This window comes from Microtus pennsylvanicus, chromosome 21 (genome assembly GCF_037038515.1).
Source record: "Microtus pennsylvanicus isolate mMicPen1 chromosome 21, mMicPen1.hap1, whole genome shotgun sequence".
Taxonomy (NCBI): domain Eukaryota; kingdom Metazoa; phylum Chordata; class Mammalia; order Rodentia; family Cricetidae; genus Microtus; species Microtus pennsylvanicus.
Genome location: NC_134599.1, coordinates 5692569 through 5764266, shown reverse-complemented (window position 1 = coordinate 5764266; position 71698 = coordinate 5692569). Strand labels below are relative to the sequence as shown.

At 44.6% G+C, this 71698-nt stretch overlaps 3 protein-coding genes across 3 annotated transcripts in view; 1 reads left to right on the top strand and 2 right to left on the bottom strand.

Moving 5' to 3' along the window:
• Positions 1-7820, bottom strand: part of Crygn (crystallin gamma N) — an 8456-nt gene extending 636 nt beyond the window's left edge. Inside the window, exons 1-3 of the mRNA XM_075955584.1 lie at positions 7675-7820; positions 5107-5355; positions 2998-3143 (exon numbers count right to left, since the gene is read on the bottom strand). Coding sequence (XP_075811699.1) covers positions 2998-3143; positions 5107-5355; positions 7675-7695 — 416 coding nt within the window. The 5' untranslated portion in view covers positions 7696-7820. The remainder of the gene's footprint in view (positions 1-2997; positions 3144-5106; positions 5356-7674) is intronic.
• A 12573-nt stretch (positions 7821-20393) lies between these two features.
• On the bottom strand, positions 20394-61930 carry Rheb (Ras homolog, mTORC1 binding). The gene is made up of 8 exons (XM_075955148.1): positions 61708-61930; positions 39273-39344; positions 35338-35405; positions 29920-30002; positions 24384-24440; positions 24236-24283; positions 23569-23650; positions 20394-20901 (listed from the first exon to the last, which is right to left on the bottom strand). The coding sequence occupies exons 1-8, from the start codon at positions 61757-61759 to the stop codon at positions 20809-20811; spliced, it is 555 nt and encodes a 184-aa protein (XP_075811263.1). The 5' UTR covers positions 61760-61930; the 3' UTR covers positions 20394-20808.
• Positions 61931-67469: 5539 nt separating this feature from the next.
• LOC142839341 (small ribosomal subunit protein eS26-like) lies at positions 67470-68134 on the top strand. Its single transcript, XM_075955405.1, has 2 exons — positions 67470-67551; positions 67831-68134. The coding sequence occupies exons 1-2, from the start codon at positions 67470-67472 to the stop codon at positions 68034-68036; spliced, it is 288 nt and encodes a 95-aa protein (XP_075811520.1). The 3' UTR covers positions 68037-68134.
• The last annotated feature ends 3564 nt before the right edge of the window (positions 68135-71698 follow it).

Genomic DNA, 71698 nt, shown 5'->3' with positions numbered 1-71698 from the left:
CTGTAGTGAGAAAGTGAAGGTGCACCATAGGTCAGGGAATCGGGAAGATTGGTGGAGAAGATCAGGAGGGTGGTCCCTACCTGAGAACATGTGTAAGGAGAAGCTTCTCATCAGAGCCTGGACCAGCCCTGCCCATCCTGCCACCCACTGTCCCTGGGATAAGTGCGTGTGGGACCCAGGACAAGATGCCACGCGTACCCTCCCACTCCGGGGTCAGGTTGAGAGGCGGGGCTAGGGGAGCTTTAGAAAGTCGGGGAGGGGCCTCCAGGCCTGACTGCACCGAGAACTGGGAGAACTGGAATCACCGCGTCAACGGCAGTTCACTTTAGTCTTAGCTCCGGTTCTCCCGCCCCCTCTTCCACCGCTGTAGAAAACAGCTTTTCTCTGGGCCACGGTGGTTTTCTGAAGCAGGGCTCCCCCGGGGCTGCTCAGTCTCTGAGATTCATGAGACTCAGGGCACAGGACTACTCTTGACCTCTCTTTGCAGGAACCTCCCCCAGTTTGTCTTGGCAGTTCTTGCTCCCTGCTCCCAAAGCACTCCGCCATTCATGGAGTTTGCTTGCCAGGGAACAGACTGGGAATCTGTAAACCCTTTAGTCCAAGGTTCTGCTCGCAGATGAACTCAGAGGAGATCACTAGCAGTCACACAGCCTACTTCCCCAGCTCGCCACTCCCAAGTCACCCTAGCCTCTTCCCTTCCTCATCCTGACCCCTCAGCTGATAAGGGACGCAATCTGATAGGAGGGGGAGGGGGGGAAGAGAGAGAGAGAGAGAGAGAGAGAGAGAGAGAGAGAGAGAGAGAGAGAGAGAGAGAGAGAGAGAGAGAGAGAGAGAGAGAGAGAGAGAGAGAGACGAGAGAGAGAGAGAGAGAGAGAGAGAGAGAGAGAGAGAGAGAGAGAGTAGCAGCTAGTCCTGCCTTGTTCTGTAGTATCACGAACCACCTTGGAGTTCTTGTGGACACTCCAAAAAGAAGAGGGACCTGGCTGGACATGACAGCTTATCCTCTGGTTCTTCACCTGCGACGCCTGGGGGAAAGCCCCCAGTGAAAGGGTTCTCTGGAGAGGAGGCTGTGGTTAAGAGCAGTGGCTTTTCTTCCAGAGGACCCAGGTCCAAGTGTCAACTCCCATAGTTCACAACTATAACTCCAGGTCCAGGGAATTCAATGTCCCCTTCAGAGAGCTCAGTGGTCACCGGGTGTGCATGTGGTTAAAAATACTCTTTAAAATTTAAAAAGGGGGAGCTCATGCCTACTCAGTCTGTTAGAATGTTGGGGAAATGCCCTCACTCTCCCCTCACACGCCTTCTAGGACACAGATATGAGGGATGGGTCACTCCTAAACTGGCATGTAACCCAGAAGGAGTGCTCTTGGTACACGGGAAGTGGTAAAGGGGCCCTGCCTCATTGCCTGCCAGATCCCAGAGAGGGCTCCAGGGACCCAAGGTTTGTCATAGAAGAGTTAAGGTCAATGAAGACAAAAGACCTTGGATCCCAACACAGAGGCCCACTGTCTTGGCCTCCATCTCCTGACCATTGATCCCAGTTCCTTCCAGGAAGCTGAAGATTAAAGATTATATTCCCCAGACCTGGCTGTGGTGGCACTTGCCTTTAATCCCAGGACTTGGGAGGCAAAGTCAGGAAGACCTCTTGAGTTTGAGGACAAAAGAGCGAGTTCCAGGACAGCCAGGGCTACACAGAGAAACCCTGTCTTAGAAAAAAAAATTCCACTTCAATCACAACCAGAGTTCACGCCTGCCTCCCCTCTCCCAGGATCCCCAGGGTTGGTGGCGGATAATGTCTTGGGTCCTAGGACATTCTGCACATAGAAGTATGCCTCTGGCTGCACGAGTCACAATTTAGCCTGCAGATTTCCCAAGGCAAGTTGTTTTGGACTGCTAGCCCTGGACTCCCAAGGTCAGGCATGTGGAAGAAATGACAGCTCTTTGTCTCCCTAGCTCTCTTTCTTGATCCCTCGGCCCTGATCTTGAGCCTTCCACAGGGATCAAGTTCCTCTACCACCAGCCCTGCACAGGGACACTCTCAGATGGGGCTCATCTGCTGGGGGAGGAGGCTGGGGGAACTAGCTCTGGAGTGGAAGGGGCTCCACCAGGCTGCAGTCCCAGCAGGACCTCTGCTGTGGGAAGGATCTAGAGTTAACCGCAATCTCAGTTTATCCTTCCAAAACACGGCAATGATGACTCCAGAATGGGTGGGGACAACGGAAGAGGGTGTTCAGTGTCCATCCCCATCTCTGTGTGATACAGGCAGATTGCTCAGGAGAGGGCAGAAGGAAAACCAGTGCGGTGTGCCTGCATGTGTCCAGTGAGCAGGTGCACAGCGAGCTGCCCCGCATGGCAAACCCTACATTCTGACAGCTGGTTTGGACCGGAGAAGACAGGCAGAATTCCCAGCTGTTCTTAGCCATCCTATGGATTTCCTGAAGCCCACATCTCCAGCCAGTTGGTGTGGGTTGTTTGCCACCAGGCAGAGATGCCTAGGTCTAGGGTCATCTGAGCTGGGCAGATGTACTCTCTCAGAAGGTGGCTTTGTATCCCCTAAGTGGGGTTCTCTTGAGTCTAGGGACTCAAGGAAGTCAGGCGGCCAAGACGTTCGGTCTTGTAGCAGAGATGGCCATAGTTTCCTATGTACTCTTTCCCCCTGCTCAGGTCTGGCACACCAGAAGGACGGTCTCAGGGAGCCTCTAAAGCCCTGTGACTGTCCTGAAAGCCAGAGGTGACAGCAGTTATTCATTGCTTGCCTGGAGCAGGTGAGGCAGATGAAGGCCTGTGGATCAGGGGTACCATGCCCACCCACGAAGTCTAGGAGCCTCTAAGGCCCTGTGACTGTCCTGAAAGCCAGAGGTGACAGCAGCTATTCATTGCTTGCCTGGAGCAGGTGAGGCAGATGAAGGCCTGTGGATCAGGGGTACCATGCCCACCCACGAAGTCTAATGCCTACCCACCCTACCACACCTGTCTGGCAGCCCTGGCTGTACTCACGCTCCATCCCCATACACCTTGATGGCGTTGACACAGCTCTTGGCCCAGCCCCGGCTCTGCAGGAAGGGGCAGTCTTCCACGAACTCCAGGCACTGGCCTGTGAAGTTGCAGCCCTCGAAGATGTCTATGCGGAAATGTTCTCCGTGCTCCAGGACCCAGGCAGGTGGGGAAGGAAGAAGGAATACTCCAAGTCTCTCCTCCCCGTGTACGGGCGGGAAGAAATATGGAATGGCTCCCAGCCCTGGCTGGACTGGGGATCCAGTGAGTACTCCCCATCACACTCACACACACACACACACACACACACACACACACACACACACACACACACACACTGGTGTTCTTCCATGAGATGGGAGGAAGGGTTCTTTTACTCTGAAAACCTAAGCACTGAACTGGTCCAATCCCCACCTTTTACAACTGAGGACCCAAGGTCTAGTGAGGGAAAGGCTGTCTAGATGCCAGCACATTGAGAGCAGGGCTGTGGGTCACTGGCTCCCTGCGGGCATTCCACTTGGGGGATTCATGTCCCAGCTTTGGCTTAGCCACCCTCGGTTTCAGGCCACAGGCAGGCCTCCAAACAATAATATTTTAGAAGTGTAATAGAACCCTTTGTGAAAACACTTAGGCAAGACATCTAAAACAATGACTCCCATTAGCGGAGGTCCCTGCTGGCTCCCTGTGTGATCCCCCACCCCACTGGGACGGCTCTAACAAGAACAGCCTTCGGACGACGTCTTGTGTATTTTTCATATAAACAGCATTATGCAGGATCCAGAGCCAACCATTCTAATGCTTCTTTCCAAATGCCCACATCCTGGCAGAGACACTAGGAAAGCATTCTTTCAATGGAACGTGCCAGAGCCCAGCTGATTCTGGAACTGATGTAGAAAAGAAAAGGGGCCCCATGCTGAGTGGCACCTATCCAGATTCCTCAGATGCTGGCAAGAGCCCTGGGGAGGCATCCAGGATGCCCTGGCAGACAGACACTCTGGTGAGCGCTGCCCACACTGGTCCCCAGAATCACCCGTTTCCCACCCAAAGGACAAGAGTGGAAGCAAGTCTCATACCTGTGACCCGAGGACCCTCCCTCCTCAGAGAAACTAGACAGAAAGGGCTTTTCTCCTCTAGGGGGAGCAATGCCCCTCATTTGCTCTGCCCACACACTTCAGGCCACAACTGCAAAGCAGCAGGCATCTGTGTGGCTCAAGAGCCCTGTCTTACTGCTCCCTCCGGCACTTCGGCCGCCGTTATTCATTCCAAGTTCGAAGGGTTGAAGGCTGACATAACGCTACAAGGAAACCAGAGTGGGGAGGCGAGCACGCTCAGAGCAGCCTTGTGTATGTGTTCACGCACCCCGGAGTACACCCAGGCACATGCGCGAGCATGTGTGTATGGAAGTCAGAGGGCAATATCGGGTATCTTCCCCAATCAGTCGCCACCTCACTAAGAGCTTTTGCTACTGTGTTGTGTGTGTATGTACAAGCGTGTGTGGATGCCAGGCGATACTGTCGAGTTTGTGCTCTCCTCTACCCTTACATGGGGTTTGGGGACCACGTTAAGTCTTGTACACCTTATCCATTATGTCCTCTAATCGATTAATTAATTAATTTAGAAAGAGTCTTCACTGAGCCGAAAGCTTCTAAATTTGGCTAGATTAATCGATCAGCAAACCTCAGCGATTCGGCTGGTTCCACCTCCCCAGTGCTGGGGTTACAAGAGAACCATCACATCTGTTTTTTTTTTTTACGGGTTCTGTGCAGCAGACATTTTACAAGCTGAGCCATCTCCCCAATCTTTCATATCACTTTTGATGAGTGCAGCCCTGTTCAGTGACAATCCAAACATACTCCCAGTCTTTGAATTTTAGCTGCATGCTTGACTCAAAAATTTAAAAGGATTCCTTGACAGCTCCAAGGGGCTCTTGTATGCTGTTTCCTACCCTCTTGGTCCTCACAGCATCTCATGCGCACATCAGTTTGGACAGGGTTCTCTCAATTTTTAAGGTTTTCTTGTTGGGAGGTGCCCATGCTTCTGATCAAATGCCAGGCTGACCTTCCACTGCTTGAGCTGGAAGTTCCCAGCCCCTAGGTGGAGTAGCTCACTCACCATGCCCACAGGCCGACAGGAGCCCATGTGGTCATTGTGCCCATTCCAGCGGAAGAACTCAGGGTAGTCACCATGCTCTAAGATGAACTGTTGGCCTCGGAAGTCAGGATGATCGAAGCAGACCCAGGCTCCACTCTCCACACGGATGGAGTTCACTCGGTTCATAAAGCCTCGGTCCTGGAAGTTGTCACAGTCCCCAAAGACCTCCAGCTTCCGCCCTGTGAAGTGCTTGCCCTCATAGAAAGTGATCTGGAACAGCCAGTTGAGACCTAGGGGTCAGGGTCCCATCTGGCTGTTGGGGAATGTTATTTTCAGCTGTGTGACTTTGTTTACGCTGCATTTCTTTAACGCTGTGAAGCTGTGTTACTGTGCCTGTCTAAAACACCTGATGCTCTTAAGAAGCGATGAACGGCCAATAGCGAGGCAGGAGCAAGGATAGGTGGAGTGGGGGTGGGGTGGCTAGCAGGCAGAGAGTATAAATAGAAGCGGGGGTGGGGGGATGGGGGGCTAGGGGACAGGACATGGGACATCAGGGGTCAGCCACCCAGCCAGTCACGGAGTAAAAGTAAAAAAGGTATACAGAAATAGAGAAAGACAAAAGCCCAGAGGCAAAGGGTAAACAAAATAATTTAAGATAAGACAAGCTGGACAGAAACAAGCCAAGCTAAGGCTGGTCATTCATAACTAAGAATAAACCTCTGTATGTGTGATTTATTTTGGAGCTGGGTGGCTGGCCCCCCTAAAAAGCCAAAAACGCGTAAAACATCACAACATCTGACCTACACACACACACTCTCTCAGCATGTTTGTTGTTATACGTAACACTCACAAAGAGCATTAAAGGACATGTTTTTAAGGCATAAATGTCATGTAGAAGCAGTCATTATAACTCATCACTGATTTTTTTTTTTTTTAAAGTGCAGTTCCTAATACTGAAATTCCAGCCATTCGCTCTTTGGTCTCAGAAAGTCTCTGGGTCCGGGGCTTCTCTGAATCTGGGCCTCACATCCTCCGTGGAAGCCAGGCGTGCATCCCTGCTCATAGCACTAGATGCCTGGCACTATCTGCTGATGGGGCAGAGAGAGAGAGTGATCAGTCACCAGCGGCTGATGCCAGACACATGGCCCGGCTGCCTGGGGACAGGGGTTTCCCCGTTTGTCTTGGAGCCCCCTTGAAATCAGGCTGTGGCTGTATTGCGATGCTCAGCAGCTCAGCACTTGCTTGCAGAACACTCACGACAGCATTAAAGAAAGTGCTTTCTTAAAGCCTGCATGGCATGCAGAACAAGTCGCCATAACTCACCATTTCTTCTTTAGAGTAAAGTTTCTAATACCGGAACCTTCTTAACTGGAGAGGGGGATTTGTGGAGGCCAGAGCGGGTTTTCAGGAGAGGGCTAAATATCACGTATCTCCCTGCCTTTTCTCCCCCACCCCACCGTCTTTGTTTATGTTTGGTTTTGTTTTTGAGCCAGGGTCTTAATTATCACAGACTAGCCTTGAACTTATTATGTAGCTTGGGACAACCCACACCTTCGGATCCTTCTGCCTCCACTTCCTGAGAGCTGAGAGTACAGCCAAATCACCCACACCTGGTTTGTGCAGGGTTGGGGATGGAACCCAGGGCTTTGTGTGCGTTAGACAAGTGCTCAACCAACTTAGCTGGAGCCTCAGAGCTTTCTCTTTCTGGGGGACCCTCCTCTGAGTAATAGGCAGGTGTCAGACTTGGAATTTTATGAACCTCTTGGCAATTCAGACATAGTGTCTCATAATAACAGACAACCAATTAATAATGCTGCCAGGATGTCATTGTCCCAAACTAAACAGGTGAAGCAACCACAGCCTGCAAATTCACTTCCCACCATAGGAAATTCAATCACTCAATAGCTCTTTGGGACTCAAGAACTATGGTCTCAGAGGGACTCTGTAGGAATATAGTCACGTCACCCAGAAACTCGGGGCACTCCAGTTTCACTGTTTCTGCCTTCTCCAAATGATTACAGTGGCAAGTCCCTGCCCGCTGGAGTTAAGGTGTTTGTGGGATGTTGGTGAGCCAGGGGCAACACTGTTTTGGGGGTTCTTCCTTTCCTGCTCTGCCAAGCTGGTGCTGTTTGTTACAGATGCACACCCCAGCCTGTGCAGACAGATCAATGGCGTCCACCACTGACATGCGTGCTGGGCACCTCTGGAGGTCAAAGGGTTCTTGGGTCAGCCAGGACTTGGACATTAGAGGGCAAGGGATAACCACAGTGGTGGGTAGGTCTGGTTAGGGTAGGTCACGTGGGGGAGGGAAAATCCCGAGGGGCGAAGGTCACATTTTGGCCTCCCTGTGGTGAGGAAAACACTCCAGGAGATTTCGAACACAAGGGCCGCTGGCGACTTTGGGGCGTGCCATAAAAGAGGGGTGGGGAGAGGGCTCGGGACACGCCCTCAGTCAACAGGGGAGGTCACTCCATCTCATTAAGAAATAAAGCTAGCTTTGCTTGACTTTGTCAGACCCAAAGAGATCTGGGATCAGTCTGCACCCTCCCCCACACTCGGGGACTCCCCGAGGCCGCTGGCCTCACTCACCTTCCCGGAGCGCTGCGCCATGGTGTGTGACTGGCCGCGGCGGGACCCGGTATATACTCTGTGGCGCCTGCTGGCTCAGCGCCGCCCGGGACAAAAGATTTGCTTGGCCCGGCACGCTCGCGTTAGTGCTGTCGGGCGTGCTAAGCCGGCGCCATGACCTACCCGCGAGCCAGTGTCACATACAAGAGACCTAGTCCTCAACGCCTCTGGATCCGACTCCTCCTGCCCAGCCCACCACGCTCCGCTGAGTCAGGGTCTCAGCACCCGGGCTTGGGAGGCTCCTCTCAACCCCTTGTTCTGCCTCCCAGAGCTGCGTCTCAGTGCCCCTGACCTGCAGCGCTTTCCTTTCTCACCTGGTTGCAGGCTAACACGATATCGCCGTTTTATTTCTATTTACCTATCTATCTAATCTATCTAATCTATCTAATCTATCTATCTATCTATCTATCTATCTATCTATCTATCTATCTATCTATCTATCTATCTATCTATTTTTCTGGGTAATGGATGGAGTCCTAGCTTCCCAAGCTCAGCTGGGGGAGTGGGGGCGGGAAACAATAGTCACCTCTTTGCCTGGTGCAGGTCTGCGGGCTTCCAGACTGCTCCCTTCGGCACCTACTCCTTTTGTTTTCTCCCCCTGAAGATCCCAGGTGACACCTGCCTTGAGCCCCCCCACCCCCCCACCCCCGCCTGCAATAGGGGACCTACAGTACTTTGAGTACTCTGAGCCCTAGCTATACACCACCCTGGATGCTGAGGATCTATTTACAGAGCGATACACACACCTGCTGAAGGCCCACAGGTATTTGGAGTATATTGAAGCCTCAAGAATAAACACACAAACTGCTGGGGAACTGAACTGGTGGCCCTGGGGACAGGCTGAGATCAAAGGAGAGAGAAGCTCCAGGGGTCTGAAGAGGTCCTAATGAGCCCAAGGGGACTCTGGGAACATTAGTGGGCCCGCTCTGCTCCCAGGAGGGTAATGGGCACTTTCTCTAATACTGTAAAGACAGGGGACAGGGGTGGGCCCAGGGAATCCTAGGGCAGAAAAGGTCTCTTGCTTTGCTCTGGGAAGTTACTCAAGGCAAACAGGGAGCCACACATCACCCCTGACACCAGCTCACACTTCCCCAGGAACCCCATCAGGAACAGCCTATTGCCTTCACCAGCACCCACACTCCGAAGCACACCTCAGTGTGTTTGTTTCTCACTTCTGGTCTTGAAGGCATAAAATTAGAACAGTATTCTTCCAATCTAGAAAAAGTAGTGTGTGAGTTTCTGTATGGCGGTGGGGGGGCGGGGAGTAAGTGTTTGGGAGTGTATGCTTGTGTGTGTGTGTGTGTGTATGTATGTGTGTGTGTGTCTGTGAGGGGTAGTCTCTTGCCTTCCACCTTGTTTGGTTAAATAGAGTCCCTTTCTGCTGGCTCTTGGGAACTCTCCTGACTCTGCCTCCTCTCTGCCTGTGGTGGTGCTGGGGTTACAGATTCTCCACTGGCTCAGTGTGGATTTGAACATTGAGGAAGATATCACCCCATCCCTGGTGGCACAGGAAAATGATCTAACCTGTCAGGTCCTTGTGTCTTCACAGTATATTAGTCAGGGTTCTCTAGAAGACAATGTGTGTGTGTGTGTATGATAGATAGATAGATAGATAGATAGATAGATAGATAGATAGATAGATAGATAGATAGACAGATAAATAGAGAGATAGACAGACAGAGAAGTTCTCAGACTGTTTGGGTAGTTCAACAATGGCTGTCTTCCCAACGGAGAGCCACAAGGCTAATGACTCAGAAGTTCCAACCTAGGACTGAAGGCCCGGAGGATTCCCAGGAAGACACCAATCTTCAGTACACACTGGAAAGCCAAGGAAGCCCAGTTCCGATGTTGGCAGCCATGGTAGCAACAGGGTAGATGAATCCCAAAACAGGAAAGATGAACTCGTTTTAGAGTCCCAGCCAAGGGGCTGGAGAGATGGCTCAGAGGGTAAGAGCAAAGACAGGCAAGCAAAGCCTGTCCCTTGGGCTTCCTTACAGCCAGGCTACCTCTGAAAGATGCTGCCCACAACCACTGGAGGGTACCACCCACATTTGGGTGGGTCTTCCCATTTCACTTAATAAATCAAGAAACTCCCTCACAGGTCTTGTCCAGGTGGCTCCAGATCCTATAAAATGGACAGTCAATATCAACCACTAAAGTACCACACACAGAAAGAGCTTTGTCCTGAACCGTCTCCCTAGCCCAGAAGTTTTATACTAAGCACTAACCCAGATGGTAAAATTATTATATTTCTTCTCCTATACATGAATCTGGCATTTACAGTTGGGAGTCGGGTGACAGCAAAGGTTAGACCATTTTCCTGTGACACCAGAGAGTGGATTGGTACCTTCCTCAATGTTTAAAGATAGGTCTACTCAGCGAGAGAAGGATTCTGGTTGGGGTAGACTAGCAAGAGGCTTATTTAACCGGTTAAAAACATTTGCAGCTGAGGCTATAGCTCTCTCAGTGGCGGAAAACTAGCTTCCCATGTTCAAGGCCCTGGGTTCAGTCTCTCTCTTCCTGCTGTCTGCCGATCCAGATGTACAACTCTCAGCTACCTCTCCAGCACCATGCCTGCCGGCATGCCACCATGCTTCCCACCATGATAATGAACCAAACTTCTGAACTGTCAGCCAGCCCTTATTAAACGTTTTCCTTTTTAAGAGTGGCTGAGGTCATGATGTCTCTTTGCAGCAGAAGAGGAGACCTAACTAAGGCAGGATGTGTGTTCACCGCATGCATGTAGGAGCCTGAGGAGGTCAGAAGAGAACGTTGAGTAACTCTCCTGGAACTGGGAGTCACGGGCAGTTGTGAGCCACCATGTGGGTGCTGGGAATTGAACCCAGGTCCTTTGTTAGAGCAGTCAACACTCTTAACCACGGAGCCATCTCTCCAGTCCTAGGTATATAGGTTCTTGAAGGCTTTTGGGTTTACACCATTGTAGGATTTCTTTTAAAAGATTTTAATTATGTGTGTGTGTGCATCTGTGTGTGTGTAGGCTTGTGCAGCGGTGAGTGCTGTGTTCAAGTGAGCTAGAAGAGGGCGTCAGAGCCTCTGGAGCTAGAAATACAGGTGGTTGTGAGATGCCTGATGTGGATGCTAGGAACCCACCTCCTCTGAGAGCAGCACACGGTCTTAGTGGGGAAGAGATCTGTTCAGAGCTGGGCGGTGGAGGGGCACGCCTTTAATCTCAACACTCAGGAGGCAGGCGGATCTCTGTGAGTTCGAGGTCAGCTTGGTGTACAAAGTGAGTTTCAGAACCGCCAATGAAACCTTGTCTCAGAAACAAACAAACAAACAAACAAGAGGGCTGTTCAGTCGCAGTTGAAAGGTTTCTAAGGGATGCTTCCCACCACCTCCCTTCTCCCTTTTACAATAGGTGAGATTCTAGGGCAGCTCCTCCCCTAGATGCTTGGCCTACAGTTGCAATCTGATAGGACAACCAGGGATCAGAAAAGTTGGACAAGGTGTTAAGATGTGTCTTTTCTTGTAAAAGGCTGTTCTTGAGAAGTGTAGGATTATAGCTGGGGAAAGGAAAGATACTCATCATGCTTCCTCAGGCCTTGATAGACAGGCAGGCTCACTGCTGTCTTAGCGTTCTCATCTGAAACATCTCTCTGGGAAAGGAATGTTGTCTCTATCGCAGCAACCTTCAGTAAATAAAAACAGTGCTGGAATTCTTGCTTCTCAGCTGGTGAGAGATTTCCACCAGACTCCAGTCCTAACAGTGCATCTCCCCTCCCATGGCCACACAATTCTCCCTTTCTATCCTGCCTAATGCTATCGTAGATTAAAGACACATCAAAACAAGCCCACCAGGGACTTGGGGATCCCTGGATTCTGTTTCTTAAAAGCAGAATGCAGTTTCCACATGGGCAAGGCAGCATTCTTTTTGAGAACACTGGCTCTGGATGTGTGTCCCAGGCCAGCCTCAGGGGCTCATTTTCCTGCCTCATGCCCCTTGAGGCACGAGACCCTTGTGTGGCAAACAGCTGCAGACTTAGCTAAGGGGCAGGAAGATGAGAATTCACAGCCAGACTGGGCTATATACAGTGAATACAGGGCTACAAAGCAAAGCTATCTCAACAAAGGACAGAGCTGGGATGGACCCAGCTGCACAGACCTTGCTAAGGTACCACTTAACTTAGAAGTGTTGACTGTGTTTGTATGAGTCTCCCATGTCAGTAAAACTTGTTTAATATTTGCCTACATATATGTATGACCACCCAATGCCCTCTGAAGTCAGAAAGAGGAAGGCTTTGGAATCCCCTGGGACTAGAGTTACAGATGATTGTGAGCCACCACGTGGGTACTAGGAATAGAACTGAGACCCTCTCAAAGCTCATAAGCATCGAACCATCTCCACAGGCCTCTCCGTATCCTCTTGTGTAATCCCATTCTCCTGCAGGCCCAAGCAGCCTCCGAGAGGAAAGCAGGGTTTTGCTCCTGCTAGTGAATAATGGCACACGCCTAATGCTGTAATCATGTTCCCTCTTTCTCATTTCCCCGGGGTTCCATCCGTTCATTGATGTACATGACAGCCCCCAGAACTATTGGTAATTTTCCTGTCTTCACAGTTTGCTCTTTCTACAGTTCAGACAGTCAGGCTGTTGTAGATAATTTGCAATTCCCCGGCTGGCTATTTTTTTTTCCCTGAGACAGGATCTCATGTAGCCCTGATTGGCTTCACCAAATTTGCTGTGACACAGAGGATGACCTTGAACTTGATCACAGGTCTGCAGCACCACGCCAGACCAGGCTGGCTTCTTTCACTAATATGTATTTAATATGCATGTAAGGAACATGCATTAAGTAACAAGCAATTAAGGTTATCTGTAGTGAGTCTTTCTCTGTCCCGCGAGTCAGTCAACTCCTAAATAACAACACGAAGACTTACTATTAATTATGAAACCTCAGCCAATAGCTTAGGCTTGTTTCTAACTAGCTCTTATAACTTAAATTAGCCCATTTCTATTAATTGCGTGCTGCCACGTGGCTCATGACTTGTTACATCATATTCTACATGTCATGCTTCCTCTGCATCTGGCTGGCAATGCTACCTTCTTCTTCCCAGCATCCTCTCTGCCCTGAAAATCCTGGCTAGCTATTGGCCATTCAGCTTTTTATTAAACCACTGACATATCTTCACAGTATACAAAAAGATTATTTCACAACAATTGCCATGTGTGGGGCTGGAGAATTGTGAAGCTCACAACTGCCTGTAACTTCAGCTCCAGGTGATCTGATAGCCCTCTGACGACACCAACAAGTAATGAGGATTAAAATGAAAAAATAAAATGACTTAAGAAGATTATCGTGTCTTTGGGCTTAGTGGTGTGTTTCTCTTTAGCACGAACAACATTCTATTGTTTGTCTGTGCCTTGCTTCTTAGTGCAGCCTGTGCTGTTGTAATACGATACCCCAGTGTGGGTAATCTATTAAAACAAAGAGCAGAGATTTGTATGTCGGAGTTCTGGAGGCTCCCAGCAGGCTCAGGGCAGAAGGGCAGTCTGGGCCTGGGTGTGCAGCAGCAACTGGGGGTCTTCTTTGAGTTAACGGAGCCCGGGCAGGAATGAATGAAGAGTGCAAAGCACAAGGTTGCTCGGTGTGGGCTCAGGGGCTTCCAGCCCAGGGATCTATCCCATGATCCTGAGGGCCAAGCCCGGGCATTTCCGCCTACAGGCCATCGGGGCATGGATGCATGATTGAACGAAGGAACAAACACAGACAGACACAAGCCCCGCATCCAGGACCGCGCTCTAGAAGGCCAGCCTGTTTGAGCTAGCTGGGAGTGGTGCTGCTGACTCCCCTCCACAGTCAGCCGAGAGTCCCCCAATTCCTGCTCCGCCCTATTCTAAGGCAGGAAGATGAGCTCGAGTCTTTCTCAAGGTTAGGGGTCAGGGATCTGCAGAAATGGACATAGGATCTATCAGGGGAGGAAATTCTGGACTGCGATGTTGGAGGACCAGGGTTATCCTTCATATACGGCAGGGAATGAAATGAAGGTGCTGAAGCCTGCCCCCTCGTGGTGATCTCAGTAACTACATCCTAGGGAAATGGTTGAGCACAATAATTATTGGCCACAGTCTGTGTCCAATGGAGTCTTTCCCTCCTTTCCTTGCCCGTCCCTCCCTCCCTCTCTGTCTTTCCCTCAAAACAAGGTCTCACCATATAGCCCTGGCTGGCTGGGACTCCCTAGGTAGAACAAAGTTAGTCAGCCTAAGACAGTGGTTCTCAACTTTCCTAATGCTGTGACTAATACAATTACTCATGTTGTGGGGACCCCCCAACCATAAACTTATTTTTGTTGCTACTTCATAACTGTATTTTGCTACTGTTATTAATTGTAATGTAAATACCGCTGTTTTCCGATGGTCTTAGGTGACCCCTGTGAAAGGGCTGTTCGTTTCCCCAAGGGTCGCGACCCCCAGGTTAAGAACCGCTGAATGTGTTGGGGGGAGGGGTTCCTTGTCGATTACTTCTCATTTCTGTCTCTCTAATGAACACATGCAGACATCTTGGGCTTTAATTTACACGTGTAAGGCACAGATTTGGAGGTCAGCCTGTGAGTCATTATCAGATGAGGAAGTGTAAGCTTAGATGAAGCAGAAGGAACTGAAGAGGCGTGATCTAAAACAAGAGCATGAATGGAGAAAGCTTGTGTCTGCCTAACACAGTGACATGTGGGGGTGGCGAGAGCTATAATGAGGCAGGGGCAGGGGCAGGGGCAGGGGCAGGAGGCAGGAGGCAGGAGGCAGGAGGCAGAGGCAGAGGCGGGAGTTTTGTATCCAAACCCTCACTCCCCTGCTTGTTTGCCCCTGGGCACGGTGGCAGGTCTGTGCCTCATTCTCCACACCTGTAGCATGGAGATCACAGTCCACAGCTCACAGGACCGGTGAGCAAATCACTAAGTGTGCCTTAAGTCCTGGTTGATGCCCGGCTGCTGCAGGGAACACTGTAGGACCTGAGGCAATGGCCCACGCCTTTAACTCAGCACTTGGGAGGCAGAGGTCTCCACGGGCTCCAGTTTCACCGAAAGAAAGACTTGGTCTCAAAAAATAAAAACCGTGAAGGTAGACACTTGATGTCAACCCTGGTCTCTGCACAGGTACACACAAGTAAACACAGATGTGCAGGCACACACACACACACACACGATGTGCAACTTTCACTAGCACTCACACCAAAACTGAAATGGTGCCATTCAACGAGAACTTCCCATTAACCCCTTCCATTAACACACACACACACACAAGCACACACCCATACACCTCCCTTTTTTTTTTCTTTTTGAGACAGGGTTTCTCTGTGTAGCCCTGGCTGTCCTGGAACTCTCTCTGTAGACCAGGCTGGCCTCAAACTCAGAGATCAGTTTGCCTCTGCCTCTCCAGTGCTGGGATTAAAGGTGTGCACCACCACCACCTGGCTTGAGACTGGTTTGTTTCAGAGAGCACAGTGTCTTCCAGACTCATAGATGTCAATTTCCTTCTTTTTGAAGAAGGTCAATATTCCACATATATAGATATCACATTCTTCGTTCATGTCATTGAGGAAAGCCAAGGCAGGAGCTCAAGGCAGAAGAACCACAGAGGAATGCTACTCACTGGCTTGTTTGCACGCTTGCTCCCCTTCAGCCATTCTTCATCAGCCCTGGTCCGTCTGCCTAGGAGTAGTGCCGCCCATGGTGGGCCGGGCCTTACCACTCTCTTAGCAATCAAGGAAATGTTCCATCCACGTGGCTATGGGCCGGGAACAGTTCCTCTCCCAGGTACATCAAGTTGACAATCACTGCCGGTGGCTCCCAGGTCTGAGCTCCTGTGAAACTGGATGCTGGATGAACATGCGTGTGTGGATCATCTCAGGGATCCCCAGCTGTCGAGCATCCAGCAAGAGTAAGAGCAAAAAAGAACTATTTGAGATTGCAAGACCATTCGCATTTGGCACCCCCCAGACTGTCACTAAATGCATCAGAGAAAGAAATGCACGAAGTGAGGCCAGATGGAAGGAGTGGGATCTGAGAGACAATAGCTCAGACAGTGATAAAATATGCTGCTTACAACTGGCTGGTGACAGTCTCAAAAAAAAACAAAGCAAAAACCAAAAAGTGTGTTCTTATAAAAAGAAAAGTTAAAACTACGGAGTCTAATAAACATCATGGAAAGGTCTTTTTTAGTATGTGGTGTCGTGGGGTGTCAAACTCAAGGCTTTGTGCATGCAAATGTTCCCCTCTGGACTACACCCCCAGCCTCTGAGGTAACACCATTTCTAAATGCACAGTTAAATGTGGAGAACAGAAATCTGAGGGTTACCACAGCAAGGACTGGCTTCCAAAAGTTCACAGGAGAGGAGGAAACTTTATTGATGTCTTCCTCAGTCAAATGGAAAGTTAGGGAGAGGAAACAGTAAAACAAAACAAATCAAGCAAACAGAAAGATCAGGACCCGTGAACAGCACTGCCGGGAAAGGAGCCTGCCACCAGGCCCGGCCACCTGTGGTAGATGGAACAAGAGGGGTCCCCATAGGTTCACAGGTTTGAATGCTTGGTCCCCAGGTGTTAGAACTGTTTGGGAAGGATTAGGGGGCGTGGCCTTGTTGGAGGAGGCCACTGGGGGTTTTGAAGTTTCAAAAGCCCACACCATTCCCAGTTAGCTCTGCCTCGTGGTTGTGGATCAGGAGTTAAGGTCTCAGGCACTGCTCCAGCGCCACACCTGCCTGCCGTGGCCATGCTCCCCACCATGACGGTCATGGACTCTAGCTAAGCCTCTGAAACTGTAAGCCCCAAAGAAACACCTTTCACGAACTTCCTTGGTCATGGTGTCTTACCACAGCAACAGAAAAGTAACCAAGACACCACCTGAGTTTGATCTCTGGGACCTGCATTGTGGTAAAGGGGAGAACCAGCTCCGGGTCTTCTAACCTCCACAGGAGTACTCTAGCGTGCATAATCCCCCAAACATACAAAACAAGCAAATGAAGATGTAATAAAAAGATAAATAATTGTTATTTGATGTAGCTACAAATATTTTCCATCCTGCTGGTCCCCCTGAACTGGGTTTTCTCAGCCTGCCTGTTCCCAAAACTGCTTATAAAATAACCACTCTTAATTATCAATTACATACTCTTTGGCCTATTAGTTCAGGCTTCTTATTAACTAACTCTTACATCTTAAATTAACCCATTTTTATTAATCTATGTATTGCCACGAGGCTGTGTCTTACTGGTACTGTTCTGGTATCTTTCTCCTTTGGTGGCCACATGACATCTCCTTGACTCTGCCCCCCTCTGTTCACATTTCCCGCCTGACTTTGCTAAGCCACTGGCCAAAACAATTTTATTCATCAACCAATAAAAGCAACACATATACAGAAGACATCCCACATCAATCTGAGACAGAGTCTCACTGTGTAGCCTGGGCTGAGCCGGGACTTAGAGATGCTTGCCTCTGCCTCCCGAGTGCTGAGATTAAAGGTATGCATCACTAAGGCTGGCAGAAAAAAGAGGAGAAACAACCATACATGCATGTGCGCACACAGACACACACATACGCTGTGGTCTCGTAACAAGGCATACTTGAAAGGATCCTGACAACGACCAGCTCTGATATCTGCTGTTCTGGATGAAGCACCAGGGCTTGAGGATGTCAAGGGTGCTTCAGGTGAAAACGGAAGCCTCCAGCAGAGAAGACACTGTGGCCTAGCAGCAGGGGAAGGGCACACACAGGTTACAAGCCCAAGCCTTCTGGTTCTGGGACAGACATTAGTGATGGGTTAGCTTAGGGCTGCAGAAGCAGGTTAGTCTGCATTTGGCATAATTACTGATGAAGGATCTTGAGTGGTGGAGGAAGTTTGTTTCCTCCCTCCGTGACGACACTAGCTGTGCCGTAAGTTGGAGGGTGTGCGAAGGCAGATCTGGATGGGATGAGATGAAGAGGGAAGAACACAGGCGGCCATTACTGTGGTGGGCTGGGTGGGAAGAACCGGAAATAGAGGCTGGAAAACTCGCTAGTTGAGTACCTGTGATAATCATCACTTCCTAAAACCCTAGAGGCAGACCACATTTTTGAGAAAAGTCAGTAATTACATGTTAGATTGCTGGGTATGGTGACACACACCTGCAGTACCAGCACTCAGAGACTGTGGTATGATGTCTGAGTTCGAGACCAGGCAGGGCTGCATAGCAATATACCAAAAAAAAAAAAAAAAAAAAAAGGAAAACAACAAAAACTCCACTAGAAATGGAGAAAAATCCAAGTAGATAAACCTGGAGCACAGGGATGAGAGGTGGGGACAGAAAACTCATCAGGCCCAAGATTTTTTTTTTGGAAACAGGGTCTTCTCCTCCTCTTTTTGGAACTATGTAGTCCTGGCTGGCCTCAGGCCTCAGTTAAAACTATAAACAAGGAATAGTAAGGCAAAGGGGGGTGGCAGGAAAGGCCCAGGGAGAGGCTTAACAGGACAGCCAACAACACCAGTGGACAAAAAGTCAATGGAGGACACCAGGAAACGGCACCATGGACCAAACAGATTCAAACACAGCAGCCAAATGCGTGCCATATGACCATGAGGCCAGAAAGACAGCAGAAAACACGGGCAGTCTGGGGGCTCTGAGGCGGTAAGCATCTTTTAGGGAAGCATATGCAAGGAGCTGGAGAAGAGATGTCAGAACAGGGAGGGTGCAGCAGATGGCTGCTTTAGCAGAATTCCCTCATGCATATCTTATCTTGTTATGTGACTTTACTTGTATTTTGAAATTCAATTTTAAGCTGTAAAATATTTTTAAACACGAACCTAGTTTTACATTTGTGCTTCCTGTAGCTCAATGAATCTAAGATTATTTTCATGTGCCATCAAGATAAACATTACCTTTGGTGACACCACATCCAGCTCCCCGGGACTTTAGCTGGAGTGGTGGGCAGCAAGCCCAGGAAGCCTCATGTCTGTCTCCCCAGCAATGATTACTGTGGGGTTTTGGCTTTTGTTTACTGATCTTTGGTCCTCATGTTTGCTTAAGTATTTTACCAACTGAGGCATCTCTCTAGCTCCTGCAAGACATCTCATTTCTAACAGTATTTACTGGCGACAATGGTAAATGAAGAGGGAACCCATCAGCTCTCACACCTTGGGCAGAGCCCACAGACCTGGCTACCACTCTCCAGGAGATAAGTATTTCATTAAATTGGCTGTAGCATTTGCTTGGTACTGGACATGGTCCTGGGACACTTTACCTGGCAAGGGGCTCCATTTACAAAGCAAGCTCATTTCTCTGCAAAGAGTTAGGGCCAACTGTGGGGAAGGGGGCAGAAGACACCTAAGACGGGAGGAGCTCTGTGCAATGCTGTCTTCCGGGCATGGCCACTGCATCCAGGCACTCAGTGCACTCTAGTTACCAACAGAACCTAAAGGCAACAAGATTAGCTAACATTCCAACAGGCAGCAATAACTGGATCAGGAGAGACCATGATGCAAGAGGGATGTGTTGGGGGCTCTAGGGTGAAGCGAGAAAAAGAGTTGGGTGTGGATAAAATCAAGAAACACTGTATAAGCTGGGCGGTGGTGGCGCACGCCTTTAATCCCAGCACTGGGAGGCAGAGGCAGGCGGATCTCTGCGAGTTCGAGGCCAGCCTGGTCTACAAGAGCTAGTTCCAGGACAGGCACCAAAAACTACAGAGAAACCCTGTCTCGAAAATCAAAAAAAAAAAAAAAAAACAAAAACAAAAAACTGTATATAAATATAAAATTGCCAAGGAATTAAAAAAAAGAAGAACAAGAAATAAGCACACCCAGTTCTGACTCACTGACTAGGTGGAAATGGGCATGCTATTAGAATTCCAAGAATCCCCTTCAAGCTTCATCCTCACAGGGCGGGAGGATGAGGCCGACAGAGCCCATATGTAGGCACCTGCTAAGTGCCCCATCATCTAAACAGACAGGTGTGCTGGAATGACAGCAGGCATATTTTTTCTTTTTTTTTGATTTTTGTTTTTTGAGACAGGGTTTCTCTGTGTAGCCCTAGCTGTCATGGAATTCGCTTTGTAGACCAGACTTGCCTCTGCCTCCTGAGTGCTGGATTAAAGGTGTGTGCCACCATCACCCAGTTTAGGCCTGTTTTCTAAATCCTGCCTTGTCCAATGGGACACCAAGCTAAGCACTAGAATTGGTGAAATGTGTCTTCAACCATTAGGAAGACAGAGCATAGACAATGCTGTCAAGTAATGGTCAGTCCTCCCTGCCATCAGCTCCTGACAGTTTAGAATCTGCAGACACCATGGAACAACAATTCTGCTCAGACTTCCAGGCCACTCAGCCTCTCTGGTCTGCTAGAATTCATCCCTAGCATCTACTGGAATACAAGTGTAGCTCTTGGCTGCTAGCCTGCTGGCCGAAGGTCACACAATCAGCAGGTACCCACCCTAGTGGCCTCATCCTCCTTGAGTTCTTGAGTTCAGAGTCTCCTGAGTGCCAGGAGAGAAACTCCCAGAGTGATTTTTGTTGTTGTTGTTTTGTTTTTCCATGTAGCTCTGGTTAGTCTGTAACTCCCGATGAAGACCAGGCTGGCTTTGAACTCAAGAGACTAACCTACCCCTGACTCCTGAGTACATGGACTAAAGATGTGTTCCATCCCACCCCATCCCACCTCACCATGGTTTCTGCTTTAAAAGCCACATCATGTAGCACAAAGGATTAAGGTTTGTAGCTATTTTATTTACAAGTATACATTTAACACAATGAAATAAACACTGATATACTGAAGTCTAGTTAATAGTAGTGTAACATGTCTATCATTTTGATGATTACATTATTTTAAACAACAAACTACACTGAAAAATTAATGCCGATAAAATTCTTGGTCATAATATTAAGAAATACAATATATAAATTGAAAATATGATTGTTTAAAATTTGAAAATGGAAGTGAACTCATTTGGACAGAGTCAGACGTTAACATAATCTGAAAGGGGAGGACCTCTGACCCAAATGACATCTTTCAGGTTAACAGAAGAAAACAGAAGCATAGTTTTATCTTCAAGGATGATGGGCAGTTTGCTTCTTCAGGTGGAATAAATTCCCAGTGTCCTCGGGTTCTGTAGCCCAATCGTCACATCACCGAGCATGAAGATTTTCCTTGTGAAGCTGCCCCATCAATCTTCTCTGCTTCCAAAATTATCCTTTTAAAAACATCAACAGCAGTCTGAAGAGAAGGCAAAAACAACGACAGGCTTAGTTCTCAGTGGATTCTGATAGTTGCTGTTCATGACTGATAGGCAGTCACTGACCTGTCCTCAGGTCCATATGGAGGTCCAGATAGAAGCTGAGGGTTCGCAAAGCCCTACAACCCCAAGGCCTTCTTTACAGCAACCAGCACCACCTTCCACTCTGCTCTACCCTGGCTTCATTTTCCCTTGTAGACGCCTCTGCAGCTCCTCCCAAGGGGTCATTTTCTTCTTGCCCTTCCTGCTCCTGCAGTTCCACCCTTCTCTCGGTCCCCCAAACTCCCAGCCTTGCCTCTTTTCTTACCCCACCCCACAGCTGCCTGCAAGCCCTCAACCACCCATGTCTATTCCTCCTTGGCATCACGCCACCCATTACAAACCTGTCCAGCCGAGTTCCACTCTCCCCATCTTCTGTAGTGACTGTCACCCCAATCTTGTTCTGAAGTCAAACTGTTTTATGTGTCCCACCACCCTAACCTCCTAGCTCAGAGTCTACAATGCACAATCCTGCAGACCTGGTGTCTTATCCTTTGATATTCTTCCTGTCCTGCGGCTTCTGTTCTATTCTCTGGGTTAGCATTGGTCCTATTGTACTGAACCCCTTTACTTAGTATCCATTAGCATGTCCCCACTGCTCAGCCATGGGGAACATGTGGGATGAGGAGGCAGGAACACAGACTGGACACCTTTGATCCTGTATCAGGTGACCTAGCTACAGTCCCTCAGCTTATCTCACCAGAGAGGACTTTGAGCCTTGGCCCTCTCCCATCTTTCCTCCCTGACCCTGGCTGATAGCTAATCCCCTTGCTCTGTAATTCCCTGGGAAACAGAAGCTGCTTCCACAAGAGAACACCATTCTCCACCACACCTACTCACACCCTCCGCTTCCATCCTGCTCAGTGATTAAGTCTGTGCATCTGACTGTTCAAGTCAATCCCAGAGGGTCATCTCTCTTGAAAATGTAAGAACGCAATGCTGAGGAAAAGGGCCATGCTCTGGATGGGTCTGAAACTGGTTCTACTGCCTATGCCATAAATTATATAGTGACCTCAAGTTCTTTAACTTCTTTGGATTTTCACACCCCACCCATTTATTCAGACAGCATTTCTCTGTGTAAAGTCCTGGCTGTCCTGGAACTTGCTTTATAGACCAAGCTGGCCTCGAACTCACCGAGATATGCCTGCCTCTGCCTCCCAAGTGCTGAGATTAAAGGCGTGCACCACTGCCGCCACCACCCGGATAATTTTCCCTTTTTTAAAATTAGAGTTCAACAGATAATTCTGAGGACAGAGTAGGCAAGCAGTAAATACTTAATTCAAATAAAACTGCAGGCATCATTAGTGACTAACCTCTACTCCTGCTATCTGGATTTCACTGTTCCACAACTGAGCTGATTCAGACAGACTCAACACTGACATCTGAACACAGAAATGATCAGATCCAATAGGAGGGCATAAAGGTTAAATGAGCCCATCTCAGAGCTCAATGAATTAAGGGTTGAGCGAGAAGGCCAACTATTCAATTTAGTTGGATGCATCAAGGAGGGGCACAGGAGGAATAAAACCTGAGTAGACCTCAAGACTAAGGAACTTCCTCCTTGGAGAGAAGAGCAGGGCAGAAAGCGCCCAGGCTGACTCTTGCCTCCCTAGCCTTGGCAACAATTATGCCCCCCACCTGGCCTGGGTTTCCTCAGAATGGTAATGCCTACTCATCTTAGTGGTGGATCAAACAAGACGTGATGAAATGCAAACACTATGAACTCCCAGAGAACGCAAGGAGACAATGGAGACAAGACACTATGGGGTGACTGGAAAGCACAGCACAGGCTGCCACATGCTAAGGCCTTGGGCATGCACTAGAGGAGGCTGGCACATGTGGTTTGCAGCTGGAAGATCGGGAAGAAGAGGGAGAGAAGGAGGCAGCAGTACAGGAGGGACACCCTAGGTCTGGGAAAGGGTCAAGTTTACACTGCAGCAAGGACTAGAAGCAGCAGCAGATCTGTGATGCCTTCTAGTGCAGAATGACACTCCCCTTCATGGGATAGCTGCAGGGCTGAAACTATCTCCAGGACTCTTTCTAATTTGTGACTACAATAATCACACACCTGACTCGCTTTCTACTGAAAAGGGACATACACAGTTAAGCCTTGTGTGTACCTTTTTTTTCTGTTCCAGTCTATGGACATAGCCACAGTAGCAATAATACACTATGTCCTTCTCTGTAGAATGGTTTAACTATTTTAGGCCTACTACAAGCAGAATATTTATCAAACTTAAAACTATCAATATCTTTCTAAAACATCCCAAAGTTGGTGTAATAAATGGCAGAAAGCTAAAAATTAAATAAACAAGATTAAAAACGACAGGCAAAGGCCAGAGAGATGGCTCAGTGGTTAATAGCACTGGCTGCTTTTCCTGAGGACCAGGGTTCAATTTCTAGCACCCACACGGTGGCTCACAATCATCTGAAATGAGATCTGGTGCCCTCTTCTGGCCTGGAAGCAGACATACAGGCAGAACACTGTATATAAATAGATAATGCTAAAAAACGAAACAAAACACAGAAACTGGCAGGTAAAATTCCAACTGGAGGAATTATGCTTGTAACTAATGAGGCTGACACAATTAATTTTACAAATGATATACCTGATTTTCTTTAGCAGAAGATTCCAAAAATGCTGCATTCCAAGATTCTGCCAAAGCTTTTCCTTCTTCATAACTGATCACTCTAAAGGGAAAAGAAAACTCTGAATCTTTGACAGTTAAAACAGCTACGATGAATTTATCGATTAGGCCCCCATTTTGGTCCACTTTGTTATGAAGCAGAACCATGTGCTTTCCAGCATCAGGAAGCAATGCAGGAGTACTTACTGGGAACAGAATGGACAAGTCTCGAGGGTCATCTATGTGACAAAGAGCTTCAGGGATGTGACTGTTTTCTAGGACTGCAGTATCAACAACCACAGCTATGCCACAGTGAGGCGTTAGGTAACTCAGGGCCCAGGAATATCCCATCGGGCCACAGTTCACCTGCCCAGGCTACTCTAGTCTCCTCCCAATGCTCTGCCACTGGGCTCCCCGGACATGGTGTCCCTGCTCACGATCATCACTGTGATCACAAGCAGTACTCAAAGGTCTGTGTGAAAACTGAGTAATATCTGTCTAACCCCAAGAGTTTCCCAGTTTGCTCCTAGTTCTACACAAGTGTGGCACTGCATTGCATACTACCTCTACTGTACATAGTTTGCCATAAGAAGAGAATTTAAAATGGTATTTTGGTGACTAAATCTCCTTGGACTTAAGAGCTACATACCTTTCCATATGCAGGTCTTTCTTATTGCCAACCAGCATAATAGGTATCCTGTTAGGAGACACACAAAAGCAGAGGTATGTCAGATCCGGCCTTTCCAGCACAGGAGATGCTAATACACACTTCTGGAGAAGAGAGATGGGCTACTTACTGCACTTTCCCCACCATATCCAACAACTTGCCGTGGATAACTTTAATTACTTCAAAACTACAAAACAAAAAGCATGGGAGCAGATGTCATTTTATTTATTTTTTTAAATATTTATTTTATTTATTTATTTATTATGTATACAATATTCTGTCTGTGTGTATGCCTGCAGGCCAGAAGAGGGCACCAGACCTCTTTACAGATGGTTGTAAGCCACCATGTGGTTGCTGGGAATTGAACTCAGGACCTTTGGAAGAGCAGGCAATGCTCTTAACCACTGAGCCATCTCTCCAGCCCCAGATGTCATTTTAATGTAGAAATTTAAAAACTTACATTTGTAGTGGGGGAAAATATACCACAGATTTTTAACTTGAGCCAACACAAAGAATTATCAACTCTTTCCACATATGACACTCAGTAATCCTTATTTAGACTACTAAAAGTAAGACGGGTTCATGCCGTTTAAGTCTTGCACTGAGTTGACAAGTCATAAGGACATGGACCTTATCTTCAAACTGTATTAATTAAACAGAAACCTGTAGAACTTTTCTGAGGTAGTGTTCCCTAGTGATCAGCCCCGTTCCCTTTCCTTTCTTGTTTCTGAGGTAGTCTTGATGTATAGCCCCAGCTGGCTTGGGAGTTGGCAAGTTCTGCCTGCCCCTGCCTCCCCAGTACTGGGATTAAAGGCATATGACCTCCCTGGCCCCTTATATGCACCATCATTAACTGGGGGATGTGCTGAAGATTCTCAAGCATGTCACAATGATCAACTTCAAATCTGCAACAGTGGGATCATTCACACCTCTGACCACTGGCTAATGGACACAAGCCATTGCCACCCTCACTCAGAAAACCTGGTGTGAGCGAGCATCAGCCAGCACATGTTGCATTACTTTTGAAGCTGCCCAGAACCTAACAGTCTTCCACTCCTCTCTGTGGTCCCTTGGCCCAGCTCTGAGCTTCTTCCTATGGCTGGCTTCCACCTAGATGACTCCCAAGCCCTAACTTGGCTTCCTTTCCTCCTGCTCTCCCTTTTCCACTCTGCTGGGCCTCCAGCACTGCCAGAACATCCCACTGAAATGTCCTCTCCCTTGAGATCCTTGACCATGCTGCTCCCTTACTTATTCCCATACCTTTACTCTATGGCTCTTTTTCTTAGATTTATTTTTAAGTTATACACACACACACACACACACACACACACACACACACACACATATACACACACCCCACATATATGTGTCTGTGTGGGGGTGTCTGCATAATCTAGAACAGAGTACTGGAACCCCAGGAGCTGTGGAGTTACAGGCCAATGTGGGCTACCCAATGTGGGTGTTGGGAACTGTACTTTGCAAGAGCAGTGCATGCTCTGTAGCCTTCAATAGCTCTTCTTAGACTTGTTTGCCTACATAAATCTACAAACTTCCACAGCTCTCATCCCCTTCTTCGATTTTTCCATCACAGTACCATTGTCAGGGGCAGACATAAGAAATTCCAAGTTGGCTCAAGCTTTGAACAAACACTGCTGAACATATCACACATACTGTTACTGATGAAAATTAAACTTTACCCCATTGAAGCTCACCAATAGGACAGGGCACCCCCATTTCTACAGGGTGCACTTTGGAGCCATAGTTCCCTTAGCTTTGTTGCATTTGCCTACACTGAATGAGGAGATATAGGAGCTAGTCACAGGAGAAACAGTAGGAAGGCTGGGACTGGGTGGGAACCAGCTCCATGCTACCTCCTGGTGAGAGCTGGTCTTAGTGACTGTTTAACAATGACCTGAACAATGGTATTGGGTGCCAAGTAGCTTAGGGCCTAGCAGTCTTTATTTCCATCTTGCTACAGATTCTGGTTCATTTTGTGACGTGTCCTATGTTGTCAGAAGAAATAAATGAAAACCCAAAGCTTCCATTCTCTCCCCAATCTGTATTCTAGCAACTGAGAACTAAAGGTATTTTGCTTTATGCTGTTACAAGAAACAATCCTGCAAACTTCATGATATGAAGATATAAGACTTCTGCTTTACTTCCCAAAATAATGGTTATGATTTATAGGTAAACAGACATGGGTGGGTGGGGGGTCTGCCCATGTGGTGGATGTTCATTCTTGTAAGCCCAGCATTTGGGAAGATGAGTCAGGGAGAACTGCTTCATACAGAATGAGATTCTGTATGGAAACAACAGAGATGGAGCTGGAGAGATAGCTCAGCACATTAAGAACATTTACTGTTCAGGTAGAGAACCTGGTTTCCGAGCACCTACACAACAGCAAACAACCGCCTGTAATTCCAGTCCAGGAGTCCAACACTCTTTGCTGAACTCTATGGGCATTGTACACATGTGAGGCACAGACACACACACACACACACAAGCACACACATAAAATAAATGTCTTAAAAACTTATAGTTGTGGTTAATAAATTGGCTTTTAAAAAAACCTACAGAGCTAGTTCTAGGACAGCCAAGGGTATGCAGAGAAACTCTGAATTAAAAAACCACTTTCTGTTCTTGCTTTGCATGAAGTCATGGTCTTCTCAAATAGATATGATCTTTGAAGAACAAGTTTCCATATTTTTATTTTTTAAAATAAAATTGTGTGGAGTCCAAAGCACAATTTTTGGTAGTTAGTTCTCTTCTACCATGGGCTCATGGAACCAAACGTGCGTCCCTTAAGCTTGTGCAGTAAGTACTTCTATCTAAGCCACCTTGCCAACCCAAATTTCTTTATTTTTAAAATTAGTTCAAGGTAATAAATGTAATTTCAAATGCTGTTTCTAACTAAAATATCATCCACCTGATACATATAATGCCAGTAAAAGGAATCAATAAATGCCTTAAGAAAAACTTCTCAGCGGGGTGTTGTGACACATGCCGAGGCAGAGGTAGGACTCTTAATTCAGGGCTAGCATGGTCTACAAAGTGAGTTCCAGGACAGCCAGGCTAAACAGTGAAACTGTCTCACAAAACCAAGGCACCCCCACCCCCAATTACTCACCAATACACTAATTCTACAAAGTAACACTTTGTAAAGTAACTAACTTCCTAACAATCATATAAAATTAATTTACAAATAATAGTACTTTTTCAAGTAAAATTAGTGAAAATATACCAAATATGCTGGTTAGTACTGATTGTGGGATCATCTAGGAGGCATGCCCTAGGCACACCTTGGGGATGCCCTTGGTTAGACTGATGAGAGAAGACCAACAGCAGATCCTGAGGTTAGGTAATGACTCCATAAAAAGAAAAACGCTGAGAACTAGCATTCACTGTTCCTATTCATGACTAGACACAACGTCCCAGCTCCCACAAGCTCCTGCTGCCACTGGATAAGGATTCCCTTAAACTGTGAACCAAAATAAACCCTATCTAGCTGGTTGTGGCAGAGTTCACCTTTAATCTCAGCACTCAAGGCCAGTTTCAGGACAATCAGGGCTACAAAGTGAGACCCTGTATCAAATAAACAAATGCAGTACTGAACAGATGAGGGCTAAGAATAAGTTACTCTAAAACCATATAACTAAAATTGCAAAAATTTTTGTAATTACTATTAAAAAACCCAGAAGCAAATCTTTAACTATTTGGGGGTGTTCTTGAAAATTAAAAGATCATCTGGGCATGGGGCCATACACCTTTAATACTGGGATTCACAAGGCAAAATCAGATGGATCTCTGGAAGTCCAAGGCCAGCCTGGTCTACATAGTGAGTTTCAGGACTATCAGAGCAACACAGTGAGACCCTGTCTTAAAATATAAAATAAATCAGGTCCCAGATTAGTAAGCAGTGCATGAAAAAAAATGGTTCAGTGAAAGAAAGAAAAGAAAAAGAATGAAGCCCAGCACTTGGAAGGCAGAGGCACCCCCCAACCACCCCCCCCCCAAAAAAAAGAAAAAGAAGAGAAAACAAACAAAATCCAGAATAGGATAGTGTTAATAGTATCTTCTTGGGTATACCCAGCGTGATTTCCACATCTCTCCAATTGTTTCTCAGGAATATGGAGCTGGCCAAGTTTGTTTTGACTCAGGTATAAGTGGGGACCAGCAGCAAAGGGTCTGTTTACAGAATTGCCACAGTACTTGGTTTCCAGTTACACATCAATACCTCAAGGTATGAGCCCCTGCCATGGAGAAAAATGCAGAAACACCCACACACAGAAAAGGAAACTCTTAACTTCTGTTGGCAACCGTGTGCAGTGGTTAAGACCCTAGACACTGCCCCGTAAGACGTAAGTCATATGAGGTTAACTGAGCGCCTCAAATGTAGGTAAGGTAACCAAGGAAATGAACTTTCAATTTTGTTAAATTTGAGCTAATTTTAGTAGCTACAGGAACAAACATCACTGCAGTCAAATTCCACTGGACAGACGGCCTTGATGTCAGAGTGGAGGACTCAGTGTCACACACAGCCTATGCAAGCCTGGGCTGGTTGTTTAATGTCTTATAAGTTTTTTTCTAGGGAAGGCAAGAAATGAAACATCTGAAGAAAGGTTACTCATAAGTTAGTGATGGATTTATTTTAAAAACTATTTTATTTATGTGTTTATGGGTATGTATGGAGTATGGCTGACCTCAGGTGTCTTCTGTAATCTCTTAATTGATTTTTTGAGACATGAAATCCTACGGAACCTGGAGCATGCTGACTGGCTAGACTGGCTGGCTATCAAGCCCCAGTGTTGAGATTACAGACACACGTGGCATGCCTAACTTCTTATGGCGGCTATGGATCCAAACTCAAGTCCTCACATCTGGACAGTGAAAAATTCTTTACCAATAGAGTCATCTCCCCAGCATCGGTAATACATCAGTTAAAAGGCAGACAGTATGACAAACTGACATTACGCACATTGTAAAGATGTCAGCTAGCCACCAAACTTCTACTAATACTGGTATTACCATGAAGTCTGCAAAGATATAACTGTTTCCATTGTCATAAGAGTTCTCCACATCAGTTTTGTTTATTGCGACAGACCACTCCTTTCTGTGACAATGGATGCCATCTCTGGCAACAAATGTATGGCTTAGAGAAACCAAAATCAAGTCTCTTATATTTTTGGTTGTGAGCCTAGCTTTTAACAGCTGAGCCATTCTCCAGCACCCAAAATCAAGTCTCACTATCAAAACAGTGGCTGCATTTTTAGTCAGCGAAACCCTATTACTCAAAGGTAATAAATTCATAGGACAAAGTATTCAAACAAACTCAAGCCCTTGTATTGGTAAAGTCAATTCATATTAATATATCAAAACATATAAAACTTAAAACCAACTCACAATTTACCATTCAAATAGAAGAAAAGCTCAGCTCGCATACAGTTACTATTTAGGCACTCTCAGATAAGCAAACAATTTTTATTCTATCAATGCAATGGAATTTACGGAGGATTCTACTCCCTATAACAATCTGATTGCTTCATAAGAAAATCAGTGAAAACATTCAGTGTAATAACTAATTCTGTTACTATTAATTCTAGTATAATTCTTTAAAAGGGTCTATTCACAGTAAATAAACTTAAGCAAGCAACTAGAGTCTTTCTTACCTTTTGATTGATGTAACAGAATACACAAGAATATAACCATTAATATCTATGGAGTATGTCTGAGGAAAAATGGAATATTCATCCTGTGAAAAAAAAATTAATTATATTTGAGTAGTCCTCATAGAGCAGAGTAAACAATATTTACAAGTTTTTCATGTATTACTGAGATTAAATCAAAGAAAACAAAGTTCTATATACCAGCCAGAGCTATATAAGATGACCCTGCCAAAAAAAAAAAAAAAAAAAAGCATGTTTAATTCAAGAAGAAAATCTACAGTCGGGAGGGTGGGGTGGGGGGGAACTTCAGCAGTCTCAAGACTTATGTCATGACCTTAAGAGAATATGCAGGATCATGGGACAGTCAATAATTAGTACTAAATTAATATTTGAACAAACTAATAAAAAGTGATTTTTTTGAGAAAGTAACAATTCTGCAGGCATGTGAACAAACCCATAAAGCTACAGTAATTAGCTAACTCATACTGGCTTATGAATGAATAGACAGGAAAAATGTAAAAAGATGCAATCATGTACGGGAATTAGGTACATAATAGTGCTCTTCAAATAAGCAAGGATAAAACATAACACAAAATGTGCAAACACACATATAGAGCCTTCTTTGGATTAAGCTCGATCTCTTTATTTGCAACTCAGCAAAAATGTACTCTATATAGGAATCAAAGGTTTAAAAATGAAAAGCGCCTGCCTCGTAAAGCATGAGGAGCTGAGTCGATCCCCAGAACCTACACAAAGCCAGGGCAGTAGAGTGCATCTGTAACCCAGTGCTGGCAAGACATGCAGATCCTGGCTCACTGGCCAGTTTGCTGAGCCAAATCGACATGTTAGGGTTCAGTAAGAGACCTTGCCTAAAAAGACAAAGTCAAGGGCAATTGAGGAAGACACACAACACCAAACTCTGGTCTTTACATGTGTGTACAACTACTAACACCCATACACTGACACACAAGATTCCCTTCCATACATAATAGTTGTCAGCTACTACAATAACTGGGATGTTCACTGCAGCACTACTGTAGAAGCAATATTGACAACAACAGATCAATAATTATGATATAGCCAACAGCTGTATATCATGTGATCACCAGGAGCTGTGTGTTTATGGAATAACCTTCATAATGAAGATCTATCACTTTTTGGTAAAAAAGAGAAATACTATTCTTGCATATTTATTGTATATCATAATAATGGTATAATACAGTGTTGTGCCTTAGTTTTTATTAATTACTTTATTATCGGGAAATTTAATTTTTTAACTATAAATATTTTTGTTGTTGTTTCTTGAAACAGGGTTTCTCTGTGTAGCCGTGGCTGTCCTTCTTCTTTAGACCAGGATGGCTTTGATATCATAGAGATCTACCTGTTTCTGCTTCCTCCCAAGGGCTGGAATTAAAAGTGTGTGCCACCACCATCTGGCAAAACACATTTTGTCCCCAAGACAGAGTTTCTCTGTTTAACAGCCCTAGCTGTCCTGGAGTTAGCTCTGTAGACCAGGCTGCTCTCAAATTCACAGAGATCCTCCTGCTTATGCCTCCTGAATGCCAGGATTGAAGGTGTGCACCACCACCACCCAGCAAAACACATTTTTTAGTGGTAAATTTAATTATGTCAAAAAACTGTCAAATGAATCTATTCTAGGTTTTTTTTTTGTTTGTGTGTGTGTTTATTTTGTTTTTGAGACAGGGTTTCTGTGTATTCCTGGCTGTCCTGAGATCTGCCCAATTCTGCCTCCTGAGTGCTGGGATTAAAGGCATGCACCACCAGGGCTACTCTAGGTTTGTTTTTTTTAAAAGATCTATTTATTTATTTGTTTGTTTGTTTGTTTATTTATTTATTATGTATACAATGGTCTGCCTGCATGTATACCTGCAGGCAGAAGTTGGCACCAGATCTTATTACTGGTGGTTGTGAGCTACATATGGTTGCTGGGAATTGAACTCAGGACCTCTGGAAGAGCAGCAGTCAATGCTCTTAACCACTGAGCTATCTCTCCAGCCCCCTACTCTAGGTTTTTAAATACACTTTTCTATAGCTCACAGTCTTTGTTTTGAGACAGGGTCTCAATGTAGCCCAGGTTTGGCCTCAAATCTGCTATGCAGCCAAGGATTAACTTGAACTCCTGATTTTCCAGCCTCCATTTCTTTAGGATCAGGATTATAGGCTTGTCCCAGGCAGGGTCTATAGTTCAGGCTTACTAAAACATCTCATCTCAAAATTAAACCAAAGCCATATATTTCATGTGAACTTAAACTAAGCAAGATAAATTAGCCACGTTCTCATTCTCTTCAGTTGGACAATTAAGCCACAGTGACAGTAATGTAGTGTCATGTACTATCATGACATTCTGGTCAATAATGAACCACAAAGCAATTATAACTGAGCTGAAAATTCCCAACTGCCCAGTGATGTTACTGCTGTAGCACAATGAACTACACACTGCCTGTAATAGTGTTGCAGGTTTTGTAGACTGTACTTCTAGTGGTATGAAAAGTATAGCACAACCATGTGTAACACCTGCACATTTTATTTAGAGGCAAGGTTCACTATTCCACTTCAGCCTCCAGAATACTGGGATTATTGGTGTGGTGTTTACCACTACGTTCTGCTAGATACAATACATGATTCCTAAAAAAAATTGTAAACACTGACTTATTTGTATGTTTGTGTGCCTGTGTGAATTTAAAGGTACCTGCAGAGATCGGAAGGTGTCAGATCCCCTGCAACTGGAGTTACAGGCAGTTGTGAACCATCCAATGTTCAGAATGTGTCCTTACTATTGACATGGTCCTGTTTGTATTGATATAAACAGCAAAGTAAAAAGTACTTGCTATTTATTATGAATATTTATGGTATATATTTTTTCCTAAAATATTAAGACTACTGTGTAAGTTTACTAGATAATGATGATTTTGAAATAAGGTCTCATTGTATTGTTCAGGCTGGTCCTTGACTCTAATCATCCTCCTGTCTCAGCCTCTCAAGTAGCTGAGATTACAAATGCATAATAGTAGGCCTGGCTACAGATTATTTTTAAAAGAATGTGTCTTTTGGGAGGCTGGAGGGATGGCTCAGTGATTAAGAGCACTGGCTGCTCTTCCAGAGGTCCCAGGTTCGATTCTCAGCACCCAATGGCAGCTCACAACTCTCCAAAACCCCAGTTCTATGCCCTCTTCTGGCCTCTGTGCATGTATGTGGTGCACAGACATTTAAGTAGGCAAAACATCCATACACATAAAATAAAATACAAAAATAAGTACAAAAAATGAAAAGAAAGTATCTTTTGAGCACCAGTCCTTACTATTTGCTACCAGCCTCACCCCCAGAACATCATCATCCTGAAGGCAGAGGCAGGAGACTTAATCTCTAAGTTTTCTGTGGAGTAAGAGTAGAATAGCAGCAGGTGGAGACGCCATGTTTCACTGCTGTGAACTGCACACTCAGCAAAGGTGAGAACAAATTATCCAAAGTAGTCAAATCTGGATGTTTTGTCCAGTAACAACAGAACCCACCAGAATGACAGGAATCACCCAAGTACTGCTCTGAACTACAAAACACACTCATCCCTGAGCTGAGGATCCTGTCAGTATCATCACCTGCATTACCAGACCACTAAAATCACTTAAAGACTGTTTGACGACCAACTGGTTCATTCATGTTTAGAGCAGAGCAGTTCCTTAGAAGAATGCACCTGTGTTGATGAGGAAAACCAGAGGATGACGTTTCCTCTGCTTAGCTGCCCCTGTCAACTGAGTTCCAGCAAAGCACCCTCTGGTCTGAAGGAATATCAAGTCTACAGAAACCTCAACCTAACCTCCTGTACAGGCTGATACCAGGAAAGCAGTAGGTACAGTAAAACTCATCTTTTGTCTTTGGACCACTGGATAAGTAAGAACAGTCACAGGACTCAACAAACAAACAAACAAAAAAACAGGGTCTCACTATATAGACCAGACTGTCCTCAAACTCACATCTGCTTCTGCCTCTTGAGGGTTAGGATTAAAGGTGTGTGCCACATGCCCCACCTGACTCACAGCTTCTTAGTGGGGCTTTCCAGGGGCTTAAAAAAGATCCCAAAGATATAAAAGCAAATCTGAAGTCCAGGTAATGTCAGAGTCCCACTCTAAGCATCTTTGCCCAGGACCCTAAGTTTAAAGCTGGTTTCCCAATATCAGCAGCTGTATCCCTCACACTAAATGTGTCTTCATTCAGGGAATAAACTGTCTATTTTAATAAACTGTCTATTCAACCATAAAGACAGAGAGAAGCTTCTCAAACTGGACTCAATCCCTACTCAGGGATCTCTCCTACTAGTTCTGCACATTCTTTCAAAGACTAGAATGGATCTGTGGGAACAGAACTGCTAGTTTCTGACTGATTATGCATGTTCCACCATAGGCTCTGGGTGCACAGGTGGGGGAGGAAAGTGTGTGTCACAGCACTCTCTAGAAGCTCAGAGTCACACACATTCAGGGTTTATTTGCTTACAAAACAGAAAACTCTAGGTTTCTCCAGTACTAACACCACTTAGCTCAGCTATTTCCTGTTTCATACCCTCCTTCCATACTTTCTTCAAAACAAAGCAGAAGGAATTAATTTCTAAGCATAGGACATGTTCCGTTATTTTAGGTTCGTTTCAATATGCCCAGGTCCCATAAAAAAAGCTTTCATTCAACATTGTAGAGACTAGACCACTCACCCACCCGCTGGCCTGACCCTTTGTGACTCTGAATTCAGTCTAACAAAATGGTTTCTAGGAAAGGCATGACTGGGTGCCATGGAAACAAGGCAGCTAAACTCTAAAAGGACTTCTCTGTTCCCTGAACACTCTTACTTTTTTCTCCTTTGTCCCCAATCAGTACCCCCAGCAATGCACTCCATACATCACTGCTGTGCTGATTAACCTGAATATCCTTTTTTTTTCTGTGCAGGAGGAAATGGAAGAATTGACTTTTGGTAACTACTCATCAAACCAAATCAACAGTTAAATTTGACCACCACACAATCTAACCAATCTGGTGTGTACTGGCTCAAGGTCTCATAAGAGGAAGTAAGCTTTACCTCACTCTATAGTTCCCAGAAAAATACTCGATTTTTCTCTTAATGTAGGAAAACACAGATTATGGAAGGCCAGAAGGAGGGAAGTGATAGCATTCTTTAATGCAGAATTTAAGTTCAGAAAACCATTATTCTGTAGTGAGTATTAACCTCACTCTGCTAACAATATAGATAGAACAGATAAAACAATTCCTCGGAGATGTGCCACAAGGCCTTACAAAGCCCAGGCAGACAGCACACTGACATTCCACTGCACCCACAGCCTGAGGCCCAGAGTGTGTGCGAGGGTTCTGCTGGGAGGACAGTCAGACCTGCTGCTTGCAGGGGACCCTCAGAGTCACTTACCTGCCCCGCTGTGTCTACAAGCTGGAGATGATATTCTTGCCCATTTACTGTGATCAACTTTGTGAAAGCTACAAGGAAAGAGAATAAAATACTAGTTTAAGTACATTAACTCTGGATTATTTGTAAGTTTGAACAATGACAGCTGATCAAACGGAGTCCCTAATAATCTTGCTAGAAGTTCTCATTAACGGAAAACGAACAAGCCTTTATCTGTACAGACTGTCTCCTTCATCCACTGGCCTGCTAGGAACTGCTGATAAAAATCAAGCTCAGGGAAACCTTGAATCCGTTCCAGAGGAACTGCAGTGGCACAATAATTCACATCCTATAAAAACAATCTGACTGTTCTGAGGAGAGCACTTCCTCTTAGGAACAAGTGAAATACACTATGTAAAACCTGGAATCTAGAATGAACCAAAACCACAAAAATCTTCCATTAATTCATAGGAAGTCTGGTGTCAGAGCACAAAGAACCTAGTATTAATTGAAATGCTAAGAAGCTTTAGTACATTAAAAAACAAAACAATTTTACTGACAGGTAATACAGCAATGGAACAGATGTTCTGGGCTGAAACCACCATTCTTTCTCAGCTTAAAGATCTGTGCAATTTGTCAGGACCTTTTTTCCAGTAAGGATGAGAAAAGTCAGTTCAGACTTTCAAGGGGACAGAGGACTACTCACAGCAACAAACCTTAGCATGTAACCATCTGGACCACAAGGAAGTGGAACAGATTTCTTTTGTGTTGGTGGCTCCAGTCATTCTCCTAGCTGGCTGTCCTGTACACTGCAGGCCCAGCAGCAGAAGCTACCCTCTCCATAGCAGAAAGAGGCCCCAGTATGTCTCATAGCCGAAAGGAAAAGCAAAAGACAAACGGAAATTATTCAGAAAACTAAGTAACAAAGAGAAAGGTAGGGGATTCCATGGAAACATAGGTGCTCAAGGGAGGGAATCTGCATTATCCGCTCCTAAATGCAAGCAGAGCTGATGGGTAGTTTCACAAGGACTGTATATAGCCTTGACCCTTTTCTGGAAATGGTCATGTTAAGAAAATTGGTAAATCAGATGAAAACTGAACAAGAATAATTCAAGTTGGATAATATCCAATATAAATTCACTGAGAGCTGGGTGAAGGGCCACATATGTTTAAAAAATCCCAGTGTTTGGGAGGCAGAGTCAGATTAGAGATCAGCCTGGTCTATATATAACAAGTTCCAGGTCAGCTGGAGCTACTCAGTGAGATTCTGTCTAACAACAACAACTACTACTCACTTAAGAGTTCTACTTTGGCCTCTGACTTGGGGTCACCTAGCACTGCAGTAATTTTCAATCAGTGTCAGCCAGGGGGCAGTGACATACACCTTATGAGAAACTGTTCAGCTAGAATTAAAAAGTCATGTTCCAGGTTTGATGAAAATTATGTAAGAAACACTGGTGAGTAGAAAAAACAGCTACACTTACTTAGCACTAAAGAGCTGTAGCTGTTATGAGGTATAACACAATTGTTTTGATCAGATTACTGAAACAAAAGTTCACTTATTCACAACCACCTCCTGGGTACTACTGGACTAGCAGCACTGTTCCACATGCTTCGGACGCTCCAAGTCTGACCATGAGCTAGCTGATGTCTCAGTGAAGAAGGGAGACCCATGCAACTACCACAGAAGCCAGTATTGTGTCTAGGAAAATGGTACCAGGCAGAAATTATATTAAGCAAAAAACAAAACGATCAAAGAAGTCAAGGGGGAGGGGAGAGGATAATGACTATGAAAATGACCAATACGTTCTATACATATATGGAATCATCAAAGGAAAAATAAAACCATTAAGGCAATCAATCTAAAATATGCTAGCGATGTTGTGAATAACAAGTAAAACTGAACACAAGGAAGTTGTGCATGGTGGCACCTACCTATCCAAGCACTCAAAGCAGAGACAAGATGACCTCAAGAGCTCCAGACCAACCTGGGCTACACAACTAGACTGCCTCACACATCCCTACCCTCTCCCCACAAAGATATAAGATACTAGGTAAAGTCTGAAAATAGGACATAGCTATTTACTAGTGAAGTCTCAAGCTAACAAAAGTAACAGTTTTCTAAAATTTTGGCATTTGCAAAGTAAAACAATGTAACTAGGATATGTTAAACATCTTTAATTCATACCATAGAGGACTATCAGCAAGCCATGCTTGGTAAATCTGTCAAAGAATTTTCTAACTATAGCCAGGAGGCGGTGACACACACCTTTAATCCCAGAACTTGGGAGGCAGAGGCAGGCAGATTCCTGTAGGTTTGAGGCCAGCCTGGCCTACAAAGCAAGTTCTAAGAAAGCTAGAGCTGTTATGCATAGAAATCCTGTCACAAACAAACAAACCTAACCACAAATGACAGTGCCAATTGACCCTGAGATGGCACAGGTTATAAACTGCTCTTGTTCTCACCTGTAAACCATATCCCCAAGTTTAGTACACACCAGGTGGTTAACACTACAGAAGAGATAAGAAACCATATTTGTGCAAGTAGTACTTCTGGTCTGTTCTCTAAAACAAGAAAACACATAATTTTGCTGAATTCTTCTATTATCCTAACTACTGAAAATGACAAAGTACCAGAACTTTTTTCTTGTATAGTAATATGACACAGAATGTGCCACTACTGAACATTTGCTGTTATAATCTATTCTGTATGATAAAGATAAGTATAAAATAATTACTAGATTATTTCCAGATCTTGGACTTTTTTTCTTTTCTTTTTGGTTTATGATGATAATGTGTCTTTATTGCTGAACACCAAAGGCACAATTAAGTTATATTGATAATTGACAATTAAGTGATGGTGACACTCTTAAAGCAGTCAAGCTGGGAGTGATAACCATGTGCCAACATTCCTAACTGCTCACAAGAATGCAACTAATTAGGAGGTAGAGAACAACCTGGAGCCCAGGCAACAAACACTGTGAGACCCATCACACAACACACTCTCTCTCTCCTCCCATAACACCCCCATCCCAAAAACCCATCCAAACTCCCATATTTCCAGATGATAAAACGTTAAGTTCATACTCTTTAAGTCTTTTTGGCCTACGGACTCCTATTTACTTAGAGTCAATGTGCCTCAGTGTTTCTACTGCAAGCTCAGAAGATGAAGGTCAACACCCTAGCTATTATGAACATAACCATTAAATCTGCTTCCATCTAAAATGCCAACAATATACTCCCGATTAAATCTGTATACTTCTGGTGGCAAGTCTAGTCTCAAGTGCTTGACACCTGGCTCCAGAATCTACTAGGGGCTCTAACAGTAAAAAGGAACAGCCTGAGCTTCCAACAAAGCAGATTCTCTGGATGTGCTGATGACCAGAATAGACCCTGAACGAGTATATTGAAGATTCTCAAAGTCAACAAAGTAAAGGCCATCTCTGGTTCTGGCTGTATGTGCCCATTCCTGCATGTGATATGAAACACAACAGTCTTAGAGACAACTTCTTCCCAATGCTGCAGCACCTGCTGTGATTCCAGAATAGGATGTTTCCCAGAAGCCTCTTTCTAGTCTTCAAGACTCAGAGAGCAGGGTGCTCCTTGAGGTACAAGGTGTTGGAGTTGTTTTCATTCTTTTCAAACTTGACATCTACACAAAGGGCTTCTGCTGAATGGAGGGGTGTGGATAAAAATAAAACTGCTCTCAAGTCCTTTTTCTTGAAGTTGACTGTTTATGAAGGTTCCAGTACAGGACCAGATTTCTATTGATTGGGATATAACTTTCTACATGCCGGAAGAAATGCGCACTGAATAAAAAAGGATTTAGGGTACCCTGAGTAAAATCTCTGTAGGAGAAATATAAATCTAACACATTACCCACTGCAACCCAAACCTTTATGACTATACAAATAGTATAATGCTTTCTCAGTCTGTAAGTAGTTGAAAACAATACTCACTGTTTTCTATGGTTGGATCGTAGGAGTCAACAAATTGGCCTTCCACAAACTGAATTGTCAATGAGGACTTCCCTGTAAAAGAGAACAAACAGTTTAGGATTATTGCATATAGGGGTAAAAATAGCTGTTTTACAAAAAAGCTACTCTAGGACTAGAGGGTTGGCTCAGTGATTAAAAGCCACTGAACTGAGTGATTAACAGAAACTGAGTCTGATTCCTTGTACACATGTTGGGTGGCTCACAACTGCCTCTAACTCCTCTTCCTTCCTATACAAGTCATAAAAAAAAACATTTTTGGATATTCACAAGCATTGCTTACCAACAAGCCACAGGATAGTTAAGGGAAATTCTTTAAAACAAAGGAATAGGTGTTGAAAAGGTGGCTCAATGTTAAAGAGCTCTAGTTGCTCTCCCAGAGGACCTATGTTTGATTTCTAGCACCTACTTAGTTGCTTACAAGTATCTGGAGGTCCAATCCTGGGGACTGGATACCCTCTTCTGACCTCTATAGGTGGGCACCGGGCATACAGATTGTGCAATACATATACACAAAATCCATATAATACTCATACACCTAAAAATGTAAATCTAAATAAAGAGCTAAATGAACAAACAAAAATAGGAAGGGAGGGGCAGGTACAATCCCTGCAAGTTTTTTCTCAATTTCAGTAATTAATAAGTTTGTTTTTTGAGTATGCGTACACGCACATGGCCTATGGAAGCGAAAGGACAGTCTTGGATGTTGTCCCTCAGGTGCTGCCCACCTTTTCTTTTAATATAATAGGAGATTTTATTGGCTGAACCAAGGGTCTCCAAGGTCCTACCAGTCTTCCACTTCCCTATGCCCAGGATTACAAATGCTTACCATCATAGATACCTTGAAAAACAAAACAAACAAACAAACCAGAAGTGTGGGTGCTATGGACTGAACTGAAGGGAAGTACCTCACCAACTGAGCTGGCGCTTTTACTTGTGCACATAAACTGAAAAAAAAAATGCACAAAAATTAAAAAAAAAACCACAATGTCCATATTAGTACGTATATATGTATTGGATTATATTCATACCCCCTATCAATCTTGTCTTCTCCCCCACCTCTTGCTGGTTCCCTTCCTCTTAAATAATTCCCCTTCTATTTTCATGTCTACTTTTTAAGATTTACTTATTTATTTTATGTATGTAAGTGGTCTACTTGCATGTATGCCTTTATGCCAGAAGAGGGCATCAGATCCCACTATACGTGTTTGTGAGCTTACCACGTGGTGGCTGGGAATTAAACCCAGGACCCCTGGAAATACTGCCAGTGTTCCTAACCACTGAGCCATCTCTCCAGACCCTTTTATGTCTATTTTTAAAATCTACATTCTGCATTGAAGAGAAAATAAAATTTTTTAAAGGTTTTACTTTTTCTATTATTTTAATTAACTACTTACTTTTGGGGGAAGTTGAGATAGGGTTTCTCTATGTAACAGCCCTGGCTGCCCTGGAACTCTCTTTGTAGACCTGGATAGCCTTGAACTCAGAGATCAGCCTGTCTCAGCCTCCTAAGTGCTGGATTAAAGGTGTGAGCTACGATCCAAGCCAAGAATTCTTTAGGGAATTCTTTAAGGAAGCTATGAGTCAAGATAATTTCCTGTGTTGTCCTTAAAATCTGATTACTCTACTGCAGCTTTACAGAGTTCTTTTACAGATGGTTGCCTCAAGTGTTACTAGGTTATCAGCTTTGTTTGTTTTTCAAGACAGGATTTATCTGCTTAGCCTGGCTCTCCTGAAACTAGCTCTGTAGACCAGGCAGGCCTTGAACTCACAGAGATCTGCCTACCTCTACCTTAAAAGTGCTGGGATTAAAGGCAGGTGCCACCTCTGCTCTGACGGTTATCAATTTTTAAAGAGTAATATGAAAGAAGGCATTTTAAAAATGTAAAGAATTCTTTTCCAATGGTTGAAATAGGACGTAGACATACCTAAACAAATATTATTTTGAATTTCCCAGGATCACCAGTACAGAGCCTTATGTTAACATATCGAGGACTACAAATCTCCTTCTTACTCCTCTATCTGCTTCCTTAATGCCTCCTGGAACAAGTTAGAACTGGGCCCACCACCGGTGAAGACAAACTGTGGTCTTGTTCATGTCACTGCCAATCTCCTTTTTCATGTCCTCAGAACATGTGTTCTACAGGCTTGCTAGGTTTAACTCCAGCTCCAGAAGGTATTTCAACTCCAGCCCTATACTGCAGGCAGGGAGTAACTACAGTTTGTGCTCCCCGAATCAAACTCTCACAGGCTGAGGAATGACTTCACACTGAGAAGCCATAAAACTGAAGTTAATTCATAAAAATAGCACCTACCCACTCTACCCACAGAAATCCTCCCGGTTGGCACTCATTTACTCCTCACCAGCAGCTCAGTCCTCACTACGATCAGCATTAACTCCCAACTCTACCGTGGTCCACAGGACCAGACCTGCCAGCTGAGTCCACGTCTCTGAGCTCACCTTCTCAGGTCCAGTCACCACTGCTCTGGTTCTGCCAACCTCCTGCTGCCTTGACCTTTTTGTTCCAACCATCACCACTCTCAGATTTGAGTGCATGACTCATTCCTGTCATTTTGTTGTGAACACATATGCCAGTTCTACATGACCCTACCAAAGGTAGCACCTGTTCCTAACAGTCCTGTAGCTAGTAGCCATTAGTCATCTCTTCTCTCTACTGGAACAATCAGCATTAGTCTACTGAGACGTTCATTTCGAAATGAATGAAATCAAAGCTCAGCCCTCATCTCTTCCATTCAGATAGTTTAACAGAGAAATTCATTAGCATTTATTGGCACTAATCATGGGTCTGTCCATGATACAACAGCAGCTTAGGAACTACAAAGTGGACTGTGTCTAAATGAGACCAAGTTAGATATGCCATCAATAAACAAGAATCAAATGCAAATTTTAGCTACTCTTTCAAGTAGCAAAGACAACAAAAGAAAAAAATACTTCTTATGTAAGTAAAACTGAGCAGTTAGAAAACAAATTCTTTTCCAAAAATTAATTTCCAGGCCCAGAAGAACAGGGCCACCTCAAAATCCACCCCATCTATGAACTGCTGGAACACATGACGGGGGGGGGGGACAGATAAGAGAACAAACACACACACACAGCTGCAGAGATGGCTCAGAGATTAAGAGTACTGGCTACTCTTTCTGAGGTCCTGAGTTCTATATTCGATTCCTGAAACCACGTGGTGGTTCACAACTATGAGAACTGGTGCCCTCTTCTGGCGTGCAGGCATACTTGCAGGCAGAACACTGCATACATTTAAGAAACATACACACACGTGTGTTCTTATATATATTTATATATAAAGATAAATATATCTTAGAAATTTATTTGCTGAGTTTTATACATGTATACAATGTATTTCAATCATATTCACCTCCTCCTACCTTCTAACTCCTCCTGGTTTCCCTTCATTCTCTCATGTTTTAAAAAAAAGAGTGCTGCCCATATATGCAAGGGCATAAAGCTATTCAGAGGAGCATGGTCAACCTACCAAAGACAACAGTCATTTAACAACAACAACCCTGACTCTCCCTCCCCTAGCAATCATCAGCTATCAAGAGCTCCTGGGCTAGAGGTGGGGGCTAGTGTATTTCACATAGAATGTTGACCGGCTTGATCTTGTTCAGGCAACCACAGCTGCTGGGAGTTCCTGAACGCAGAGGTCCTGTCAGTCTAGAGACAGTTTTATACCCATATTTCTCTGATCTCTGGCTCTTTAAATCTTTCTGCGCCCTCTTTCAGATGTTCCTTGAGCCTTGTGGGACAGTGTGATACAAATATCCCATTTATGGCTGAATGCTCTAAGAACACATTTTCTGCATCTTGACCAGTGTGAAGAGACACTATATTTAAAAACTACAATTCTTGTTGCATATACAGAAGTCCCCCGATACAACAAGTTATTCAGGTAAAAGCAAATGAGGTAGTCTAGCCAAAATCTCAAAAAAGACCAGTCAATTATTGTCCTCCTAAGCAGTAAACTGGGTAACAGAATTTAAACCCTTACTCTTTATGGCGCTAATTGAATTTCTCCTTCTAAATGGCCCCTGGAGGAAAGGTATTATTCATTAGCAGAAGTGGGACTGTGAGCAGCGGGGTCTCCCTTGGGCCTTTCCTCCCTTGGACTATCCTCCTAAGGGGAAGATGATCACTAATTACTGAAACCTAGACAGGAGGGCTACGTTTAGCTGTACTGCTGTCTTCAGTAGAAAGTAGAACACTAGACAACTGTCACTGAAATCTTTCCGAGTCAACAAGAACAATAATTCTTGTCAATAAATCACAGCCCTGTATTCAAGTGCTCTCAGCCCTGCTACTGTACTCTAGCTCCCAGGGACACCTCAGCAGCTTGCATCTTAGCAGTTACTAACATCAAATTATATTCTTCACAAAGACCACCTTTTATGACTCCCCCTCACAATACCCAGCATTTTCTTTGGCGTTTGTTTCTAGCAAATGTAGGTTCTGAAAACACGAGTTACTTGCCAGCAGACACGGTCATGCTCTAAATTTGTACAATCTGAGAGAAGAAACCCAAATTTATCTTTTTTTTTTTTAAGGAATGTTACAGGAAAACAACCCAAGAGTGTCCTGAAATAACTGAAAAGTTCATGTATGAAAAGGCACACATCTGCAAAGCAAGGGACAAACCATTTAGTAAACAACAGTACACATTATAGGGGTCTGAAGAGCCAGCTCCATCCAGCTGACTTAAATATACTCCTCTTTCCAACAGAACAACTGTCTTTTTTTTCTTTTGGAGACAGGATTTCTCTGTAGCTTTGGAGCCTGTCCTAGAACTAGCTCTTGTAGAAGCAGGCTGACCTTGAACTCAGAGATCTGCGTGCTTCTGCAGTCTGCAACACTCCCCCCTCTCCACCCCCAGTGCTGGGACTGAAGGCTTGTGCCAACACTACCCAGCTTTCAACTGTCTTAATTTTAAAAATCAGAGAACACTATTATTTATTTTTGAAATTTCTCAACTTTCATTAGGCAAGATTAGGGCATCATGTTGGTTTGTTCATTTGTTTTGCCATAATAAAAGAGCATTGTAAGTAAGTATTCCACTCTATTTTCTCTAAAGGTGTATGTTCAAGATTGTCACTGAATCTCATGCTTTGTGATTATCATAAACTGTATACCATTTATATAACCACTTAACTGTTTTTGGACTAATTTTGAACTTGTTTTTATGTTTCTTCTCTTAAAAAAAAAACTACTCAAATACCTCTATTCCCATACCTAGCATTCTTTACTAAAACACTTTACCTGTTACTGGTTCACTTGGCTATGATTGGCAGGACAGGGTTTTTGTTTTGTTTTTTTGTTTGGTTCTACTAACTAGATGATCACGTCATCAGGTAGCGGGGTATCCATTACCACTACTGTACTAAATCTAGAACACAATCATTACGGAACACAATGACTCCTCTTCTTTGAAGTGCTGGGGACTATACCCAGGGACTTAAACACACTAAGGACAAACTCTTAACACTGAGTGACAATCTCATTCTACCCCCAATTCTTAACATGCAAGATAGTGATGTCTTGTACAACCTAACAGTGGCATCATTTGTAATCTCACCTCTACAGCACTTTGGTTACCTGTCTTCTGGCTATGCCAGGAAGCAAGTGCTGGTCACAATGACCCAAACTATTGTTTCTGTGCCTAGCACCTGCTAAGGACCAGTCAATCAGTCTTGGGCATTCAGCCAACATACTCTCTTTGTAACAGTCATCACCTCATCCAGAACAACTCTGAAGCAATGTTTTCAAAGTGGGGGTAATGAACCACTGGGTCATGAGATTGAGTTACTGAGCCATGACCCACAACGTTTTCTTAAGAAACAGAAATACTGGACTTAATGCAAATAAAGGTGTTGGGAAACTTTTGTTTCAAATTTGGACACACTTATAACTGGGTAACATATAAAATGTATGATTATAGGTTGCAGTTGAAAGGGTAGAAATATACTTCTATAGAGTGGAGTTCCACAGTGTAATGGTCAGCACTCTGACTCAGAAATATACTACTGTAACCTTGACTCTTAATTTCTAACCTCTACAGGTTTCGCTTCCTTTAGCCCCAAGATAAATCATTTCCTTCCACTCTTTGGTCAGAGGCCTCTAATTTCCTTTTTCTAAGCCTTCTGATAAACCTGTGATCCTAATCTAGTCAACTGCTACTGTGAGGCAGTTCAGTATCTTTGGGCCTTAGGGTTCATAAGCTAGGTCTTCTCTTCTAGTCACCTCTGTAACTCCCTTTTCTTCTACACTAGCAGTTCTAAGTGCGAAGTGTACCCCCCACAAACTAGCATTACAGGGTACTTGATATCAAGTCCACCCAAACCTCCTTAGCAGAACTCTAGTACAGGATGCCAAGGACATTCATAATCTCTTGATTACTGCTATCCTCCAGGTACCAAGTTGAACATTAAGCACTGTTCATGCAGCCTGTGTACTGGAAAGCACATCTGGCCATCTGACATCACCCCCAGCAACTCAAGGGAAGAGGCTGGCACACCATCCTTCTAACAGAGGCTGTCCTATCATCCCCTTGTTCTCTATCTAGTTCCTCTCTGCCACCTCTGAACTTTCTCTCCCTAAAACAGTTCTAAACAGATCCTCTCTCGGTTCACTCCACACTATGGAGCTCGTTCCTAGTCTGTCTCTGAAGTATTTCTGAATCCCAAAGACTATACCTACGTATGGTCCATATGCTTCCAGGGCAAAGGAAGACCTTACTAGGGCAGTGCAGTAGCTAGGTGCTGCATTAACCATGAAGAATAGAATAGTGTAGCCAAAAGATAAAGATAAAACTCCACTCCAAGCTGGGCGATGGTGGTGCTTGGGAGGCAGAGGCAGGCAGATCTTTGTGAGTTCGAGGCCAGCCTGGTCTACAAGAGCTAGTTCCAGGACAGGAACCAAAGTAACCCTTATCTCGAACCCCACTCCCACCTCCAAAAAACCTCCACTCCACTAACCCAAGTTTAATGCACTCAAGGAAATGTATGCATCCTGCAGAAAACAGACCAAAATACTCAATGAAAGGTGTACAGATTCTGGTTGAAAAGCCTTTTAGAAAAGATTAGAAATAAAAACTACAGAAGCAATTAAGGAGGAGAATTACCTTCCTTCCTTTCTGCCCCCACCCTTCTTTCTCCTTCCTTTGTTTCTTGTGGTGCTCAGGATCCTTGTGTGTGGAGGGCAAGTACTAGGACCCCAGCCCTTCACAGAGGTTTTGAGGAATGGTGAAAGATAGTACAGAGTACTGAATTGATGTTTTTAAAAAAGGATTGTTATTAATTTTTAAAATTATGTGAAGATCTATGTGTGGGCATGAGTGTGCATGCAGCTGCCTGTGGAGGCCAGGAGAGGGCATCAGATCCTCTGGGTCTGGCCTTTAACAGGGCTGTGAGCTGTCTGGAGTGCATGCTCAGGTCCTTTGGAAAGAGCAGCCAGCATGTATGGTACACAGACATACATGCAGGCAAAACACTCAAATACATAAAAATAAATGTATCTTTTAAAAAATCATGACTGAATGTTCTTTTAAAAACTGGTGTCTCAGGGCTGGAAAGACAACTCAGTCAGTAAAGTATGTGCCCTACGAACATGAGGACCTAAGCTCCAGCCCCCACCCCCGAGCCTATGTGAAAAAACAAGTGTGGTGGCATGATGTGTAGTCCCAATGTCGGAGAGGCAAAGGCAGGCTGGCGGCCAGGGCTGCTGGCTGGCTAGTTCATCTGGCAGGCTCGAGGTGAGTGAGAGACCCTCCCTTAAATAAAGGGCAAGGTGAATGGTGCCTAAGGCATGGACAGCTGAGGCTGGCCTCTGGGGTTTGTGCGCAGACAGGCATCTTCTCAAACAAGTTCTTTGCCTAGCACTTAATATTTAAAAGATATGAACTTAAATTTCAAGTAAAAATGGAGTAATTCTGGCAATTTCCAGAGTAAAACAAAAACCAACCCTATATAACAATCACCATTCTCCATTTCTAGGAATTCATTCCCTTCACCATACAATATCGGCTAATAGCAGCTTGATGGGAGGCAGGAGGCGGAGAAAGAACACTGATGAATAAGGTTTGTAAAACGTCCTGATTTCAGAAACAATTTAATTAAAGGAAACAGAATGGGGAGAAGGTTTAGGATTCAAGCTCAAGATTATGGTATGAGTTCCATGAGATGAAAAATTAAGTTCTAAAGGCCTCAAATCCTCAAAATATCATGTATAAAGCATAGTAACTACTACATATTTAATACATGGTCATTAAATTCTATTACAGTATTCCCTGAATCAGCTTAGCTTTCCCCAAATTATGATCAATACAACCTGGGAGGGGGGAAAAGTCTGTATTCCAGGAACAGCTATCAAGCCAAGAGTAGTATTGGCATAAGGCAGGCATGAAAGGATACAGAGTTCAGGAAAAGATCCGTACACAAATATGATCAACTGATTTTTGGCAGACGTGCAAAGGCAAATCAAAGGAGAAAGTACAGTATTTTCAACACACGGTGCTCAAACAACTGGACTTTCATATTGATATACTCACAAAATTAGTGAAACACAGAAACCTAAGCTAGACTTAGCTAGTACCCTATTTAAAAAGCATATGATCAAAAGCAGATCATAAACTTAAATATAAAATGAAAACTATGAAACAACTTTTTGTTTTGTTTTTGTAGACAGGGTTTCTCTGTGTAGCCCTTGCTGTCCTTGAACTCAGAGATCTGCCTGCCTCTGTCTCCTGAGCACTGGGATTAAAGGCTGGTGCCACCACCAGTCCAGAGATTACAAAAAAGGAAATTTATTTTAATTCATCAAAATTAAGGACTGTGGGACCAGGGAGGTGGCTCAGTTGGCAAAATGCATACTGCACAGGTTAAGGACTTGAATGAGCTCAACACTCAGCATCCACATAAGAAAAGTTGGATGTGGGCCAGGCGGTGGTGGCACCTGCCTTTAATCCCAGCACTTAGAAGGCAGAGGCAGACGGAGCTCTGTGAGTTCAAGACCAGCCTGGTCTAAAAGAGCTAGTTCCAGGACAGCTAGGGCTGTTACACAGAGAAAAAAGAAAAATTGGATGTAGTAGTTCACAGCTGTAACTTCCACCCTGTTGCAAAATATGAGATTGAGGGCAATCAAGGAAAACACTCCACATCTACTTCTGGTCCCCACCTGCACACCTGAAACCACCCCCTGCACACACACACACACACACACAGAGAGAGAGAGAGAGAGAGAGAGAGAGAGAGAGAGAGAGAGAGAGAGAGAGAGAGAACACTCTGAGACTCTTATTAAGGCAATGAAAAAAAGCTATGGATCTGCAGGGAAATACATTCAAAACATTGTATGCAGAGTAAAAAGGGACCATAGTGTATGTGTGGGGGGGGGTCAGAGAAGGCACAAGTGATATGAAGGAGGAAATGGCAAAAATGGGGGAGGAGGAAGGACATCACTCTAAATGAGAGGTGGAGGTAAATAAATGAAGGGGGGGAAGGAGGGTAAAATAACAAGATGCATCAAAAATTCATAACTCATAAGGAATCAACTATGTATCTAAAATGCCTATAGTACATGTGAGTCAGTACATAAATATACATATATAATCTAAATCAGAATTTCTACCTGTGCTGACAATTCTGCCCCAAAGATTCATAGAGCATCTAACAAGAACCCCAACACCAGACACTTCAAAGTCCCCTTCTAAGTTGTTAGTCAGAGATGCCCCCTGGAGGTATAGATCAGTCCTTATTACTAAAGACACCTTGTACTTCAGACACGGGCCCAGAGGCCCCAAGCTAGATCTAACCTGAAAGCCTCCTCCCTGAGTATCAGAAGTCACCTTGAAAGTTTCCAAGAAGGGAAATAACAATCCTTCCCAGCTATGATGCCTATGAACCATGAAATGACCAAGATGGCGCCATAACCCTAAGAGTGCAGTAGCAGCATGCACTATTTGGCAGTAACCAACAGCTCTGTAATGGGATTTAAGACCAGCTCAACAGGAGGGAACCATGCCTGGTACTGGTTAGTGAAGTCATGAATCTCGGAGGAGAACTTAAAACCACCACTTTACTAAGTCAGCAAAATTTGTCAGTAGAGTCCTTTATGTGGGTTCTAGAGATTGAACTCAGGTTACCAGGTTTGTGGCAAGTACCTTTACCCACTAAGCCATCTGGCTGGTCTTGTGGTCACCTTGGGTTGAAGGTGTACATATATATGCAGAGTCACCAAGGAAAAATTCTGAAAACATATACCTATGTCAGCATCCTCATTTTACAGGAGCTACACAGGAACAAATGCATACTTTGGGAAAGTGGTCACCATGACTCTTAACATGAGCGCCATTGCCAGCATAGGATCTGATGAGGGTATGGATACCAACTGCGCAAACGCTTTCCTGATTTTTTGCTATGTAGCCCTGGTTGTCCTTAAACTCATGGACATAATGCCTTCCAAGTCTGGGATTACAAGTGTGCTTGGCTTGAATAAATATCTTTTTTTTCAAGACAGGCTCTCAGGCCTAGTGCTGGTGGTTCACACCTTTAATCCCAGCACTCAGGAAGAGGAGGCAGGTGGTGGATCTCTTTTGGTTCAATGTCAGCCTAATCTATAGAGCAAGTTCCAGGACAGCCAGAGGTACACAGAGAAACCCTGCTGCAAAAAAAATAAAAACAAATAAAGACAGAATTTCATGTTAGTCTTACCTCAAACTTGCTATGTAGTTGAAGGTGACCTTGAATGTCTAATTGTTCTGCCTACCCCCCAAATCCTGGGATTAGTCATTTACTGTCACATCAGATTTTGTGTAATGCTGGGGGTTGGAGCCCAGCGCTTCATGCTGCTCAGGCAAGTACTCTAGCAACTCAACTACATCCTTAGCCCCAACTGTTTAACAGAAACTCATGTGAGACACTGTTTTATTAGAGTTTGCAAAACACTTTCACATGAATCATCTCACTAGTTCCTATGAGTTAAGCAGGGTTGACATCATCTTGTTCTTTCTCACACCAACCCCAAACTTTAAAAACAGATGCTGACAGAAGGTTAAAAAAGGGGGGGGGGGAGGTTAAAATATGGTTATTATTTGTGATGAATACAAGGCAGAATAAGTAAAACTGGCTCAAGAAGTAAAACAATATATTCAAGTGTGTCTCATATGAATGACTGAATCACATAAATGAGGAATTTTAGTAGCTGTCATCAGTTATTAAACTAAAAGAGAAAAAGTGGTGCTTAGGGAGGCCAGCGAACTGATTCCCTCAAGACCCTTGAAATAGAACATTCACCTTCTGGACGACTTACAGAAAAAGCCAAGGTGGAGACAAACTACAGAAAATTTAAATAATTGGCAATGAAGAAAAAAAAAATCCTAGATTTGTTTGAAAACTGGTGGGTAGGGCTGGAGAGATGGCTCAGTGGTTAAGAGCATTGCCTGCTCTTCCAAAGGTCCTGAGTTCAATTCCCAGCAACCACATGGTGGCTCACAACCATCTGTAATGAGGTATGGTGCCCTCTTCTGGCCTGCAGACATACACGCAGACAGAATATTGTATACATAATAAATAAATAAAATGTAAAAAAAAAAAGATTTAAAAAAAATAGTTTAAAAAAAAAGAAAAAGAAAACTGGTGGGTAAGCTGGGATGTGAGTGGGTAGGGAAGTGAGCCCCTCCTCCGAAAAAAAAATTTTTTTAAAGGAAAAGGCGGCGGCGGGGGGGGGGGGGGGGGTTGGCAAGGTAACTCAGTATGTAAAAGTGCTTGCCACCATGCCTGACCACCTGAGTTCCATCCCTGTTACTCACATGGTGGAGAACCAACTCTTTCATACTGTCCACATGTGTGTTGTGGCAAATACATGCAGGTTAAAAAAAGAAGACAGTATTCAAACAGAAGCTTTGATGAATTAAAGAACATAAAATTTAAGTTTGCCTAAAATAGACATGTGACAGCTAAACGATTATATTTACAAAGAAATTTCTTTAAACGTTAAAATTTTGTGTCTAGTTTATTCCAACAACACTTCTCAAACCTTGCTCAGTACTGCTCAGGAGCCATACATGGACAGCAGTTATCTGAAACACAGCAGGTAGCTCTGACATATGTACATAAGAATTTGAAGGTTAAATATGAAAAAATATTTTTAAATCATATGTTGAGATCATGTATTGTGCTTCACTGGTTTCCTTTTAAAATGACTACTAGAAAATCTAATATCTGTGCTGACAATTTATTGCTCTTGAGCAATGATGCTCTGTATATAGATAGGCCTCAGGGAACAGGAATATCCTATTTGTATAAATTTGGCTAAATTAAAATAAATTAAGCCCCAGAAGATAGGCAGATAGGCAGATTCTTAACACCCTTGCATGGCTAACTCAGCAGTATATCCACTTGGGCTTTGCATCTTCACTTGTCCCTGGCACGTCAAAGAAACAACCAACCCTAAAGTGAGAAGGGATGGTGAATAAAACCTTTGGTTGACATTAAGGAACAGAGGGTAGAAAACAGTTCCCAGCAAGGCCACTTGCACTTGAGGGGTCACTGCTAGGGTCTCTATAGCCAGAAGTCAGGCAGATGCAAAAATGAATCTTATGCAGCCTCTTGCCATGGTCCTGTTATAGGGTTTCTCCTTATAGTCAGAGGCAACACTGTCAGCTCACACTAGCAGTATACAGGTGACAGCAACAGTTCCCACCAGACGCCAATCTGCTCTGTTCCCCTCCGACACCTTGAACTGGCTCACAACTCAGTCTTTCCAATTCTACTCTTGTGTTCCCCACCTTCTTCCCACAGTACAGGAGATTTTTCTGGAGCTGTAAAATGAATTATGGACCAGGGGACAAATCTGACTCACAATCTGTTTAGTATTTGAGTTAAAAGTAGGTGTGCATGTTTTTCTATGTTTCAGTGGCTGTGGGAAGGGATGAGGGACAGAGAGATAGACAGGGATGGGACAGGACAACTAGTATTTAGTATCAGAAATTCAAATAAAATTCCCAATTTCAAACTCATGATATAGTTTCATTGGGACACAATTACAGCCATCTGTCAATGCACTGCCTTCGTCTGCTTTTGCACTACAAGGGCAAAGGAGAATAGCTGCAACAGGAGGCATCTAGCCTGCAAAGCTTAGATAATTCACTACACCTGGCCTGCTGCAGAAGTCATGGAGATCATTATATTTATTGCTTAAAATCCTTCATTGATCTCCTACTGTTTCTAGGGAAAGTCTATAACTTAGCATATAGCTCAGCTCCACCTTCCTCCCCACTCACATTTTGCTCATCTATATCCTTGTCCTCTAGTAGAACCATACTGTCCTTTCTTAGGAGACACTCTTCCACCTCTGTGGCCATATTAGCTCTCCCTCTGACTGTCTCTCTTGAGGATTTCACTAGACTAGCAATTACACACCAGTTATATGCTTGGTACAGGGACAGAGAATACATTCAGACATTTAACCAACATCTGTTTGAGTAAGTAACACGAGGCACTTTAAATCCACAGATTGCCCCTGCAATCAACAGTGCAGTGTGTCCAGCTGTGGAGTGACTTGATGGACAGTTGATAAAGCCTGGACTCTTCCCCAAGAAGCATGCCCACCATTTCAGGGACAGCTCCCAGAGAAGAGCCTCTACTATAGTGTTGGCGACATTCAACTGACACTGAAGACTGAGGGAAAAATTCTACCCATGAATCAGTTTGGCTGAATTGGTTCACAGAGAAAACACATCCTGCTAAGATTCCTGGAAAATCTGTTTCTCAACCTATATGGCTTAAGTGATTTTTTTTTCCAGAAGTTTTCCTGTAATGTAAATTTTAGACTATGCTGCAGATGAATTTTGTGAGCCTTTTCTCTCTGGGAGCAATTTTTTTTTGGTATTGCAAAAGCACAGCATTTATTCACATACAGACAAAAAGGCACAAATTCTACTAAATAGTTCTCTGAGAGCATTCTTAATGATGATTTGATTCAAATCTTTGCCCACCACACAAACAGCAGCATTAGGCATTCCTATTCATATCCAGGATCATAAGGACCAGAGTATTTTCTAAATCACACATAAGCTTCTCAACAGAGGGACTGGAAAGTGCAGATTATTTTCCTACTCCCACTCATGCCATGAAGATTAATATCATGGTGAACTTTTGGAGAGAGAGAGAGAGAGAGAGAGAGAAGGTGTGTGCACGCGTGTGCGTGTATTGTGTGCAATTTTTGACAGGCTCTCATTGTATAGCTCTGCCTCAAGAGTCATTGCGTAAGCCGGGTGGTGGTGGCGCACGCCTTTAATCCCAGCACTTGGGAGGCAGAGGCAGGCGGATCTCTGGGAGCTCGAGGCCAGCCTGGTCTACAAGAGCTAGTTCCGGGGCAGGCACCAAAAGCTACAGAGAAACCCTGTCTTAACCCCCCCCCCCCCCAAAAAAAAGAGTCACTGCGTAGACCAGGCTGGCCTCCAATTTACAAGATCCACCTGCCCACCTGCCTCTGTCTCTAGAATCCAGGATTAAAAGTGTGCACCACCACACCTGGCACTGCTGGGTATATCTTAATTCAGTCACTTATAAAACCCATGACCAACAAACTGAACCTCTAAGTTTAATCTCTTTACAGTAGGTTTCATATGTGATTTAGATCTTAAAACCAACCAGGGTACTGGAGAGATGGCTTAGGGGTTCAGAGCACTAACTATTCTTACAGAGGTTCTTAGATCAATTCCCAGCAACCACATTTTGGCTCACAACCATCTACAATAGGCTCTGATGCTCTCTTCTGACATGCAAGCATGCATGCAGAACACTCACACATAAAATACAATAAATAAAATTTAAAAAACAGCCAAATAGGGCTAACAAGACAGGGCAAAGGTGCCTACACCTAATCCAAGTTCCATCACTGGGGCCCACATGATGGAAGGAAAGAAACTGATTTCCTTAGGTTGTCCTCTGACCTCTCCAAGCACACCATGGTGCCTGCAGGTACACATGTACACACATATGCGCAGCACACACACACATAGACGCACACTCCTGCTAAATATCAGCTAGATAAATTTGAATAAAAGACATAAATCTTAGAACAGCACTTACCTTATAAAACTATACCAACGGTAAGAGCCAATTATTTGCATCCTGTTTACAAATGATTTATTATGCCATCATGTAGCTAACATTCAATTCTTTGGAAAAAAAACCCCTAGTTTAAAAATATTGCTAAAATATTAATTTATGTTTCAAAATCCACCAGTAGCCTTTCTGCAGACAAGTACAACAAAGAGAAATGACAGTCTGGGCTCAATGATATTACAGTTAAGAAACAAAGCCATCAAGACACAGTTCATTTCATCAAGAGTCCATTACTCTGCTCTAACTAACTATCTACAGGAAAATACAGGAAAAAAAAGCTTTCTAGTCTGACCTAATACCAATTTAGATGCAAAACTCCCAGTCAGGTATGTATAGTGATGCACCCAGCACTCAGGAAGGACAGGCACGAAGATCTCTGTGAGTTCTAGGCCAGACTTGTAGTGAGTTCCAGGACAACCAGGACTATGTAGAGAAACCCTATCTCTAAAATAAAAAATAAAGAAAATTCCCATGTCCTATAGTTAACTTCAGAAGCCAAAGAATTTAGAAATTTTGAAATGTACTAACAATATTCAAAGCCCTTTCTGTTTTGAGATATCAATGAAGCAATTCATGTGACATAAAAGTCCCAGCAGTTTGCTACAGTTAGTTTGATTAAGAAATCCTGAGAGAGCCAGCAGTGATGGTCATGTCCCAGCACTTGGGAGGCAGAGGTAGGCATATCTCTGTGAGTTCAAGGCCAGCCTGGTCTATAGAGTGAGTTCCGGGATAGCCAGGGATACACAGAGAAATCCTGTCTCGAAAGAAATAAAGAAATCCTATCCTAAGAGCACTTTAGCAAGTGTTAAAGTTAATGTGATACTTCACATTACTTCCCATTCCCACAAGCATGACCAAATTCGGTTTTCAATTAGTGAACTAGGTAACAATCCACTTACAGGCCACATTAGAAGTCAACAACAGTTCATTATTTTGGACCTTCAATTAAGAAAAACACTGCACACTAATGACTTCCTCTACTACGACAGGTAGAGACAGCTGGTTTTCATTTGTGATACAGCTGCTATTTTTATTTACGTAGCTCCCTCAACTTTCAGTGAGGCCTGTATTTATAAAACCACATTTTCATATACTGATTGCATGCTGCCACTGGTAATTCTATTTAATCTTCGGAAACTTCAGCATTACCAAGTACAAAGACAACAGCACATCCAAAAGTGCATCACACTTAGAGGCCAAGGAAGGTGTATACATACAGATTTCCTTTCACAACTCTCAGCATGAATGACTTTCCAAGGTTCCTTTGAGGCCCTGCAGCTTGTGCTCGCCTCTCTAACTTCTTTTCTAACTCTCACCTCATTATGCCTTTACCACCTCCAGCTTCCTTCCGTTCAACCATGCCAAGATCTTTCTTGCCTCACTAAATCCTCCTTGGCTCTTACAAGAAATACTAGGGAACCTCTCCTAGGCAGCTCTAAGACATATCCTTGCCAATCGTATGTACAATACACCCACTTTTGATTTAATTTTATACAACAGAAAGTAGCAAAATCCTAGCATACTACAGTCCCATGACATCAAAAGTGTGGTCTCTGAATTTCTGGAACCATCTCCAGGATTCATAAGGTGGAAACATCACCAAGTCAGCCACTGCATTATGTTCACATTTGTACAAAAGATGCAAACGCAATGGTAATGCCTATGTGGGTATTCCTTACAGCAGGTACAAACCAAGTGGTGAATCACTTTATTCTCTATCACCATTCTCACAAAGGGAAAAGGGGCCACTTTCACTTACCACTGTCTTTTGAAAACACAGGAAGAGTGATTAAGTTTATTGAGTCTTGACCCTTGAACATCATTTTAGTGTTCTCCAAGAGGGCCAACAAGATGGCTCAACAGGTAAAGGTGCTTGCTGTGCAAGTCTGGAGGACCATGAGAAAGTGAAAGGAGACAAGAGACTCCTGAAGGTTGTCCTTTGACTCAACACATGAGCCATAGCAGGTGCAATGCCACACACAGTAGCAGTAATAATAATAATTCTGCATGATGAAACAGAATATCTGAGTAAGCACTTCTGTTACACACAGAAATATGACTGTCTCCAAGAACAGAGTGACCGAGAAACATCTGCACCAGCCACTTTATCACACCTTTTTTTAAAATTTATTTTTTCAAACAATCTTTTCTCACTTTACACGCCAATCCTAGCTCCCTCTTGCTCTCCCGCCCCACCTATCAGATCTTTTTTACTTGGAAGAATGAACAACAATCATTAGTTCAAATTCAAGGGGCTTTTTATTGTTATTGTTTTTTTTTTTAAGACATTAAGGAAACAAGAACTCAGCTGGGCACAACAGTATTTCATGTAATTTTAGTACTTGGAAGAGGAGGCAGGGAAGTTTACTGAAAGTTGTAGGCTAGCCAGAGCTAAGACCCTATTTCCCTACTGTCTTCCCACCCTTCTGGGAAGGGAAAGGTCACCAAGTCAAATAAAAATTGGTACTGCAACGTCAAAATTCCAACTGTTAAGGAAGAAATCAGAATTTTGAAAAGCCTTTTTTAACCCCCTTTCAGTGTTACTGGGATTTAACAAGGGCCTAGAACATGCAAGGCAGATAGATGCTCTACCAATTTTCCTGGCCTGTCTTCATTCTGCAGTTACAGGGGCCAGCCTTACACTTGTGATCCTTCCTCCTCCATTCCCAATTAGCTGGGATTATGGGCTTGTACCATCAGTCCCAGCCTGAAAAAGTGAAAAATTTTTTTATGTTATTTGGGTGGTTTTGCCTGCATGAATACTTGTATATTACATGTGTATACTGCCCAAGGAGGCCATAAGAAGGCATTGAATTCTCTTGGGACTAGTTATAGCCTGTTGCGAGAGCTGCACGTGGGTGCTGGGACCTTGAACCTATGTCAGTGTTCTAAAGCACTAAGCCGTCTCTCCAGACCCTGGAAAAGCTTTTAACAGCACCTTAATATTAACGACTTCTCTGTAGTTGGTAAAGTATTAGCAAATGTAATTTTAAAGAATCTGCATATTGAATGAACAAACATGGAAGTTCTGTCTAACAGCAGCCCAAGTTCCACAGCACAGCCACTGAGAGCGTAAAGTAGAACAATGTGGTTTAATGCAAAGGGAACAAGGCAATTCAATAATAAGACAGCAGACTGCACACAGCACCAGTTTAAGGCTAACTACTGACAGGTGCCAGTGACATGGATCAGAGCATAAAGAGAAAACCAGCTTCTCTAAGCTGTCCTCTAGCCTCCAAATGTATCCCATGTGCATGGTCTCAAATAAATAGACTAGTAAGACACTGTTGGCTACTACTTACAGAGTTTTAGTGCATACCAAAGATAAACGACCATCTCAAAGAGCTATTAAAAACTCAACCCTTCCAACTATTCATCTGTTAAAGGCTGATTTTTCACCTCATACTGGAATGAAATCAGGAGCAGATGCAAACTTTTTTTTTTTAAATCAATTTTTAAAAGATTCTTTCATGGGGGCTGGAGAGGTGGCTCAATGGTAGAGAGCACTTGCTGCTCTTGCAGAGGACCCAGGTTTGATTCTCAGCACCCACACAGTAGCTCATAATCACCTGCAAACTCCAGTCCCAGAGGAATACCCTCTTATCTTAAAAACACCTACATGCATGCATGCAAAACACTCATACACAAAATAAATCAATCTTAAAAAAACAAAAAGATTCTTGCCCATCGATGGTGGCACATCTTTTATCCCAGCGCTCAGGGGGCAGAGATAAGGCCAGCCTGGTCTACAGAGTGAGTTCCTGGATTCTGCTCCTTAGCTACTGAGAAACCCTGTCTTGAAAACCAAAACAAAACAAAAATTCTTTCAAATCTGAAAAGTACCCTATGGAAATCTAGTTGATTTATGAGTAGGAACTGGCAAATTAGTCCTACACACAAGGGGCTAAAAATAGGCAAAACAATCTTGAAAAAAACCAAAAACCACAAAGATTCCTATGTCCCTATTGACGATGACAGCATTATGTAAGGGAGACTGTGGGTTGATGTAAGGACAAACAGATCAGCAAAGTTCCTCAGAAGGGAAGATCTCAGAACAGGCCTGAAGTCCATGCACATTTCATTTTCCACGAAGGGTCTTCTAACAGCTGGAACAAGTTATACCCTTCCCTCACAGCACACATACTAACCTAACCTCAAGCAGGTCATAAGCCTCAATGTAGGAGCTGAATCGAAAATGTTCAGAAGAGGCAGCAATAAAGCCACACTGTTTGCTGTGAGTTTCCTGGATATGACACCAAAAGCAAAAGTGTAAAAGGAAACAGTTAAGCTGGAAACACAATTTCACTGTCATAGATGGAAGAAATGGTTTATAAATCATATATACTCTGGGCAGCTAAAGCCAAGCAGACAAAGAGAAGGTAAGGATGGAAGCAAATACCAAGCCTCATACACTGCTGCTAGGAATGTAAAGTGAGAGGTTGAGAAAAAGTTTGACAGTTCCTCAAAATGTCAAACAGGGACACCTCAGGTCTCAGCAATTTCATTCCTAGGGAAATGAAAACAGGAATATTTTACTGGAATGTTTATAACACCATTATTTGAAGCAGCCAAGAAATAGAAACAATTCATATCTCTAACAAAAAAATGTGGTAAACTCACATTAATGGAATATTATTCAGCCACACACAGGAACAAGGTATCGACATATAATGCAATATGGATGAAGCTTAGAAATAGGCTAAATGAAAGATGTCAGTCACAAAGTACCATATGTATACTATGCCTTTTACATGAGATGTCCAGAGTAAGTAAATAAATAAAAACAGAAGGCAAATTAGTAGTTGCCAGGGGCTGAGTGGTGAGAACTGCTATGAGCACAGGACTTTTTGATACTTAATGGACATCAAAACTGGATCCCCAGAACTCATGTGGTGGAAGGAAAGAACAACTCCCACAAGCTGTCCTCTGACCTCCACATGCGGATGCAGCATGCTTGCCCAGCAAATTAATAAAATAGCAAGTGCTCACTTTGGTAGCACACGAACTGAAATTGGAACCACACAATCACATTCCAGTTTTTGCTGAAGGCAAACTTAAAAGTCTGTAGCATGTCATGTAACAATGCCAAGCAGTCTAGTCAAGAGAACATTATAAAAAGCATGGATTCTAGATGAACCTATTTCTATGTTTTATTATCAATCAATACAACTGCTTAGAATCTCTCTCACAACACACACACACACTAGAAATACTGAAATTTCTATATTCTGGCACCAAACACGTAAGTTCTAAGAAGTCTGAATAGTGGGCAATACCAGGAAAGAGTGGCTAGCGAGTGCAATCATGCTGGCAAAAGGCCAACCCGACTCCGCTGCATAGAATCCAGAAGCTATAAAATATTCCTTTCATATGAAAGAAAAGTCAAATGCAACACTGAAAGTAAGGCAGCCTCTCCAAAGTATCTTTTACTTTAATCACTGCACTTGAAAACTACTGAGAACAGTAAGATACGGAAATACGTCACACAGGGCACTGAGAATAGGTCTACAGCTCTGGTCCCTCCGCAGGCTAACACTGCATTAACAAACAAAGCTTGTGAAGAAAAGGCTAAGGGCACACCTATCCTAGCTCTGGTGGGCTTTCACAGGAAGACCAGTCTGGGTTACAGAGTCCAGGACCTAAAATCAGAATGTACCTAAAAATCAGAATGGCTTTCTATTGGACATAAATTCTTTAGCAAAGGAGGCAAAACACTAAATTTACTTAAACCTATTGTTATTTCAAACATCTCAGGAGGAGATAAAATCCAGACCTTTAGAACATCCTCTTGGGTTGAAAACAGGTAGCCCAGCTACTTGTGACTTATGCCTTGCTCATTCAAGATTGTTATCTTCAAGGAGTTAGCACTCTGTATATTTATCTGATTAGAGGGTGCTCAATCAAGGGCCAGGTTCTATTACAATCCCATTCTCCAAATTTGGAGGGAATTCAGAAAACAAGCAACAGTATGGTGATCCAGGCAACCAACAACGTTAGATCAGGAGTTCCATACTGATGTTTAGTAAATGCTCTCAAGACACGGAAACCCACAATGCTGTACGTGTTAATCTAAGGCTGCAATTGTTAAGCAGTCACCGACTCTTCCCCACCCCATTAAGTTCTGTTCCGTGTTACCTTTCCACTCTGGGCAACCCCTCTCACATTGTCTCTAATCTTCCATTCCCTCTCTAAGGATTTTCTCCAGCTCTTAAGGGACGGTGAAAGGATGAGTAAGCAGGCCGAGACATATCTTGGTCAAAGAGCACAGACCCTGGCACCAGCAGCGGCAAGCAGAATGGAAAGCCTCACAGGGAGTCCATCCAATGGGGAAGGCTTTCCTACAGTAGTTACGGGCCACCTCGTTCCTTAATCAGACTTCAATCTACCCCACCTCCCACTTGCTTCTTCACTCCTCGGCGGTCCCTCTGACAAGTGCGTTTTCTGGAGACAGTAACAGCACTTAAAGATGAACGTGATATTCCCAGGTTCCGGCCGGTCAAAGACAATAAAGCCTCACCCTGCAGCACGGTTAAGTTCAAACGTCCAGTTTCACAAGATGGACTGAATATGAATACTACTAGTCTCGACCCCAGATCACTCCCCACCCCACCCAAGCCAAGCCCACCTCTATTCGGCAATAAAGGTGACCGCTAGGAGCAACTTCAAATGTGTGTCAGTCGCTCGGTGGTGGTGTTGGGGAAACAAAAGGACTTCTGAATTACTTTAACAGCCTGGTTCCGAGTGCCTGGCCTTGTTTCTCCCCAAAGAAAAATAGGACACCGAGAATTCGGAGATGTCTTCCTCGTCTTTCCTGCTCTGGCCGAAAACAACTACCTAGCGGGCTTCTCAGGGGCTCAGTACAGGTTTCTTCAAGGCGGAAACTTGCCCTCGGTGGTTAAACATCTTGGAAGTTTCCCTGCTTTCTTTAAAAGGTTTAACTTCTCTACAGACGGAAAAGACGCAAGGAGTGGTTTCCTTTGTTGAAATGCCGGGGATGAGTTGAACTGGTGGGAAAAGAGTGTGCTCAGAGAAGGCGGGAGAGATGCGGGGACCCGACTAGGCTGTCCCCGGCCGCCTCGAGGCCTGCGGTCCCCGCCACCTGTCCGCCGCGCCCGGGGACAGGGGAAGGCGCCGCCACCTCCACTCAAAATGGAGGTTATGAAACGCGCGCCGCCCGCCCGCCGGCCCGCCACATGGCCGGGCCGCGTCCTGGGGCTCAGACCCCGGCACAGCCGGGGCAGCCACTCACCCACAGACCGGTAGCCCAGGATGGCGATCTTCCGGGACTTGGACTGCGGCATCTTGGCGGCCTGCTCAGCCCCGGCCCAACCACATCAACCGCGGCGGCGGCGGCTCCTCCGGCTCAGACTATCGGCGGCGGGTGCGCCGGGAGAACGCGGCATACAGAGCGCGGCGGCGGGCGCGGCTGCCTGTCGCTGGCTCGTCTCTAGCTCGCTCAACCGCCCGGAACCGACGGCGCGGGCCCTCCCCCCACAACACACCCACGTGACCGCGCGCGGCCGCGTCAGCGCCGCCTCCCGCCGCCGCCTCCCGGCCCGGAACGCGCGGACAGGGGGTGCGCGTCGGGGGAACGTTTTACTTTAAAGGGAGAAAGTGGAGACGCCCCAAGGCCCCCGGAAAAGTCACGACCGAAACTCGCTGCGTCATGACCCTCCCACCTACTTCCGCCGCTTTTTAATTACGACAGTCTTGCCCGCGTTCTGACTGGATGGCTCCCAGACAGCCGCGCGATGACGCAATGGAAACTCCGTCTACCATTGGGGATTATGAGGGGGCGGAGCCATGGAGAGGCGCTTCTCAGCGGGGAGCTAAAAATAAAATTTGGCTGCGTTTGCGCCGCCGAGCGCCTGCGTGGTTCGAAAGCGTGGCCCTACCGGCGGGTGGGTGGGTGGGCCTGCGGGAAGGTCATCAATGATTGGCTAATTTGGGCCGTGGGGGCGGAACCAACGTCGAGGAGCGCGGTGATTGGTGAAGTGCTGAGCCGTTGGCCGACCTGCGTCTGCCGGCCCTTAAAAGGCGCGAGGCGCGTGGCCGTAGCCGGCTGCCTGTGCGTTGGCTGCCACCTCTCTTGAATCTTGTTTATTCTTTAAATTACCGTCCTGCCAGGTTAGCCTTAGTCTGGGCTTAATGTGGGTGGTGACTAATCTTTATTCGTGGCTGAGGGACTGTGGGAAGAATGGAATCTGCAGATTCCAAATGTCAGAAATCCCATTAAAAGCAGCACGAACTGTCCTGGTTCGGACCCAGGCGACCCGCGGGGCGCACCTCGCATGGAGAGGCGCACGCGTGGGAACCCTGCTGCCAGATCAACGTGTCTTTCACACGGAACATACAGAGGTTATTTCTGGAGAAACTTGAAAGTCAGCCATTGTCAAGAAGTCTAAGGGAAAGCAGGAGACTTTGCTTTCTGATGTGGGCGGGCCACGCCTGAAAAGGGAAGGTTGGCATATTTTCTACAAAAGGCGTACTGGCAGAGAGCCCCTTGCTTCCAGAGAACTAGAGGAGTTGGGACATCCTCATTCAGCAGGAAGGAAAGACAGTCCTTAGGCCTAGTTCATGGAAACCAAGTTGAAAGTTAGGCCTGGAAGAAGATACCAAGAGAGAACAGCACGCTTTGTCCTTCATGATAAACTTATTTTTAGGGTCTCATGTAGCCCACCTGGAATGCTTAGAGATCCACACGCCTCTGCCTCCCTAGTGCTTGGATTAAAGGTTGCCATACCACCTTGAGCTGATTTTCCTATCTTTATCCAAGTGCTAGGATACAGGCCACCAAACCATGTTTATTTGGTGCTAGGGATTGAACCTAGGATGTACATTAGGTAAGTACGCAGATGACTGGACTATGTCCGCATTCCCCCTAGCATAAGTATTTCAAAACAGATTCAGGTCAGTGGATGATATCAGATACCCTGATCCACCAGTATTCTTGCACCCATAACACTAAACTCCTTGGTGAATGTAACATCATTTAAGGTTACCTTTTAAAAAGTGCCCAGCAGGCAGATCTCTATGAGTTCGAGACCAGTTTGGCCTGCAAGAACTAGTTCCAGGACAGCTAGGATTGTTACACAGAGAAACCCTGTCTTGAAAAACAAAACAAAACAAAAAAGTATCTAGCAAGATGACTCAGTCAGTAAAAGGACATGCTGTATAAGCCTCACAACCTGACTTTGATTCATGGATCCCAAGTTGGAAAAAGAACAATGCCCAAGAGTTGTCCTTTGACTTCTATATCTGTTCTGTTGTATGCTCACATCTGCACACGCATACACACACACAATAGTAAATAGGACATTATACAAATGACATGCTATGCATAGTGACAGTCTATATGTGAGTTGTGTGTATTTATTTATACATATATGCTATTGTATTATGTTCTGAGAGCTGCTAAAATATATCTTCGAGTTCCCACAAAAAAGTTTAAAAATAGCCAGGCAGTGGTGGCACACGCTTTTAATCCCAGCACTTGGGAGGCAGAGGCAGGCAAATCTATGAGTTTGAGACCAGCCTGGTCTACAAGAGCTAGTTTCAGGACAGACTCCAAAACTACAGCGAAACCCTGTCTTGAAAAAGAGAGAGAGAGAGAGAGAGAGAGAGAGAGAGAGAGAGAGAGAGAGAGAGAGAGAAAAGAAAACGAAAAAAGTTTAAAAATACTGCTTTATCCTAGGAATTTTAGTAATCTGATCAAGAAGAAATTGAATTTTCTAGTGGCTGTCCTAAAGCTCTTAGATGTCAGATTCGAGAATTCAGATGGTTCTGTTATTCCACAGTGGATTGAATTCACTTACAAAGATGGCTCAGGGAGCTGGGCTGTGGTGGCACATGCCTTTAATTCCAACTTGGGAGGCAGGCAGAAACTGATGGATCTCTGTGAGTTCAAAGCCAGTCTGGTCTACAAAGCAAGTTCCAAGACAGCTAGGACTGTTACACAGCCTTGAAAAAAACAAATGAACAAAAGAAGATGTGTGATATTGTTTCTTTATGGGAAATCTTGACCTTAATTGAAGTAGACACCTAAGAGTTTAACATTTTTAGAAGAGAAAAAGTGGAAATGAATTAGATTCATCATAATCTTGTCAAAAGTCATTAGACTAACATTATGTCTCACAGAAGGTGTTTAAAATCTAACAACAGTGCAGATCTGGGGAAACATGCCAAGCCATTTATGTGGGCAACTTGTGAAAACCAGAGGGCCAGCTCTTACTCCTGTGGACAGATATAGGCTTCCTCAGCAGAGGAATGGTCCTGTCTTGAGGATGAGTGTCATCTTGAGAGAGGTAAGTGTTGTTCTTATTTGCTGGCTTTCTTGTCTTTTAACGAGGAATGCAAAGGCTTCTGGGAAAGGTGTCCTGCGCTTGATCCGTAGTCCAGGGGAATGCTGGGAGCTGTAGTTTCGCAAGAGGAACAACATCTCCTACTTCCAGTTTTCCTCAGTTGCCTATTGTTTTGTGTAGGCTTGAGCTTCTTCTGCTCGTCCGGGCATGTAATTGATGGCTTCTTCAGACAGCTGGTCTTCAGAGAGCATGTCCTGGGAAGACTCCAAGTTTGGATCGTCAGGAGGGCCCTGCTCCTCTTTTTTTTATTTTATTTTATTTTTTTAATTTATTTATTTATTAAAGATTTCTGTCTCTTCCCCGCCACCGCCTCCCATTTCCCTCCCCCTCCCCCCATCAAGTCCCCCTCCCTCATCAGTCCAACGAGCAATCAGGGTTTCCTGCCCTGTGGGAAGTCCAAGCAAACGTGCTCCTCTTGGATGTCCTAATCCGAGAGATGGAATGCAACAGTGATTGTCTGTCCAAAGCATCGATACTGTGGGGTGAGGATGACCTTGAGCCTGAAGAACTTGCATCACTTGGTGTTGTGGAAAGGAGACTTGTGTATTCAGTATGCTCCAGGTCTTCCGGAAAACATTTTTGTTTGGGATAACCCCGCACGGTTCTTCCGACACATCTCATTTGGTCAGAAATGTCACTTTTAATATCGGAGACGTCCCAGATGGCGAGGAAGGAGTGGATGCATGTGCTTTTCTCTCCCTCTTTCATGTAAGGTTTATAAGTGAAAGAGAAGTGGTGGGCCAGTGCTGCGATGAGCGTTTCAATACAAATGATGAAATCCTGTAGGCCTGTGGCCATAGCATCAGGACTTTGCCATCCCCATCTTAGATTGTGTGAAAATACTCCAGCTTTAGCCAGGCCAAAAATAATTACTCCTTGCCAGAATGAGAGAAAGACTACCAGTTTGATACAAAGAAATTTATAAACAGGTTGTATAGAGCTGAGCTCTTCTTTCAGCACTTGATAAAACAGCCAGACACAGTACAGGGCTAAGAATTCTGACAAGTTATTTAAATATAACCAAGTAAGTCCAAGCGTTGTGGGAACTAAAGGTCTCTTCACCGTAGACACCAACAATCTCACAGGTCAAAGCTGTCACAGTGGTGATTGATCTAACCACACTGTATTGAAGCACCCCCAGCTTGCAGCGAAATAAGAGTATTTCTCCCATAGCCCAGGGTGGACAGCAGCACAGAGGGGGGAAATGCTTTTGTTGATCCTTAGCTTCCAGGTGGAGCACCAAGTTGGGGATTTGAGTTGCTACGTACTTGTTAAGGAATAACATGAAGTTGTAAATGACACAAGCTTCGTAGCACTCCCTCAAGGTGTCCACGCAGATGGACCAATGGGGATACTTCAAAGCCGACCAACTACTCAAACTGTATATTGGGACCATCTTATAATGGGTTTTTGAAGTTCTGGTTTTGTAAAATGTATTAAGTGGTGCACAATCCCCCAGAGGGACACAGAGATTGTCGATATCATAAAGACACCCACGATAAAGGATGGATCGGTGTTTATTTCAACCTTTAGTTTTTGAGCATTCCAAACAAACAGGAAAACAGAGATGAGGATCAAAATTACATAAATAAGTACGAGCAGGCGTCGGATCCATGGCCTCCAGTTGTTCCCATTACAGGTCTTTTTCATAAACAAATTAGTTTTGAACAGCTCAATAAACGAACCAAGCCGAGATTTTGGTGGGTTCTCTTCGTTTTTTTTCTCCTCTGGCTCTCTACAGGGGAAAATTCAGCAGCCGCTGGCACCGCATCCTCGGATTGCGCTGTGGTTGTGGCTGCCGCAGCGGCAACAGTTCGGGATATTCACAGGTGCGGGCTGCATCCTCGCAGGCTAACCAGCATGCACCTGGTCGGCTGCGGTGCAGTCGCCACTCACCTGGGGGTCACCTAAAGTCTTGGCTGCACCAGGGCCCCCGAGGACAGCCGGGGTGACCTTGGGGGTCCCACCTGCAGCTGGGAGTCACGGCACCAATTGTTGTTCTTATTTTGCTGGCTTTCTTGTCTGTGGGGTTAAAGGGTAAAGACGTTACATGGGGAAAGGAGACACAGACACGCGGTGGTCCCACGTGGGTGCACTTTAATGGGGGAGGGGTAGCAGCAGGTAGGTACAGGTGTGCAGAAACAACAGGAGAGGCGGGGGGGGGAAGGGAGGGGGTCGTGGTGACCCTCGCCTTTTAACGAGGAATGCAAAGGCTTCTGGGAATGTGTCCTGCGCTTGTGCGCGCTGGTATCCATAGTCCAGGGGAATGCTGGGAGCTGTAGTTCCGCAAAGGAACAACAATAAGTCCTCTGACTCTTACTGGGAAGAGAATCTTCCCTCTCTGAGCAAAGGCTCCACCCAGTGTACCTCCCGAGACATGGAATTCACAGAGCTGCAAAAGTGAAGAAGGCCAGTTCCAAACCCTTGGAGGAAGCCATGTGCAACAGAGAACACTTAGCAAGGAGCTGAGAGGACAGGTCTAGGCTATGCAGCCACTGTGAACTCATTTCATTGTGGTTTGACTTTTGTTCCCTTCCAAAATGGCCTGTGGAAGCTCAATCTCTTTCAGAACATTCTCAGCTGAAATAGGGCTACTGCAGGCAAAATTCGTTAAGATGAAGTCATACTTCTTTTGGGACTTGGCTCCAAGATGACCAAAAAAAGGAGAGACAACGGTCATGCCAAAAAGGGCCAGGGCCATGTGCAACCAATTCGCTGCATTAACTGCACCCACAAGGAAAGAGGAGCTTTGACTAAGGAAGTAAGAGATGGGAAATAGGAGCGGAAACTAGAGGGGCTGGAAGAAAGGGTCACAAAGAGAAGGTAGAGAAAACAGACCCTCTCCAGCGCCTTCCAGCAGACTCAACCCTGTCTTCACCGGCTTGGGCCAAGTGAAAATGATTCTAGATTTCCATTTCCATCAGAAGAAGAGAATAAATTTGTGGTGTTTTTTTTTTCTTTCTTGTCTTCTCTTTTTTAGACAGCTTTCTCTATGTAACCCTGACTGTACTGGTACGTACCCAAGGACAAGGCCATTAAGAAGTTTGTCATTCGGAACACTGCCATCAGGGACATATCCGAAGCAAGTGTCTTTGACACTTATGTGCTCCCCAAACTCCATGTCAAGCTGCATTACTGTGTGAGCTGTGCTATTCATAGCAAGGTAGTCAGGAATCCATCTTGGGAAGCCCGGAAGGACCGAACACCCCCACAGTGATTTAGACCTGCTGGTGCTGTACCATAACCTCCACCAAAGCTCATGTAAAGAGGTGGCTTCATAAAGACAGAAGAAAACACCTTGGAAAAATAAAATGGGACTTATATTAAAAAAAAATGAAGTCAGACTATAGTGACTCCCAAGCCAGTATGGTAGTGACCTAGGAGGAGAGGAGACACAGGCATGAGATAAGATGGTCAGTGTGGCAGAAACTAAAGTGTTCCTGGGATTGTGTGAAGCTGGAAGAGGGGAGGAAATGTACTCCTCATGACCCTTCAGAGAGAAGGCCCAGGTTTCGGGCTTTGGCCCTGTAGAATCCTGAGAAGAAATTTCCATTGTTTTTTCCTAATATTTTTATTCAATTTTATTCCATGTGTGTTGGTGTGAGGGTGTCAGATTCCCTGGAACTGGAGTTCCAGACAGTTGTGAGGTGCCATGTAGGTGCTGGGAATTGAACCTGGGTCCTCTGGAAGAGCAGCCAGTACTCTTAACCGCTGAGTCATCTTTCCAGTCCCTCCATTGTTTTAAGCAACTTAATTGGCAATATTTTGTCACTACACCCTCAGGAAACTACTTCAACTCTCCTCAGATTTCCTAGCAATTTTATTCTAAGTTTGAATGTGGTTTCCAGCGGCTGCAGATAAAGTTTGCTTTGTCTCCCCACAGTCTAAAGATAGCTTTCACCAACAAAAGGTTGCCGGCACACACATAGCCAGGCTGTGGGGGTTGTTGGCTCAGTGGCTGGAAAGGTGACTGGAGCAGAAGGCACAGGGCTCACTCCTAAGAACCTGGGAGCTGTTCAGAAAAACCCAGGAGGGTGATTCCTTGCAGTAAAATGAGTGATGGCTTGTGGGCCAGTGAGGATTATATATGTCCTTCAAATGTGCCTTAGATGTAGAATTTAGTCATAAGTTTCTAAAACATATAATTAACATTTGAGGTGCACAGTCAACACGGGCTCAGCTTAAATGAAGGGTTAGCTCAGTACTGAATTTTATCCATGCCATTAGGCTGTCGCGAACCTCTGTGGGGATGCAAGAAAGAAAAAAAATGGGGACTTTTTTTTCTAAATGCTTTTATTTCAACATAAAATAATTAATTTTTATTGATATGTAATATATGGATTCGTCCTGATTCCCTCACTTGGTCAGTGTGACAGTGGCGTGTCATGACAGGTACTGAGATGCCACGTCAGGGAAGTCATGGCAGTTCCTTCCCTGTGACGTGCTCAGAATGTTGGGTGTTGCCTCCCCCCCCCCAGCTCACCGGTTATTTAACTGCCGACACAGTGGAGGCTGACCTTGACCACCCGACTAGGCGTGTCACTGTCCAAGTGTTACAGCACTCATTTCTCTCCTGTTCAGTCTGTGCTCTTTGGGAGGTAGCCCCTGTGTTCAGCCCCTCTTAAGGGATGGGAAGTAATGTGTTATGTCATTTCCCTCTGCCTGAGAATCTCCTTTAGCATTTCTTGTAGTCTGCTGTACCCAAATTCTCTGTCTGAAAATGCCTTTATTGTATTTCTTTGTCTTTTATTTAGAAGGTTATAGATTAACACATAGTCTATGAAATAGCACAGGAAGGCCTTATGTGCATTATGTAACATACTGCATAAGTTTAGGTAATATTGAGTTCCTTATGTCATATTTAGAACTTACCAGCTTTACAGTCGTGTGTGTGTGTGTGTGTGTCCATGCTTTTCTTTCAGACTTACTGCAGGCGTAGACCATATGACTGAACTCATAGTCCAGATATATAGAGTTATGTCACCACAAGGCCTTGCCTTGTGCCACCCTTTTATTCCTTTTCAGAAGGTCTTCTCCTCAGCACCAGCCACTTGCGGAGATCTTGAATAGCCTGGCCAGTCCTCCAGAAACAACTCACAGAGCTGATGAACTTGGCTTCCACACTGAGAAGTGAGCCACCTTTTTCTATGCTTGTTTGTGCTTTTGCTTTAATGACTTCTACAGAACCATCTGGTGTTTTAGGAGCTTCCCCTTCTTTTTTTGAAGTATTCTTGACCCTTTGACCAGACCCCAGTGTTGGTGGTTTTAAGTCTCTTCCATTCTGCTTTGATTTTTGTGTGTTTTTGGCTGGATATTTGCTCACTGGCGTTTAAAGTTCTCTGGCAGTAGAGGAAGTCTCTTTAAGAGAACAGTTTAAACACTGTGGAAGATTCCATCTTATTCCAAGGCTGTCTTTTTGTAATACAAAGCAGAAACTTTACCTCCTTGTTTACTAAATGTTGTCCAAGGTTCCACAGCCAAGAACGTGCTGTCTAAATGCCTGTTCTGTTTTCAGGATGGAATTTGACCCTTCACTTGGTTTTAAGTATGTATGGGATCTTACGACAGGGCATAGTAAGAATGGTGGTCAGACATGGAAATTGTGGGGAACCAGAAACAGACATGGGAGTTAAACTCATTATTTCGATAAAAAAAAACAAGAGTGCGTGCTGCTCTTGCAGAATACTTGTTTGATTCTCAGCACCCGCACTGGGCAGCTCACAACCTGGAACTCCAGCGCCCGGGCTCACATTCACAGACCCTCATGCAGACACACACTCAGAAAAATGATAAAAGTAGATCTTTGGAAGAAAGAAGATAACTGTCACCAAATCTAGAATTTTAGGTAAGTCTGGTGTGTTTTCTTTCCGTGTCTCTATGATGTCCCGTTTCCTCCCAGCCTTTTGTTTCTGATGTGGAAGCGGCCATCACCTACCTCATTGCTTCTTCCTCGCTGTGTGTTTCTGTGCACTTCCACCATTTCTCTTTATTTCTGATGTCCAGTAGCTTGTCTGGTGTAGGGTAGGCGTCTCAGGGCTCAACCTCATGGAAGGGGTAGGGAATAAGGCATTGCACCATTTCCCTCTGCCTTCTGCGCATAGTTGTTTAAAGTTTACTAACTTCTAAATTGTGAATCGCTGGGTTTTATGCAATTTGAAAAAATTTCCAGTCACCATTTGAAGGAAAAGCAACTTAGTTAAATTCTCTTGTGGTTTAAATGAGAATGAGCCCAATAGGCGCATACATTTGTGTGCTTAGTCCCCATGTGATAAACTGTTTGGGAAGGATTAGGAGGTGTGGTCCTGTGGAACTAGGTCTGCTGATGGCGGTGGGCTTTGAGGCTTTGAGGTGGGTGTCAGGTTCAGGCTCTCTCTTTCTGCCTGCTGCCTACTGATAAGGATGTAAAGCTCTCAGTATTTCAGCACCATGCCTGCCTGCTTCCTGACATGGCGATAATGGACTAACTCTCTAAAACTTTAAACAAACCACTAATTAAATGCTTTCTTTACAAGAGTTGCCTTGGATACAGGTGTGGTGGCACATGCCTTTAATCCCAGCACTCGGGAGGCAGAGGCAGGCAGATCTCTGGGAGTTTGAGGCCAGCCTGGTCTACAGAGTTCCAGGACAGCCAGTTACAGAGAAACCCTTTCTGGGAGGTGGGGGGTAGACGGGGAAGTGTTGGACTCTAGAGTCCAAACACCGAGGAGGAGTCTCCCCCAGAGACCACCTCATACACCACAGCCAATGCAAAAGCATGAGGGTTTTATTAATTCTGTCATGACAGGGTCCCCCAGCATTCGGGAAGCCGAGGGACCTCGAATAGCTGGTACAGTCTACTTTTAAAGGGGCCACAGAAGCAAGGGGGGTTGTTCTTTGACT

Coding starts and splice junctions, on each gene's coding strand:
- Rheb (XM_075955148.1), bottom strand. CDS start 61,759: ATGCCGCAGTCCAAGTCCCGGAAGATCGCCATCCTGGGCTACCGGTCT. Junction 24,441..29,919: donor TCTGTTACATCAATCAAAAG/GTAAGAAAGACT, acceptor TTTGTTTTGTAG/TTTTGAAGTAATTAAAGTTA. Junction 23,651..24,235: donor AAAGACCTGCATATGGAAAG/GTATGTAGCTCT, acceptor TTTTCCCTTTAG/AGTGATCAGTTATGAAGAAG.
- LOC142839341 (XM_075955405.1), top strand. CDS start 67,470: ATGACCAAAAAAAGGAGAGACAACGGTCATGCCAAAAAGGGCCAGGGC. Junction 67,552..67,830: donor TCGCTGCATTAACTGCACCC/ACAAGGAAAGAG, acceptor CCTGACTGTACT/GGTACGTACCCAAGGACAAG.